Source organism: Heloderma suspectum, chromosome 2 (genome assembly GCF_057233095.1).
Source record: "Heloderma suspectum isolate Gila_16-S chromosome 2, 16-S_ref, whole genome shotgun sequence".
In the NCBI taxonomy this organism is placed as follows: Eukaryota; Metazoa; Chordata; class Lepidosauria; order Squamata; family Helodermatidae; genus Heloderma; species Heloderma suspectum.
This window is the reverse complement of record NC_139459.1, coordinates 322052571-322115991: the sequence shown is the minus strand read 5'-3', so window position 1 is coordinate 322115991 and position 63421 is coordinate 322052571. Positions and strand designations below refer to the sequence as shown.

General features: G+C 41.7%; 1 protein-coding gene across 1 annotated transcript; it reads left to right on the top strand.

Moving 5' to 3' along the window:
• Positions 1-4871: 4871 nt before the first annotated feature.
• Positions 4872-49669, top strand: PPP4R2 (protein phosphatase 4 regulatory subunit 2). The gene is made up of 9 exons (XM_084840350.1): positions 4872-5143; positions 5973-6054; positions 27566-27736; positions 32929-33022; positions 34306-34343; positions 44068-44142; positions 44872-45015; positions 45731-46005; positions 47298-49669. The coding sequence occupies exons 1-9, from the start codon at positions 5110-5112 to the stop codon at positions 47609-47611; spliced, it is 1227 nt and encodes a 408-aa protein (XP_084696476.1). The 5' UTR covers positions 4872-5109; the 3' UTR covers positions 47612-49669.
• Positions 49670-63421: the final 13752 nt, after the last annotated feature.

Genomic DNA, 63421 nt, shown 5'->3' with positions numbered 1-63421 from the left:
ATGGGAGTTGTAGTTCAACACATCTGGAGTGCACTAGGTTGGGGAAAGCTGGACAAGAGCATTGGGTATGGATGTAGGAAACCATGTGAATTTCCCTTGTCAGGCGGGTCACATCTGATTGACAAAATATGTCATACCTGCTGAAATTCTCTTCTACAAAACTGTTACATTCATTCTCCTGTGAATTTGATCACCATATAAGTGGTTGCATCCCGACCCTAAACTTTCTCTGCATGTATGTGAGTATGCGTTAGGCACAGGCAGAGTGTGGACCCTGAAATCTGAGAAAAGGACACCACAACCCCTGATTCAGCCCACATGTTGCTGGTCATAAATATGTTTATGTTTGCACATCAAGTGATGGGAATAGATTTTACATACCAAGAAATATAATTTGCAGTCGAACTTGAGCTGCTGTATCATTTCAGAAATCAAGGTCTACATGTAGGATGATTAAGGCCTACTTTTCCCCAAAGAGGACTTGGTGCTAAATCTTGTCTTGATTGCACCACTACATTATAGAATATTTCATACCCCCCAAACCCCTGCTTATAGAAACTGGTACATCTGGCTGACAGCTAAACTAGAACCCTTCTCCTGACATCTAGTCCTCTATATTCACAGATTTATATTCATTTATTTTGTATAGAAAAGCTTTCAAATGTCTATGTGAATGGCAGTGCAATGTGAACTGGTATAATACAGACCAAGATTTATTACATCATCTGCAGTGTAACTAGGACTGCACAGGTGTAGTAAAACAACCTCTATATGCATGGATATAAACGTGATATTGAGCAACCACCCAGCCTGTGTGAGCGAGTTAGCTGAACACTGTAGCTTTTATCATGTTCAAATGTATTTCTCTCCATGACAATACTATCAAAAACAATTCTATCAGAAAATAGGCAGAAAAATAAACATAAAAGGTTTAAAATAATTCAAATAAAGTAGATGGATCTCCACTTATTTAGCAGTCAGCCTCATTCATAAAATAGTAAGCAAACTTCACATACAAAGTGAAGAAAAATGGAAATAAGTGTCCAAATTTACAATCTTACCAGGTTTACCAAACTAATCTTAGCGCCGTCCAGCTGCTGGAAACCACATTTCTGTAATCCTCCCACCCTTTGCGAGAAGAAAATGGCAACTCACTCCAGTATTCTTGCGAAGAAAACCCCATGGAATGTATCACAAGGCTAAAAGATATGGCGCCGGAAGATGAGCCCCTCAGGTCGGAAGGTGTCCAATATACTACTGGGGAAGAGCAGAGGGTATTTCCAAGTAGCGCCACAAAGAGTGAAGCGGCTGGGCCAAAGCCGAAAGGACACTCAGCTGTGGATGTGTCTGGTGGTGAAAAGAAAATCCGATGCTGTAAAGAACAACATTGTTTAGGAACCTGGAATGTCAGATCAATGAATCAAGGTAAGCTGGAGGTGGTCAAACATGAGATGGCAAGATTGAACATCGACATCTTGGGAATCAGCGAACTAAAATGGACAGGCATGGGTGAATTTAATTCAGGTGACCATTATGTCTACTACTGTGGGCAAGAATCCCTTAGAAGAAATGGAGTAGCACTCATAGTCAACAAAAAGGTGGGAAAAGCAGTACTGGGGAACAATCTCAAAAACGACAGAATGATCTCAGTACAAATCCAAGGCAAACCATTCAACATCACAGTAATTCAAGTCTGTGCCCCAACCACTGATGCCGAGAAGCTGAGGTTCATCGGTTCTATGAAGACCTACAACACCTTCTAGAACTAACACCAAAAAAAGATGTTCTCTTCATCATAGGGGATTGGAATGCTAAAGTAGGAAGTCAAGAAATCACCGGGATAACAGGCAAGCATGGCCTTGGTGTACAAAAAGAAGCAGGACAAAGGCTAATAGAGTTTTGCCAAGAGAACACACTGATCATAGCAAACACTCTTTTCCAACAGCACAAGAGGCGACTCTACACATGGACATCACCAGATGGTCAATATCAAAATCAGATTATGTCCTTTGCAGCCAAAGATGGAGAAGCTCTATACAGTCAGTAAAAACAAGACCTGGAGCTGACTGTGGCTCAGATCATGAGCTTCTTATCGCAAAATTTCAGCTTAAATTGAAGAATGTAGGGAAAACCGCTAAACCATTCAGGTATGACCTCAATCATATCCCTTATGAATATACAGTGGAGGTGAGGAATAGATTTCAGGGATTAGACCTGATAGACAGAGTGCCTGAGGAACTATGGACGGAGGTCCGTAACATTGTTCAGGAGGCAGCAACTCAATCCATCCCAAAGAAAAAGAAATGCAAGAAAGCCAAGTGGCTGTCTGATGCGGCTTTACAAGTAGCTGAGGAAAAAAGGGAAGCGAAAAGCAAGGGAGAAAGGGGAAGATATACCCAACTGAATGCAGAGTTCCAAAGAATAGCAAGGAGAGACAAGAAGGCCTTCTTAAATGAACAATGCAAAGAAATCAAGGAAAACAACAGAATGGGAAAGACTAGAGATCTTTTCAAGAAAATCAGAGATCTCAAGGGAACGTTTTGTGCAAAGATGGGCATGATAAAGGACAAAGAAGGCAGGGACCTAACAGAAGCAGAGGAGATTAAGAAGAGGTGGAAAGAATACACAAAAGAACTATACAGGAAAGATCTGAATGGCCCTGATAGCCATGATAGTGCGGTCACTGGACTTGAGCCGGACATCCTAGAAAGTGAAGTCAAGAGGGCCTTAGGAAGCATTACTAACAACAAAGCTAGCGGAGATGACAGTCTTCCAGCTGAGCTATTTAAAATCCTAAAAGATGATGCTGTTAAAGTGCTGCACTCAATAAGCCAACAAATTTGGAACACTCGACAATGGCCACGACACTGGAAAAGGTCAGTTTACATTCCAATTCCAAAAAAGGGCAACGCCAAAGAGTGTTCAAACTACCGCACAATTGCGCTCATTTCACATGCCAGCAAGGTGATGCTCAAAATCCTACAAGCTAGGCTTCAGCAGTATGCGAACCGAGAACTACCGGAAGTACAAGCTGGGTTTCGAAGAGGCAGAGGAACTAGAGATCAAATTGCCAACATTCGCTGGATCATGGAGAAAGCAAGAGAATTCCAGAAAAACGTCTATTTCTGCTTCATTGACTATGCTAAAGCCTTTGATTGTGTGGATCACAACAAACTGTGGCAAATTCTTAAAGTGATGGGAGTACCAGACCGCCTTACCTGTCTCCTGAGAAACTTGTACAAGGGTCAAGAAGCAATAGTAAGAACCGGACATGGAACAACCGATTGGTTCAAAATTGGGAAAGGAGTACGACAAGGCTGTATATTGTCGCCCTGCTTATTTAATTTATATGCAGAGTACATCATGAGAAACGCTGGGTTGGATGAATCACAGGTTGGAATTAAGATTGCCGGGAGAATTATCAACAACCTCAGATACACAGACGATACCACCCTAATGGCAGAAAGCGAAGAGGGTCTAAAGAGCCTCTTGTTGAGGGTGAAAGTAGAGAGTGCAAAAGCTGGTTTGAAACTCATCGTTAAAAAACCTAAGATTATGGCATGTGGCCCCATCACTTTCTGGCATAGAGAAGGGGAAGAAATGGAAGCAGTGACAGATGTTATTTTCTTGGGCTCCAAGATCACCGCAGACGGTGACTGTAGCCATGAAATTAAAAGACGCTTGCTCCTTGGGAGGAAAGCTATGGCAAACCTAGACAGCATAGTAAGAAGCAGAGACATCACCTTGCCGACAAAGGTCCGTCTAATCAAAGCTATGGTTTTCCCAGTAGCAACGTATGGCTGTGAGAGCTGGACTATAAGGAAGGCTGAGTGCCGAAGAATTGCTTTTGAACTGTGGTGCTGGAGAAGACTCTTATGAGTCCCATGGACTGCAAGGAGGTCAAATCAGTCAATCCTAAAGGAAATCAACCCTGACTGCTCATTGGAAGGACAGATACTGAAGCTGAAGCTCCAATATTTTGGCCACCTAATGCGAAAACTCCCTGGAAAAGACCCTGATGCTGGGAAAGACTGAAGGCAAAAGGAGAAGGGGACGGCAGAGGATGAGATGGCTAGATAGCATCACCGATGCAATGAATATGAACTTGAGCACATCCGGGAGAGAGCGCAGGACAGGAAGGCCTGGCGTGCTATGGTCCGTGGGGTTACGAAGAGTCGGACACGGCTGAACGACTGAACAACAATACATTGATTACTAATTGGACCAGTATTCCTGCCACATAAACAACCAGGACAGAAACTCGAATGTCTCTGGACGCTTCCTATATGGCCTACTTGCAATTTGATTTTATTGTATCGTGAATCTGCCCAATAACAGGCGCACTCTGGGCGGATGTTGCAATGGCATCCTTCTGGCGACCCTCGCTGGTGCAAAGGGGGGCGGTTTGCGTGAGAGGGAAGAAAGGCTCGTGCATCGTGACAGGTCGAAGGGGACCTGAAGAGGCTGAGGAAGCCACAGCGCCCAGCCTCGGCCTGAGGAACGACGGAGACGCTCGTGCGCGCGCGCGCGCGTGTGTAAACGTGGGAGCGTCGTAACTCCCAGGCCGGTCTGCACCCGACGCACGCCAGCAACCCCGCTAGTTTTATCAGGCCGACTGAGGAGAGGGGGAGAGAAGCCGACGCGGCGGCGCCGCCAGCCAGAAACCAGCGTGACGTGACCGTGAGAGGGCGGGCGGCCCCGCCGTCGCGAGCCGACAGACCGCGCCTCCGCCCAATCCTAACGTGAGCGCCGCCGCCGCGGATGTCGCTCTCTCCTCGGCCTCTCGCCGGCTGGGCGGTGACGTCATCGTCCGCGGCCCCGCCCTCCTCCTCTTCCCCAGCCCTCCTCTGCGAGCGCGCCCCCGGGCCGGCGGGAAGAGGAGAGGCGTGTGTCGGGGGCGCGCACGGCGACGGCTCGGGCGCCATGTTGGAAGCTTGCTGAGCCCGGCCGCCGGGGACCCTGTGTTTCTCTCTCGTTCTCCCTCCTCTCTGTTTGTGTGGTGGAAGCTGAACCACCCTCGCTGCGCGGCTGCTGGTTGCCTGTTTCCTGTGCGGGCCCGGGGGGCAGGGCAGGAGGAGAAGGGGGAAGAAGAAGAGGTAGCGGCGGATCATGGATGTCGAGAGACTGCAGGAGGCACTGAAAGGTGGAGGCTGGGGGGGCTTTGGGGGGAGGGGGTTACCCCGAGGTCATGGGGGGGAGGGGAGGGAAAGGGGCAAGCCACTGGCCTTGGGGATGAGGGGGTTAGGCCTGGTCCTCAGTCTTGGGGGAGCCACGTAAGAACCTCCAGAGATCCCCTGTGCGAAGGGAAGATACTTCTCTACCTCCCTGGGGCAGGAGGAGAAGCTGGGTAGATGGCAACCCAAGCCTCCCCCCACCCCCAGTGTCCCTCCAGAGTCTGAGCAATTCTGTTTCTGAGGGCCCTCTTCTGTGCTTGAAAGTATCTGTGGCAAGGGTGGTAATATAGGGAGCCTGATATGACCCACACACCAGAGGTTCCCCCCTTCCTCCTATTCCATCTGACTCTTCCACTGTTTCCTTTAGGGCCTTTGGAGTCCCTTCTCCTACACTATCTGCACTTTCTCCATATTTGATGTCTGTGTTTCCTTGCAATCTCCATTTTCTTCCCCTTCCTTTTTCTATCTCTTGTTGCCTTTTCCTTTCACATTCTGTCCTGCACCAACACCAACAAATCACTGGATTGCGTTGCCTATGTTTCACTTTGCTGTCCTGTTTAAAGCAGGTGGCCTAGTATTAGAAACCAGCTTTGAAAGACAAGGTGAAAATCAACTTCCCAGCTACTAACTTGTATTTGATATCCTTCAGAGGCTTCTAAGGCCTTGTTCTGGTGTGTGTGTTTGTGTGTTTGTTTCTACTACGTAGTATATGGGGTAGCAGGAGAGTGAGATGATGTTTAACAAGTAAGGTGTGCTTTAAATAACTCCCCCCTCTCATTTTTTCTGTCCTCTTCACAGATTTTGAAAAGAGGGGGAAGAAGGAAGTGTGTCCGATACTGGATCAGTTTCTTTGTCATGTTGCCAAGACTGGAGAGACAATGTGAGTGATTTTAATTGACTGAAAGCTTCTTCCCATGTTCCTGGACAAGTCAGAAAGAAAGTTAGCAACCAAATGCTTTTCAAATGTTGGAGTACTTAATCTGTTACATTTGTATATAATTCCAAATTAAGAACTCTGAAGTTTAAGTTTCTCAGTTTCTTCTGTTCAGGTAACTTTCTTTCAGACTTAAAAGTTGCTGCACTTATCAAAGATTGAGAAGTATGTTTCTAAATGTCTGTGATTCTTCCTAGAGTTGCTAGTCAGCTGTAATTGATCCTAGTGAATACAGCAAGCCTCATTCTTTCTCTTTGGGTTTTATACACTTCTGGTCCCTGCTTTCATAGGCAAAAACTGGAAATGCATGGTATGTTTTGCAATCAGTTTTCAGAGTTGTGAGTTAACTCAAGCTACAGATGTTGAGTCAGGCTATTGCTACACTTTGCTGCTGCTTGTGTGAAAAGGTGGACTGATGTGAGGTTTATTTCAGAAAGGTGTACATGAACTTTCTGCTCTTCATTAGTTTTTTATTTGCTTGCTAGTATAAAATACTATTTTCTCAGGCAACAGTAATTGTGCATCATGGTAAAACTAGTTTGGTAGCATTATATAAATATGTGCACAAATCAAGTCCAAAGTTTGAGACAGTGCTGCCCCCGTTTTGTGCATATGCTTCTTGATCCAGATGTAGAGCCACGCATGGAAGTCTGCTTAAGCACAGGTAACAAGCTTTTATTGGTCATTTTCAGACCCACTTTACAGATAGGGAACTGATGCTAAGAATGACTTTCGTTGTTTATTCAGTCAGTCGCTTCCAACTCTTCAAGGCAAATATCTGTGTTTTTGTGTCTGTTTCTTTCTGCTTCACACCACTTTTCCTTGCCACAACAAAACCAGGAAGCATGCCTTCTTTGTCAGGCTCCACCACCACGTCATAAATGTGTTGAAACAATGATCAAGAGAGACCCCCTGAGCTGAATTACAATTCTTTATTTAACATATGGGAATGGTTACTGTTTTGTTGTTGTTGGATTGCTCTTACTGGCCCTGGGACTTCAGGAGGATAATTCCTTAGCAGTTGTCATCTAGCTAGCACTTCTGAAGAACACTGCTTCTTACTGGAATGTCTAGTTGTGTGCTTGGGAGGACTGAGGTGCCAGGTGGAACAAAATGTTTGACCACTTCAGATCTCACAGTACCTCTTTCATACTTATTTACCACTGTCCTATACAACCAGGCAATCACTTTTTCTCCTTGTATTCTAACAAGAGCCCTCCACCATGAATCAAACCTCTCCCATTGTCTAGCCCTGCTCACTACATAAATTTCAAGAAGTTGTTGGTGAGCGTGACCTTTGCTGCCACTTCAGAGAATATGGGTAGTAGAGAATGGTAGAGTGTTGCAAAGTAGCATACACTTGGGATAGCTTTGGATTCATTGGCAGTAATTTGGGGTGCCAGCAGTACTGAGGAATCAAGTAAAAGTCTAAGTACATGGGTCCTCCTGCTTCTGTCTAGTTGTTCCACAAATCCCACTGCTCATACTAATTGTGGCATATATGTCTGATGTTGGGGAATATGAGCAGCTGCAATTATTTATGAAACTGTGTTGTACTTTGTAAAGCACCATACATAGTGATGGCATTATATTAATGTTATTAATAGTAGTAATAGGTGAAGAAGTCAGGTCTTTGCCCCGCAGCATAGGGAGACAACAGAGAAAGGGTAAGGAGCTGGGGGCAGGGGTAAATAGGGAAAGAATATCCATTTATTTCAGTTACATGCATTTAGGCTTAGTAGGATATGGGGATTAGGATTGTGCCGAAGGCTTCATGGAAAAAATGTGTTTTGAGGGTGGATTTGAAGGAAATAAAAGTGTAAGAATTTAAGGAGGGATGTCATGTGATCAGGGTGAGGAGAAAAGTGGTGGTGGGGTAAAGGTTAGTCAATGGAAGATCAGAGTGGAGCACAGAAAGCTGCCTTAAACTGAGTCAGTCCATTGGTCGATCTAACTCAGTGATGTCCACTATTTATTTATTTGATTGTTACCCTCCCTTTCTACCAAAAACTGGCACTCAAGGCAGCTTACAAAAACAATTTACAATAGATTTTAAAAAATCACATTAAAATACACTTTAAAAAAGAAAAAAGCTACTACACCAACTGGCAGTGGTTTTCTAGGGTTTCAGACAGGAGCCTTTCCCAGGCCTGCCTAGAGATGTGAAGGATTGAATTAGGACCTTTTTGTGTGCAAAGGATGTCCTTTAACACTGAGCCACAGCCCTTCCCTCTAGGTTGCAGCAGTCAAGGTGAGAGAGTACGATTATTGGACACACTTGTTTATGTATCCTGGTTTTACTTGACTACTTTACTTCTCTGGGATAATCTCTAGTGCCTCTCTGACTTACTGGCTCACTATCTAGCAGGAAAGGGAAAGATCTCTAGGGTGTACTGTTAGTGAGTGCTCATTTTCTTGCCTCCAATGTGTCATAGTGGTGGAGGGTAATGCTAACATACATGCTTCAGCAAGGAATTTTTATTTCGAGTGAGTGTTGATCATTCAGAGCTTACCTCTAGCTTACAAAAGACAGCTTTCCTTCCCTATGTGATTCTGGGTTTGGGGGGAAACAGAAGCCCTGTAACTCTGGTTTTTGAATCAAGACGTTAAGCAAAATAAGAAAAAACATGTTTCTCATGACTTTTGCTAGTGTGTTAAACCTAAATTACACAAAATAATTCTGCACTTAATAACTGTTTACTGGTTGCATTTAAACATATTTAAAGCTTTTTTGTTTTTGTCATCCTTGCATGGTAGAGTTTGAAAACATAAGGCCCAGGATCAGTAATTTGTGCTAATTGATAACATGTAACAATTGTACTTTCTATATTTCTGTTTTGTAGATTGACTTTTTGATCTTGGCCCAGTTCAGATGTCACAATAACCCAGATTTTTTTTTTTTTTAAACCTGGGTTCTTGTGAACACAGCAGCATGCTTGTATACTGCGGGAATGATTAAAAAAACCCAAGGTTGTTTGCCATGACCTCTGGCTTGTTGGAGGAGAGAGAGACCAGAGTTCCTAGTTCACACATTATGACAGAGTGTCCCTGGGTTGTTTAACCATTCCCGCTTGCACCAGCACACTGCTGCATTCACAGTAACCCCCCCTTTTTTTTAATTCGAGGTTATTGTGGTGTGTGAACTAGGCCATACTTTACTGTAGCCTGAATCATATCTGTCCTTTTACATTAACAGAAATCTTTTTGCTGCTGTTTTTATTTTTCTTTAGTAACAGTATTGATCCTCAAAAGTTTTTGGCTTTTGAAAGTACTTATGTAGGGCAGTAACCAACACTCACCATGCGCCTTGGCTAATTATGTTTTGCTCACGGAGCACACCACCTAGGAATTTTCTGAAAGGAGAATAAACAGAGAATTTGTGTGTTCAGTTTTGAGATATTTGGTGCATGGTATACATTTTAACCCTGACAAGGACTCTACAGTTGCTTAGAAGACAGAAGTTAGCAGTAGAAGTTTACTTTGTTATAGTCAGCTATTGTTAATAGTCAGACTCGTGTCCCATATTTAGCCCTCTTAACCTTCAGAATTTAAAATGGCTTTTAAAACCATTTTTCTAGAAATACCATGAGCTCTCTCTGTGAATAGTTCTGTTAGTTTGCATCAGTATGGAAAATGGGAGAAAATACAGAGTTCTCAACTCTAAACAAATTTATTATTATTATTACATTTATATACTGCCCCATAACCAAAGCTCTCTGGGCAGTTCACAGAAGTTAAAACATTAAATTTACCTGAAGGTACATTGAAAGTGTGTTTAGGGTTGCAAGTGTATACATTCCTTGATTAAGGCATGGTTTCTTTGTCGTGTGTGTGTGTGTGCGCGTGTTTTGGATAGCTGGACTTCGTAATTATGCTATAGCTGTGGATAGCATAGTACTGCTCTATCCTGTCCATGGCAAGTGTAGCTGAGCTACTTAGAGTTCTCACAAAAAGAAATGCCCTGCTCTGTTTCTTTATGATCCAGTTGCACATAAGGACCACCTGTAAGTTGATTAATTGGTTGAGGCCGTGCACTAATGAGTGTGCTGTGTCCCACCCATTTGTTGCTTCCACTTTGCATCCAGTTTAGTAAACAACAGTTCCTGGGTTGTTTGGTGTGGTGTGATGTGCAAACCTGGCACTCTGAATTGTTGAGGGAGTTTAAAACCCAGAGTTTTAACCCAACAACAAACCATGTATTAAAACTCTGGGTTGTTTCTCCCTCAAATGTCTCAGTAAACAGCCTAGGAACTGAGTGGGCAGGGGGCAGTGTGTGACAACCATGTTGTCGTTACATGCAAAGCGGGACATGGTGTCAGTTTTCTGATGCTTTGTGATTCTCTTGGTTCACAGTAGCTCATAATTTGGTCTTCCATGTCCCTACAAATGATCTTGTGTGTGTAGCTGTGGAAGGGGGCTGGGTGGGGACAGAAGGAAGACCCTTGTGTTAGAGTTTTGTACTCCCGTATTAGCGTTATGGCTCTTTTTATTCGTGATCCTTTGGTTCTCTATGGCTTTATTCTAATTGAGGTGATAAACCTGTGTCTGGGCTGTGCCATTTCAGAATGCTACTGGGGGCTTATATGGATTGAATGCCTCTCTATACCTCCATGAACATAGAGAAGTAAGAGTCAGGGAAAAGGGTAGGCTGCAAATTTTCTCCCTAACATCTAGTTTTCTATGTGAAAGGAATTTTTGTATGGAAGAGCTTTAAGTCATGAATATAGTTTGAAATGGTACAGCTTGGCAAAGGATTGATAGTTCACTGGGAGTTAGGTGTCTGTGCAGGAGCTCATAGGATCAGGACATACAATTTCCTGTTCTTAGTTTAAACAGTCATATGCTGTATATTACAAATTATTTTTAGGTACTGTATCTCTAAGCAGTCACATAGTAAAGGAGTATTGCCTGCCTTAACAACAGAGTCCATTTGTTGGTTTCCAAGGGTTAATCAGTTAGGAAACATGATTGTTCTGGGAACTTGGTTGAAGCATAACAAAGCTTGAGACCAGGCTTGTCCATAAATACAGTTATTGTCTTGCACAAAGATTTCACAAATTAAGTGCTTTGTTGAAGCTGCTGGTGCAGTTAAACTTGTACAATGTGCTCTGTTGTGAGGGAGAACTCTGACGATACTCTGGCAGAAGTTTATTAGAAAATACAATTATTTTATCATAAGCCATAACAGTACTAAAGGGTCAATACAAAATAAAATCCAAGAGCAATATTTGCACAGGAAGCTTATTAAGGAAAATGTGAACTGCTTCCCCCACCACTGTCTTAAAACAGTTAAAGCACACAAAAGCAATTTTCTTTACAGGTAGTCATCAGACTTTGTATTTTAAAATCCCCATTCGTGTATAGGAAAATATTGACACTTTTAGGGCACAGTCGTATTCATTTTTAGACAGAAAAAAATCCTACAATTCCCAGCATTCCCCAGCCAGCATGACTGGCTGGGGAATGCTGGGACTTGCAGGACTTTTTCTGTCCAAACATACCTAGGATTGCACTCTTAGTCAGTTATGCAAATAAACCCACAGAACTTACTTACTCAGTCAGAAAGTTTAGTGGCATTCCTACCCTTACCCGTACCTACATTAATTATTTGTGGAAAATTGGTGGTCTGAAACAGTTGAGGGTGGAAAGTGGGGGACACTAACTTTTCCAGTTTATTAAAGCTTCTTTGTGTGGTCTACTGGAAACAATTCTTTCTTACTTAGGTGACCAGGAGAGTGACTATTTACAAGTCTGTATTTAATTATTTTTGACTATCTCAGGCAAACTAAAGTGCATATGGAAAAGGAAATTAACTGGACTTGAGCTACCTGGTATTGCAGACTTATACTCCCTAAGTGCCTATAACAACCCAGCATTTTATACCTGACTTTCAGTGTTTTGGCTTCAATTCAGAGGGAAAGATGTGCACCTTCTGTGCTACTACAGGTGATGAAAGAAACTCTTAGAAAGAAATCCAGAGAAGAAATTGGGGTGGTGGAGAATTGTATATGTGCATCCATGATGACATTTCCCCATTTATACTTCTTAAAGGCAAATTTCCAAACTGCTTTGGGAGGTTAAAAAGTAGTTTGGACAGGGTGGGTGAGCTGTGGGGAGCATCTTCTGAAATGGAAGAAGAACATTTAGGGTGCAATCTTATGGGTTGCGCCATCATTGATCGTAAGTCCCCGCTGATCGCAAGTCAGAGACTTATGAGCATCCTATGCAGAGTGGGAGGAGCTGCCATCATTGATTGTAAGTCCCCCTTGATCACAAGTCAGAGACTTATGAGCATCCTATGCAGGGTGGGAAGAGCGGTGGAGGTGATCTTCACCATCCTGCCCTCCCACCTGCAGTTTTTGCTAGATAGGCTTTTATGCCTGCTTAGTGAAGGCATTTTGGAGCAGGAGGGAGGGATGCTGGCAGAGGCTCAGGATAGTTTGTATTTTGGCCTCTCTGGTCTCCCCTACCCGCCCACCTAAATGCCTTGTCCCCCCCCCCTCCGAGTCAAGTTCCCAACCTCGAAGGCCAGCTGGCACGGTTCTTTCTATGCCAGCTGCAAGAGGGAGGAGGGTTGGATCTCCAATTCCCCCCTCTGAGGTCAGAGCACTGTCTACAACCTCAGACTGGAGAATCTGGACAATCCTATTACCTCTCAGACACTATCTAAGTGCCATAGGATTGCTCCCTCTATGTTGAACTCAGCTTCCAGAAAGGCACAGTACACTATTCAGTTTTAAACATCGCTTAACTTCTTTGGCAATAAAAGTACTGTTAATGCTGAAACAATGGGCCTGTTTGTGCATCAAGGTGAGCCATGCTGAAAACAAGCCATGGTGGGTTGGTTAATCACTTGCTAAGCCATGCTGCTGCTGACAGACGATCAGGCACTTGCTGGCTTGCCATGGCTTGTTTCCCCATTCGTCCTAATGCCTGCTCCCAGCACATATCCCAGGTACCTTTGCAGCACCTCATCTGGGGTTTTCTCCGCCCTTGCCAGTTAGCACTGTAGCCTTTTCCGACAAGTCATCATGCTGGCTTTGCAAGTCATGACAAGCCACTCTGAAAACAAGCCACCCTGAACAACCCAACAACAAGCCATGTGTTTTCAGGGTGGCTTATTCATGGTTAACAAACTACAGTGAGGAAACCATGCCAGGTTCAGACATCACAACAAGCCACCCTGAAACAAACAAGGGTGATAACCCATGGTGGGTTATTGTGTTGTATGAACCAGGTCCATGTCTTTGGGTTCCGATATTTCTTTGGGTTTTTGATTTTAACTACAGTCATTAAGCAAGTTTTTCGCCTTGTTAGACGAGAATGATCAAACTTGGATGCAAGACTTTTAGCTTTGTGATTTTAATTATACATTTTAGAAACTGGAAGTTTGGATTGAGTCCAAATAACATTCTGCTTTTTGGACCATATTCAGGCTTTATACAATTGCTCAGTAAATTACAGTAGTGAGGGATTGGGGGCAAACAAGATGAAGGTTGTAAACCCCTCTTCACATTCAGATCTGTTCAGATATGTTTGTACTTCTTGCAGGTGTACATTTCTTTCATCATGTAACTTGTTTCAATTGTTCTGTTGAAGAGCAAGTTTTAAACTTTCATTATCAAATCCTTGGATTTCAGTAGTGAACATATGCTTTTGAAATGTAGTTTTTAACTACAAATGTTACCAGTTTAGCTGTTTGAGAAACATCAGTACAGTTCTTATAAACTGAGGGCAATGTGTGTAGGCTGGTATAGGGAATGCTGTGTATTTATAAGTCACCATCATGAGTATCAAGGAAATCTGCAAAAGTTGTGTTGCTTGTATATTATGTGGGTTTTTTTTTTACTAGAGGACTTCTTTGTGGATTAATGAACCTCAAGTGACAGATGCAGTGATATAGATTTTCTGGGAAATTTTGAATGGGTATTTTTTTCAGTGCAAATTAGGTTGATTTGCATAGGGTCATTTGCATGGAAACTGTTTCAGTTTGTATAGGTTAATTTGCATAGGAACATTTTTAGTTGGCATTGGAAAATGTTCTGATGCCCAAGATATCTAATATAACATGTTTATATTGTTTGTATTTAGTAAACAACAAAGCTTTTTAAAAAAGTACCACATCACAATTTTTTGTCTCAATATATCACAAGTATTTGATATGAAATATTTGAGAGGAAAAATTAAAGAACACTTAGTATAATTAAAGGTTATATTGTGTAGACATTTTATTGGAATACTTGTAAAAATTTAAAAATAGCATGTATTTCCCTTACATTTTTTAAATTTAAGGAAAAAACCAAAAGGTACTGAAAACTGTTGACACACTAAGTTTAGCAACCCAGAGAAATGTGCAAGGTATGCTGACAAACACTCATCTATTTCAACAGAGTTCAACTCTCTTCTACTAAGGTTGTTGGGGTACCTTCAGTCTCGCTGTCACTATTTATTAGTTCATTTCACTCTGAAATATAAATGCATTTGAATAACATATATGTATCCTAGGCATACATATAGGAATTATCACCTGAAAAACATTAATTACTACTTTGAAACTGCCAACTTCCAGATTTTTTTATGTATTTATTTGCAATATTTATATAGTGCTTAATGTAATAAAATCTCTAAGCAGTTGCAAATATTGTAGTTGCAGTTGGCATACATTTATTTTCACTCATGAACTTATGAAATGGAACATTCTCTGCAGAAAAATAAAGCACTGGAAAATTTTCCACCATTATGTATGGTATGAAAAATTTTCCATACATTACTGGATAGATGCTTCAAAAATGATAACATACCAGAAACTTTCACTGCTGTTTCAGAGGTGATTGCTGAACACTGGTGGAACTTGGCATTGTGAAATGTGAAATAAGATTCAAGAAATTTCCATGAACTCTACGCTTGAAGCTCTTGTTTGTACCCAAAATGTAACTGCATGCCCTGACATGTAAGCGAGTAAAGTTCTTCCCCAACTATGTATTACAAATGCACGTCTTGTCTGACTTGTGAATTATTGGGCAGCATGTGACAAAGGAAAATACCAAGGAATCGGAGCATCTCTCATTCCTTTCTTTGCAACCTAGTTAGACGCTGACTCCTGCTCTTTCATTCCTCTGCACTTATTGAATCCATGCATGAACTGAACTTATTAGTCAGTCTCTCTCTCTCTCTCTCTCTCTCTCTCTCTCTATATATATATATATATATATGTCTAATCCATTTTTCTGTTTCTTCCTCCTCCATATTTCTACCATTTCTGGTCTTGTACTTCTCATGCCTGGATCTTTCAATATTTGCATCTCTAGATTAGTCAGTTTTACCTACTGATAACAGGTACTTTTTACTCCTATTTTATGAAGCACCCAGAGAGCTTCTGCTATTGGGCAGTATAGAAATGTAATAAAACCATTAAATAAGATAATGTGAGAACATCTTAATAGTGTATTTTCTTTAGGAGGTGAGTTTTCTCCTTTATCAGAATCTAGCATGCAACTGGTGATACATTTAGTCCTTTTCTGCAGGTCTGCTTCCTTAATGCATGGTATTAATAGCGAAGAGGTACTGTTCTTCCCTGCATGGGCACAGCACCCATAAGCAGGGGGATCATAAGTTGTATGCATGTGCAGGCTACACAAGGGACTGTTATGCAAACTGGAAGATCTGTGCATGCTTCCCATATCCCCATTCTGTCTTTCAATACAACTTAGCAGTCAAGTTATGAGTTCGGAGCACACATAATTTGATAGAGTGGAAGAAGGGGGTGTAAAGGATATGGGAAGTGCATGTAGACCTCTTATTGTCTGGACTGACTTTCTGTGTGTGATAGGTAGGGAGGGGAGTAATAGAGCTTTCTTGAGCCCAGTGAAAATCGAGTTCAGTTACTTTATAGCATTGTTTGCCCTTATCCTTGCATTGGGTGAAGGCTTTAATTAAGTGGAGTAATTCAAGGTAACTGATCATAAATGGGTATAATAGAAATGATTATAAAACACTAGCATGTTAAAAGTACTATAGACATTAATAGTAGTAATCCCAATAGTACTAATCCAAAGTTTATTGATACCAGTCCATTTTAATTTTATCCCATAGTCTTTCTAGGCGATCTTTCTTACCCACCCTGCAGAGGTGTGTTAGTTCTTGTTCCCACAATCAACACTTGTATGTCTGTGTCCTGACCTCTACCTCTTTAGTCTAGGGTTGGTGTTCCAGAAATAGCAGTTGTGCCCTGGCATTTTCAATAAGAGACTTGGTAAGAGTGAGTTTATAATATTGAAATCTGTCCCGCCCCCGCAAAACAACAATACAGTTTTCTTAGTCAAGGTATGGCGTCAGGCATTGTGGGGGCTATAGATATATCCTCATATCTTGTAACTGTTTATCCTCATATCTCATAATTGCTTATCCAAAGTAATTGGTATTAATAGAATGTGACTTAGACCAGTTTGGCAAAAATACTAATTTAGGCCATCCCTGCTGATTTGCTCCACTTTGTTCATTCCTTGAGCGATTAGACATGTATTACTGGAGTGTGTCTCAGAAATGTGAATGGTTCTTTCCAGTTGCCTTTGATTGAATACAGCACTATGCGCACCATGTGAAACATGCCTCTTATTTGGGCATCTGCATTTAGAGACCAGTCTTGCAAGCTTCTATTTCTAATCAAATAAGTAATACCCCCCTAAGCTGGTGAACTCTCAGTAACTTTATTAATCAGTTTTTCTTTATCAGCTAATTTGTAAGCTAATTAAGGTGCGATTAGCAATGGTTCCCTCCTGTTACAATGGTTCCCCCCCCCCCCCGCCTCATGTCAACACTCCAGATGTAGTTTAGAAGCAGAGAGCTCTGGGATTCAGTCACAGTTGAAACAATGCAGCATTGTTTGTCAAAAGAGCAGTTTAGCATGTTCACTAATAGTAGCACTTCAGGCATAACTGATGATGAAAGTGACCGTTTTGTAACCCCAGATGGAATGAATGAAGGGAATATTTAATCAGTGTTATTATCTGGGGGACTCAGTACTTTCGTGCAAGAATTTGATACTGATGACATAAGATAAAATTATTTCTAAAAGAATGAAATCAGAGATCTTTAAAAAAAATTGTAGAAGCTGTCTCAAATACGAGGATGTCTAGTATCTTCCACTGACATAATTGTTGGGTTTTATTTTAAAATGACCACCATACTCAAATGCTACCTGAATGGGAGCTGTTTCACCATCAACAAGAACACAGAAGGTGTCCATATGTTAAATAATTTGCTTTAAAATGCTTGTAAAGTGATTGGTTAAAGGATATTATAAATCTGTTAAATGGTGGAAAAGAACAAGACCTTGTAAAGATCTTAAACGTTGTGTGTGCGGCGCCCTGGGAATAGAGAAGTAAATGAAGACTCTGTACCCCTCCATCTCTCTCTCTCTCTGGCTTTTTACAGATTTTGTTCTATGACATGCATGTTTTGCATCCACACTGTAATAATGAAATGAATGGAAAGCCATTCCTTGTACATGAACTTGTGCACATTATAGCACCCATATATATCCTCACCTTTTTTCCATAGAACTCAAGGTAGTATACATAGGGTTCCTATGCAGGCTGTAATCCAGGCACTGAGTAGACCCTGATATGGTTAGGTTTATCAAAAATTGCTTCAGCATGTGTCTTAAACCAGGCCCAGAGAAACTAAAATCAGTGTTCTGTTGAATGCCTATTTGGACCTGGACTGGTTGGTTGATGTGTCCAGGGTTTTGTGATATTGATGCTCACTTGATAGAATTTAATGCCTTTTGATGTATATATTACAGCTGTTTTAAAAGTGAAAAAGAGAAATCAGATGTCTTTAGAAAATTGACAGGTAACTATTAAGTTGCATACCACTGCTATTAATATTGAAAATATAAAAGGGGAGTTAAGACAGAATGAGTGTGATTTCCAAAAGCTTCCACAGTGACTCTGTAGTAGAAGTGGTACACTTCAACTCAGGTACAGACTCTACTCTATCCACTGGACCATACTGTCTCATGTTGTACATAGTTTGCCTCATTTGACATCCTTATATAAATGCGTTTCTGACCGTGAAATCCTGTGCATTACTACTCCAAAGCAAGCCCCCCCCCCCCCCAGTACAGTGGGACATTCCTAGGAAAAGAGTGTGTAGGATTGCAGCCTGTATCTTCTGTGCTGAATAATCACAATTTGAAGCTAAACCTTAACTGTGTGTAAATCACTGCAATCTTCTAATGTAAACTATTTAGTTTTTCCCAAGACTATAAAGATCATACTAGCCCTGTGTTATGGATGTAAAGCGTAAACATTGTTATTGTCATTGGTAATACTATTTTCCAGATAAGTGCAAGATCTAACCAAGTAAAGGAAGCTTCCCAATTCTCATAATCACTTGTAAAGATAAGAAATGGGCTTTCCCCATGAAAGAAAAGGCAAATAGGAAGGAATTATTTTTCTAGCTGTGAAATTAAATGAAAAGTTGAGAAGCCTCCGAACAGTTTGAAGCAGAAGCTACTGTCTGCTATCCTCAGTTGCCTAAAGAAACAGGGGAATAGCAGGAATACTTGGCTCATTGTATGTGCAGTGGAATGTTGGATTTTCTATATGATTGCCTAGAATAGGGTAATGCATTATGCATGATCTGGGCAAATTTGGGGATAATTCTGAAAAGCAAGTTCGGCACACAAAAGAATCTGTGCTTATTTTTCTTGCATTAAAATATAGCCCTTAGTTGCTGAATAAGCTACTTACTGTATTCTGTACATTCCTCTGAGAGGCTTATTGCAGCATTGTTGTGATGAAGCCATGGTAACAAGAAGAATGAAAACGTCAGGAGGCAGAATGAAGTTATGGGTGAAAGTGGCCAGCAAGGAAAACAGTCTCGTAATCAAAGTGATAAAACTGCTAAGCTCAATTGGAGCACATGCAGATGATGACAATGGGTAAAAGTTTACTCTCTTCTCATCAGTTTTTATACGCTCTCCTCCTTTGGAAATTGTGTTACTATGACTTCAAAATGTGTGTTGGTTTTGAGACTAACTTGTTTATTTTTGATGCCTTCCTTACACATGCTGTAAAAATCAAAGTTGGGATATAAATGTACTAAATAAGCAAGACAAATCAGTGCTTTTTCTTGTAGCTTAATCTAGTGGCTTACTGTATAAGATTAAAAAGTTGGCAGGATCAGGTGCCCTTGCACAAGTGCAGCATCACAGCTGTTACATTGCTTTACTAGTGGAACAGACCACCAAGATTGTTGTATAGATGTAGCAACTTAGAACAGTTCAAATGTGGACGGAGGAAGGGTGTGACAGGTTGAAAGGACCCGTTTCCTTATAGGACTTCTAGTGTATCATGAAACATGAGTGTCAAATGCTATGGCCAGGCATTCCTTCTACCTTTATAGAGAATGGAAAATCCCTTCTCTTTCCATTAGCTGAAACTGGGAGAAGAATGAAGAAAACCATGAGACACTTACTTGCCCAAAACTGTCCTTGTCCTACCTGCCAGGCTTGCTTTCTGGAAGAGACCGAGCATAGACAAGAAGAATGGTGGTGGCGGTCGGAGAGAGCCCTGTGTGCAACTACCACATTGGTGTCCTTCTTTTACAGAGGGAAACAAAGGTTGAGCACAGCACTTGCTCGGACTGTTAGCAATATAGAGTCAGTAACTCAAAGCAAGAAAGAAGAAGGTCATGCATACAGTACAATTGCACTGCCACAGGACAGCAGTATGGTAACAACATCTCAACCCATTCTCCTTTAGAGTTCATAGCTCTACATGTGAGACAAAAGTAGCTTGATTCACCATGGTGTGTACCCTCCAGGTTTACATGTGGCCCTCTCCTCATTAGCCTGGCTGTCCGTAGTACATTAAAATTGCCCCCAACGGACTAGATAAGCAGCTTACCTTAACCTTGACTGAATGTTTAAGTTATTTTCTCATATGCCTCTGTGAATGCTGTATCGCCCTTTCCTATTGCTTGTAATTACTCAACATTTCACTGAGAGGAACATTATCTAGAATGAATCTTCTGAAACACCTATGACCAGTGCTCTCTTTAAACCAGGGATGGGAGCCTATGGCCTTCCAGATGTTATTGGACTTTGATTCCCATGAGCCCCAGCCAACATGGCCAGTTCTCAGGGATGATAGGAGTCCAATATTTGGAGTGCCCCAGGTTCCCCACCCCTACCTTAAAGTGTCAAGGGTTGCATTCAGACTCAGTCATGCTTAGGGTAGACCCATTGGGTCAATGATGGACATGATTAACTTAAGTCCCATTGATTTCAGTGGGTCTACTCCAAGCATGACTAAGACTGGGTTCACATGTCATGATAAGCCATGGTGATTTATAAGCTATTTACAGTAGCTTATAAACCACCATGGATTATTGTGTCGTCTGCGAGTAGTTTTCCCTTGCCAGGGTGGCTTATAAAGACAAAATAAGCCACTCTCATAAGCCATGGTCTGCAGTGAGGTTTATTTAAACCTTCGTGGCTTATTGTGTTGTCTGGCACTCCACGGCTTAAGGAGTGGTTTAAAGATCGCCTACGGAGTTGCTTGGCAAGAGCGGTCAAAACCATGACTGCTGTTCTGCTCAGGCTGGCAGATCTCAGTTTCTGAGATCTGCTTACCAGCCAGGTGCAGATAGCCAATGACAAAAGCTTTAAACTGCCCCCGAAACATGGAAATAGTGCTATTGCGCTATCGTGACATAGTGAAAAATAAAAAGAGCTGCTCTGTATAGCGCCAATCGGCCTATCTCCAAGTATGCAGCTGTGAAATAGTGAACGGGTGAAACAGCGCTACTGCGACATAGTGCACAGTGGGAAAAGAGGCTTCTTTCAAAAATGTGCTACTGCAGGTTCAGGAAATGAAAGGAATGTGGGGGAGGGATGCAGGGAATTGATGGTGCTACTAGGTGCTTTCGTACTAGGGGAAGCTGTGTATGAAGTTTTGTCCCCATTCTGCAAACCTCCAAGGGTTCTAGATGCCACCCCCTTTTTGGTGCACCCAGGGTTTTTGCTTCTCTGTGTACAATCACACAGGATTTTGATGGTGCATCAGGTGCCTCCCTACTAGGGGAAGTTGTGTATGAAGTTTTGTCCTGATTCTGCAAACTTCCAAGGGTTTATAGATGCCACCCCCTTTTTGGTGCAAACGGGAGTTTTGCTTCTTTGGGAAGTTCAGGGAGAGGAACTGCAGCACGAAGGTGGGGAGTGGTATCCAGCGCAAAGGAAGCTGGGATACCATCCTGGCCAAGCAGGAGGACTGTAGAGGGAGGAGGGGCAAGGGTGGGGAAAATAAGCTATGCACGGTAACTTATTTGTCCAATTGTGCGAGAGATACAGTAGCTTATAAACTACTGTGAGTAGCTTATAAACTACCATCGCTTAAAGTGACGTGCGGACATGCCCTAAGTCTGGATCCAACCCAAAGTCCTTTTCTTCACTTTAAAATTCTGTCTGTCTCTCTTATGATTATATTCTCGTCTCTGGATTATTGCCTGTTAACTCTCTCCTTTGTGCACCGCCCTCTTCTGTCTCTACTGTCTTTCTCACTTTTGTGAACTTATGATTTAGGCCACTTCTATTTTTAAAAAACACAAAAAAAACCTTCACTGATACATTAGATATGCCATTTATATCTGTACATATTTTGAATCCTTATTGGCCCTTGAGAAACAACCACCATACTATGAATAATTAAGCTATAACAGTGTTAACTTATATGTGGTCTTTTCAGCCTCCTTGGAAATATAGTGCTTTTTTGTTCTGCAGAAACCTAGGAAAGAAAACTTTAAAAAGAAAAGAAATGAAGCTATATTTTGTCCACTCCTTTAATAAAAATCCCCATTCCCAGGGGGGGTGCAACTGACCTAGATTTTCACTCACTGGAGTCTAGTGCAGCCCAGTAGTTGAGCCTCTTTTAAACGAGGCCCTCTGAAATGAAACAGCAATTATGGGAAACTTGCCAGAGCTATCAAAATAGGACAGGCTTGAGAGGAACCTAGCTCTATGACTACAGGGGGTCCCAACTTTTTTTTTGTGAACCGCCCAGAGAGCTTCGGCTATTGGGCGGTATAGAAATGAAATAAATAAATAAATAAATAAATAAACTTATGAAGTGTCTCAGTCTCAGTGACAAACTGTCAAGGTAATAAGTTAAGCAGAGAGGCAAATTAAGCAGGGAGGCCAGGGAAGTCTACCTTTCTCCAACAATAATAAGAAATAACTTAGCTTGCCTGGTAAACAGGCCCAATAAAGAAAAACAACTATGAAGCAAGACTGCGGGGGCTATCCAGTGTACTGCACTGAGTGTCACATGTATGAGTATCTGCTTGCTGGACAGACGTTGTGGAGGTGTGCTCATGCAGTGAGCTCCTGGCTCTCAGGGAACAAGTTTGATCCCTTGAGGCCAAGGTTGCTGACCTGGAGAAGTTGGGAGAATCAGATAGGTTAGTGGACAAAACCTTTGAAAACATACCTGTGTCCCACTCCTAGGGAGATGGTTTCTCTACTCTCATGGAGAATGAAGGTTTGGGGGAACAAGAATGTCACCCCAAGAAAGAAGGAAAAGATCCCTTGGAAGGAAGCCATTACTTTGGAGATAAACATTGCTTCTAGGGAGGCTCTCTTTAGTGGGACATACAATTATTGAAGACACAGGCATGTGTGGCAGGCATGTAAAATGCATAGTGACTTGGCAAAGGTTGCAGATGTCATGTGTTGTCTAGATAATGCTGGGGTGGAATCAGTGGGATATATCGTAGTAATGTGTGACTTCAACTGCCCTGGATAAATGTGGCCATGACAAAGAGGTATAAGTTCAAGACAACTGTGGCCTAAAAGCGTTGGTCTTGCAACCAAACAGCCTGGACTTAATCCTAAGTGGCACCCACGACCTACTGCAAGATGTGAGAATTGTTGAACTGGATGGAAACCGTGGCCACAGTGCTGTCAGATTTAGCGTATGTAAGTGGGAAATTGTTAAGGAGGTCCACAAGATGTAGTGATGGTCATCAACTTGGATGGCTTTAAAAGAGGTTTAGACTCATGGAGGATAAGGCTATCAATGGCTATTAGTCATGATGGCTATATATTACCCCCAGTATCGGAGGCAGTATGTGTCTGGACACCAGTTGCTGGAGAACATGACCAGGAGACTGCTATTGCACACATGTCCTGCTTCTGGACTTCGCATAGGCATCTGGCTGCCCACTGTGGAAAAAATAATGCTGGACGTAGGCCTGTGGTCTGATCCAGCAGGGCTCTTCTTATGTTCCTAAGCTGGATATTTATTTATATTATTTGCTTGTTAATAGGAATAAAAGTTCTCCTTTGAGAACATTTATGTCAAAATGTAGCCTCTACTGGAATGCTAGAAAGGAAGTAGACCTTAGAACGGTATTACAAAAGAAAAAAAAGAATCTTCAGGATTTTTTTGTATTTTATCATTTAGATTTAAAAATATAAATATTAATGTCTCGCTTATCATTTTTCTTCTCTACAAGTACTGATATTAGGAATGTTTTATCAGGTAGTATGAAGGTAGTTTAAGAACATGATACAGAATTGTATAAGTTAGATTTGGTTGGTTGGTCTGTACATAAATCTAAACTTCTGAATACAAAAGGAAAAAACTCTGCTGCAGTCTTTGCTTGCCAAGTAGAGTATCCTGGCTCAAGTATCGTTTAAATCCCGATATTGCTCATTCTCTTTGGTTTTGAGTTTGCATTGCTAAATCCAGTGGATGCTTTCTGTTCTGATTTAACTTTTTTCAATTCAGTTTCCCCAGTCAGATTCTCCAAGCTTGCTATGTGCTGCTTTCTCAATATTTGTTATGTAACATCTTCAAACATAACATGTTCTTGTTAGGTTGGCTGTCTATTGTAGACACTATGGATTTCTTCCATACTGAATGTGAGCATTCCTACCTCACACTATTTGTATCTGAAGTAGTTACACTCAGAGGGTTTAGTTTAAGAAAAAGAACATGATGTCAATGGGTTGGATCCAAAGGTCTGCTCATTTTTTAAGCAGAAAACATCTTCTGTTCTTGAAAGGACTGTGCCCAACTTAATAGAAGAGCATTGCATTAGAAATGTGACCCCCAATCCAGAGGAACTCTTGGTAAGACTTGGCACACGCTCACACTCAAGACTTGTAGCCACTAGAATTTATATAATAGTCTATATTTTCCTTATTCAGTGTTCCTTATACGGTAATGTAACTCCTGAAATAGTTGTGCTGCACTGTGAAAAATCTTGCACTAGTTCTTGTGCAAGAATTCATGGAACAATACTAATGCATTCTCTCCTTTAGCTCACAGTTCTTTGGATCCAAACCATTGCTTTTAAGCTATGTGTTGGTTTTCATTCCCTTCCTTTTTGGTAGTTGTTGATATGTATGGCTCAGGATGTGAAAGTACTGCCAAAGTTTGAGGAAATTCTGGAGGATGTTCTGTACCCCTTGAATCCTATTCAGTATAATTCTGTTGTATAGATTGCTTGAGTTAGTCATTCATCAATGTTCATCCAAGGTGGGTCCAACCTCTGGCATAATATAAATGGCCTGGACAAGTATGATTCAGCGTGCCACTGAGTTCCAGATTTTCACTAGAATAGATACAGCCGTAGAATATAATTTTTGAGAGATGTTAAAAATAACTGTCTTGATTGTTCATTTTGATAGGTCTTGATAAAGGTTCTGACTCAAGCTTTAGAAATTAAATGTCTCATTTTTGTGTGTGAATCAATTCCACGCAAGATAAATATAGTGGCTGTTATGCAAGACCGTACATGTTGAATTGCCAGTGTGCACAAAATTGCTTATCAGCACTAAAGTAAACCTAAGGCAACTAGCTAACCAAGCTCTTAACCTAAATAGGGAGCAATGGGGAGACATGAACCTTCAACTTAAAAAAACAAAACAAAAAAACTTTGAAAAAATAGCTCGCTCTTGTAGCTGTTTCCTGCAGCGTCTCTGCTGGAGAGCACTTTTCTTGCAAGATGAAAGAATTAATTAACATAAGCCGCCTGATTTTGTGCTATTAAGGCTAGCCCTCCTAATTGGCTCCTACTAGATAAATGCTCTAACAATACTTTTACTTGTCCACCGACTACAGGGTGGTCAGTGTTGGAACTTACCCAGTGCCAAAGCAGTGCTTATTTTCAGTTCCAGTGGTTCCGATTTTGTTGCCTTTTAAAATCTTAGTTCATACTTTAACATATTTAGGGGTCTTTGTTTTACATATTAAACAAAGTGGGAAAAAACTTCTAACCATCTTCTATAAGCTCCCTTTTCAATACCTTAAAAAACTTTGCTAACAATTAGAAAGGAGCCAAACTTCGTGTGTTTCTATTTTTGTATTCTCATATTTGACTTGGGAAAATATTTCATCGAACAACTAAGAAAATCACATGGAAATTAAAAAAAACCTCTTGGCTTTTCATCTAAGTCTTGGACTCTTAATCACAGCTCAGAGTGAACTGTGCAAAACCTCCAAAGATTGGTTTATTGGGAAATGTACAGTTGGGAAATGTACAGTCCCTGCTTTGGCTCAGCTTTTATTTTTTTTAAAAAATGATAATGTTTTAAGCTTTGATAGCTGCAAAGAGATTCTTGAAGAACACACAGGCAGTAGTTGCCATTGGATACATAATGAATGAAAGTTTGTGTGCGCACATACACAAATCAAAACCACATATGTATTTGGTTTGTGAATTAATAGTTATAAAGCATTTTACTTGTTGTTGTTGTTCAGTCGTTCAGTCGTGTCCGACTCTTCGTGACCCCATGGACCATAGCACGCCAGGCCTTCCTGTCCTGCGCTCTCTCCCGGAGTTTTTATCTAGTCTTGGCCATAGTGTGAATGCCAACAGGAGCTTTGTCAGACCCCTCTTATTCTGCATTGCAGTTGCTCACTCATGCGCATGAATGGGACACAGCAAATGGAGGTGAGCAGTTGACATGCAAGGAGAATTCTGAGAGTATTTTGGTTGTCGCTTACATCATAGCAACTGTGTTTAAAGAGTTCTTTATCTGTGGATTGGTCTGCTCAGGAGAAAATAATTATTTCAGGCTGAAATAATTAGACTTGAGGCAGGGGCTCTGCTGGGAGATGAATGGAAAGCCTCTGAGGCTGAATTGAGCCCCTGTACTGTGAGTTCTGTGAATATGAACTTGAGCTCACTCCAGGAGAGAGTGGAGGACAGGAAGGCCTAGCGTGCTATGGTCCATGGGGTCACGAAGAGTCGGACACGACTTAACAACTGAACAACAACAACTGTGAGTTCATAATGCATAGTTTGGAAGCTAGTCCTACATACAGAGGCCTGAATAAATAGCTCATATTTCTGGGCACTTGTGATCCCCCCCAACCCCCGTATTTACTGTAGTTGATCTGGGTAGAACGCAATAGTATGTAGACTTGAAAGTCAACAGAAATATAATTTGGGTTGTTTTCAAGCACAGGCATCTAGGTTTTCTGTGACTTGATCCTGCAGCCTGTGGATTGTGGGAGGCTGGATTAGTTGCCTGTTGTGACTATGATTCTGAGGAGCAAGAGGAAAAATATAATGGAAAATAAGAGGAAGAATAGTATAGGAGTTGCAGGATTCTATCCCTAGATGCTGAATAATACTGCTTCTTTTTAAATATTTATTTATATCCCTTATGTGAATTCAAACTAGCTATCGGCAATGTGAAACAGTAATCCCACTTCGCACTCTTTTTTCCACTGACAGTACGAGCAGTGCTCCTCCTCACACCAACGAGCTACAATCCTAGTCCATTAGACCAATCCTAGTCCATTAGACAAATTCCTACATCACTGCAGTAGCATAGGAACTGCTTCCCATGTCTACTTTGGTGATACCTGTATGGAGAAAACACATTGGTGGGTCAATTGACTTGTTCATTCCAACTTGAATATCACCAGTGGGATTTGAAGTAAACAGAGCTCAACTGGGAAGAAATTAGTGGTGAGCCATGCTTTTATTAGAGAACAGAAGGTGCCTTTTGTCTTGTGTCCTCCTCTTTCTGTACACTAGAGATGCTGATGGACTGGGATTTTTGCAGTTTATGGTTGCGGCATCCTTGCTCAGTAGTCTTATTTGATCCTAGTTTTCATTTGCCATTGACCCTCTTGGTTCTCTTGTTAAAATGGTTTTTATTTAACATACTCTCAGATTTGCATCTTGACATAAGAGTTCCAGCTTGGGGGCTTTATGATGGACCTTACCTGTTTTGTTAATGATTTAAGTTACATATTTTGAGTTTGAGGCCTAACACAGAATACTTTGTATTTGTTCACTGTTTTGTCTTGCTTGCCTGCAGGTAGTTTTAAAACTAACTCTGCTGTGCATGCTTTATTACTTTTAATATAAATATGGTTAGCATGCGGTTTTTCATATGCTGTTAAGCGAGCTGTGTGTATTTCTTTTTTAGGATTCAGTGGTCGCAGTTCAAAGGCTATTTTATTTTCAAATTGGAGAAAGTGATGGATGACTTCAGAACTTCTGCTCCTGAGCCAAGAGGCCCTCCTAACCCCAATGTGGAGTACATTCCCTTTGAGGAGATGAAAGAACGCATTCTGAAAATAGTCACTGGCTTTAATGGGTATGCAATCTTAGATCAAACCTTATTTGTTCTTTGGACCGTGTGATTTATTATCAAATTTAGGCATTCTATTTCTGACCTTCATATTGTAGTAATTTTCTGCCATATGTGCAGCAAAATGAAAAATTGCTATAAATATTTGTTGGCAAAGTACAAAGTATTGTGGTAAATATGAAAATCATTTGCTTATCTTCTCTCAGCTCAGATTATGAGAAGGGCTGATGCTCCTCAAAGGTTGCTCTTTCTAATTTGTATTACAGCTTTTTAATAGCTTACTACATGAATAAGTTGCAATTGAGCATGTAGTGAGGATGGAAGTTACTATTTGAGCTACTGCGAATAATCCTAAGATCTTGGAAAACCCCTTTTGACCTCGAAAGCGCTCTAACCTTGGAAGGGGGAGCAGGAAACCCAACCCTGACCCCTCGCAGCCAGCATGGAGAGAACTGTGCTGGTTGCCCCTCCGAGTTGGAAAATCAGTTTTGGAGAAGGGGGAAAAGGGGCCGTTCTGCTGGGAGGGATTTATCTTGAACCTCCTCTAATCTCCTTCCTTCCACTTCCAAAGTGGCTTCACTTAGATGGACTGAAAAGCCCATCTAGTGAAAACAGCAGAGAAGAGAGGATGGCGAGTCACCTTCGCCTCTCGCCCTACAGACTTCCGCTTAGAAGGGCATAGGAATCTTGGAAGCCTCTGAGTTTGGGCAGTTAGATATTTGTGGCCTGTTGAAGCCAAGTTAAACTGGGCTTCTCAGTCCAGTCTTCTCAGATTTCAGAAATCATACATTGGTGTTGAATTCTTCCACTATGCTAGGGTTTTATTTATGGAAATGAAGAACACTACCATATCAGTGCTTACTGAAACAAAAATTGAAAATTTACCTTTGCACCTTCCCAGCTCAGCAAATCCAGAAACCAAAACATTTTATTGCAAATTCTAAATAGGACCCCAGTGGTTTAGCTGAGTTTTTGAATTGTTATCCAGTGTTATTTACTGGAAGAATGGATCTTATGGCATCCCAGAATGCTTGAACTCATAAATGCATGAGCCTTCATTTTTCAAAAACTGGCTGTCTTGCCACGGTACATAAAATACGGTTCTTAAGAAAAACACAAGTATTTAAAGTATTCTTTGATCTTGTAATTCAGAAACTTTAACCAGATACAGGAATAAAATTCTATAAAACATAGCTTAGAAGAATTATGAAATATTTGTAACTGACAATAGACCTTTGTATAAACATAACAGGCTGGACACAGCTTTTCCCTCACCAGCCAGAACACTCCCCGAGTGGAGCCACTCAGAATTCTCCAGGAATTGGGGAAATATGTTCTTTGCTAATTCCTCACTGTCTTTTCGACCACCAGCACAACCTCCCATGGTATTCCTCAGGGTCACCAACCATCTAGGGCAGATTTTCAGGGGGCATAGGGACTACAGGGGGAGGGGGGAAATCACTGAAGATTGCCTTCTCCCATTCTGCCAGCAGAAAAGCTCAACTGGATCAAAAAACCTCCATAGATGTGTTTCTGCATCCAAGCCTATGCGCCTAGTTATTCTAGTTTTGTCGTGAAGAGAAGCTGATCTTTTTGTAATCTTGCCAAAAATCTATATCAATATAACTAATGTTTACTTGGTTACACTAGGAATTTGGGGTGACACTCTGCTACATATCTTATACATTATTGAATTATTCTTGTACACTTCAGATGTACATGTTCATAAATATTTAGCTTCAGTTAGGTGTAGCTTGTTTCTGATAAGCATACTTCAAGTTTTTGGTGCTGCAGGATTTAGATGATATGAAGCCACATTTTCTTCTGTTTTTATTCAGGTTGGAAGTAGCTGATGATTACTTCTTGCATCCCAGTTTGAAGCAAGATAGCTTACACCAGGGGTAGGCAAACTGGTGGCCTTCAGTTGTTTTGGACTCCAACTTAAATCAGCCCCATCCAGCATGTCAAATGATCAGGGATTGTGGGAGTTGTAGTCAGTGATGTGGGTTTTCTGGAAAATTTTTCCAGAATTTTTTCCAGTGCAAATTAAGTTAATTTGCACAGGGTCACTTGCATAGGAAAATTTTCAGTTTGCACTAGAAAATGTTCTGATGCCCTAGAGAAGGGGTGGGCAGCTTGTGGCCCTTCAGATCTTTTGGCAACTCCATTCATCCCTTACCATAAGTTATGATGGCTGGAACTGATAGGAACTATAGGCCAAAACATTTGGAGGGCTACAGGTTGCCCACCCCTGCCCTTGCTCTAATTTAGTGTGTTTATTTTACTTGTATTAAATAAACAACAAAGCTAAAAAAAGTACGCCATGTTGATGTCTTGTAGGCCCCTTCCAACCCTATAATTCTGTGTTTTGTCCCTGTACACCACAAGTATTTGACCTGAAATACTTCAAGGGGAAAATTAAAGCATACTGAATATGATTTATTATGTAGAAATTTTTAATAGAATTCTTGTAAAAATTTAAAGACAATGGCCTGTACATTGTTTAAATTTAAGAAAAAGACAAAGGTACTGAAAACGGTTGATATGCTAATTAATTTTAGCAACCCAAAGTTCAGTATATGATATGCTAACAACCGCTCATCTATTTCAGCAGAGCAACTCTATTCCACTAAGGTTGTTAGGGTACATTCAGTCTCACTGTTACTATTTATTAGTTCCATTTTACTCTAAGACATATATGTATTTCAGTGACATATGTGTATTCTCTCACATACTTGCTAGGGATAATCACCTGAAAAACATTAATGACACCTTTGACATTGCTAAGCTTTCCTAATTCCTTCAGAAAATTTTTTGCCCCCCATTACTAGGTGTAGTCCAAAACATTGGATAGCACCAGTTTACCTCTGGTTTACACTTTTGTGAAGTTAAGACAGAAGTCTGCTGGCTTCCTATGACACTTTGAGTCTAAATGAAATGAATAGTTTTGATAGGTCCAAATCCCATGCTTTCCTAATTGGCCAGTGCCTTTCAATTGTTGCAGGAATTTTGTGCTGTTTTGGGGAACTATTAAATACCACTGGGATATTAGTACATTGCAAAAACTTCTAAGTTCTCCTAGAGATGATGTCCTATGGAGTGTCATTCTCCTTAGGACATAAGCATTTCAGAATGGTATTAGCACTACTTTATACCTCTGTTGTAGTCAGCTGGCTTTACCTAATGCTTATTACGTATTAATGTTGACCATCTGTAAATAAAACGTTTAAAACGTTAAATCTCAGCAGAAAGTTCTTTTAGCATTGCATCCCGACCCCTGTGGGTGAGAGAACTTGTTTGTCACCACTATGTAGTTCTGTCTTCATGTTCTGTATGGGATAATTTGGGTATCTGAGGTGTTCTTGTATACTCTGCAGGCTCTTTTTGAAATTCTGATAATACTGTCTTTCATTTAACACCCCCACCCTCAATTCCAGCAACAGTAAAAAATCTAAGCTACTGTTATTAACATTTTACTTAGTCCTATTCAGCCTTTAAAATAGATGCTAGATAGAACATAGAAGTAGTAACACATTCCATGCCCAGAGGGCTTATGGGCTACATCTGATTCACAAGATATTAATTAATAGGACATATGAAGACCATAAACCTTTTTTTTTGTGGTACCCAGATTGTGGAACAGTCTCTCCAGAGTGAGATGCCTTGCTTCACTGCTGCCTGCTTTCAGAAGGGCAGGAATGGAAAAAATGTATTATTCATATGAGCATTTTTAAAGACTTTGTTAAAATGATTCTCTACTGTCTGTTTTTATTTGTGGCCAACAATCTTTGTTTTAATTATCTAGCATTTTAAAAATGTTATTCATTGTAAATTGCTTAAATATATTTTATACAGAAAGTAGGGATATAAATTACTAAACTAACACAAGACAGGACAACATAGGTGCTGAAGATTAATGAGCAGCAGGGAAGGGTGGTGTGGGTAATTGTGGAAGTGAAGGTATAGGGCAGTTCAGGAAAAGGAAGTGATGAGACTAGACAAATTGGCATTTAAGAAGTATATTTCAGATGAAGAGAGCAGCACCACAGCAGGTACTGATATAGGACTCTGAGAATGAGCAAATCGGATTGATGACATGGGGGCCGCCGCGGTGGCTTAGTGGTTAAGATGCTGAATTGCAGACCGGAAGGTCGGCAGGACAGCAGTTCGAGACCCTGGTGCTGCGTGACCGAGTGAGCTCCCGTCTTCAGTCCCAGCTCCTGCCAACCTAGCGGTTCGAAAGCAAGAAATTGCAAGTAGATAAATAGGTACCGCTTTGGTGGGAAAGGTAACAGCGTTCCGTGCACCTCGGTGTTCAGTCATGCCGGCCACATGACCACGGAAGCGTCTTCGGACAGCGCTGGCTCTTCGGCTTAGAAATGGAGATGGGCACCACACCCTAGAGTTGGACATGACTGGTTGGGGACACCTTTACCTTTAATACCTGTGCAGAACAGAATGGGGAGTCAAGGGAAGGAGGTTGATTAAGATGGAGAGGCATCTTTGTTTACTGAAAAACATTTCTAACCTCATAGTTCTGGACAATTGGAATATGTCCAATTGTGGTTCTTCCTGCCAAACATGTTGCCCATCCTACTTTTAGACTATGATTACACCACTCACTGAATTCAGCTAGAACTGACTTCATGTCCAGTTTTTAAAACAGATGACAGGGAAACACTAGATAAAAATGGTCAGGCTTTCTTTCTCTTTGGAAAACAACATTCAAGTTCCTTTTTCCCTGGCTACCTTGAACTATATTACTGCATGAAAATACATTTTTAGGAATTTTACACTTTTAAGCCATACCATTTTCTTATGCACCAGGATAAGCCAGTGAGACACTTATCTCTAGTACGATGCAGACAAGACACTCAGGTGTTTGCTTCTCTGACCAAGCCAGTGGTTACCAGTACATGTTAACTATAGTCATTTGAACCTTTTTGGATTTTCTTGAACATCCAAGGGCACTTTGGGGTGAATTCATTGTCTAAATAAGTGACTGTGTGATGCTGCAGTGCCATCTACTGTTCATTGAGCATAGTGTGCCTTTAGAGGTACTAAATGGAGAAATGCTAAACTCATGTGCAATTGTAGTAACCATGCAGATAAAGCAGTGTATAGCATGATCAGGGTTATTCCTTCTCCCTACTTCATCCATTCAAAACAAAATTCAACTTGTTTGTATTTTGTTTCAGTATCCCTTTTACTATTCAGCGACTCTGTGAGCTGCTGACAGATCCAAGGAGGAATTACACAGGAACAGACAAATTTCTCAGAGGAGTAGAAAAGGTAATAGCTGACCTCCGGTTGAATTGTTGCTCAACTAAAATTATAGTTATACCACTTAACAAACGTTTGTAGAGCTGTTGTGGTATAGTACCAGTGGCGGTTCTACTTCAGTTGAGTGCTTGTCTTTAGCAATTACTCAGAGAGTTTAAAATTATTTGCCTTCTGTTGCTTGTTAGATTGCGTAATTTTTTTTAATATAGACCATGTACAGGCACACAGTGGTATGGAGTTGGTAACACTTGACCTGGCATGACGATGTTAACAGCTGTGGCTTTCCAGCAGTAATTTGTGAAAGTGCAGTAGGGGTGTGTGTGGAATTTGGTCCACAGGAAGGGACAGTTGATAATATGGTTGTGCCCACTCAGAGGTTACTGTTTCCATGCCAGTATGTATATGAACTGGACCAATGTATTCTTGCACGTGGAACTGCACAAGATTTCCAGGTGTGGTGTTTTCAATAGGAAAAATACTCAAAATTTCAGGTTATTTTATACAGTACAAGGAACCCTAATGTTGCCTCCAAGGGCACTTCTCCTCTCCTCCACCTGTTGGCTGAGTTGCTGTAATGCTGCATAATTTACAGGTATTTAATGGTAGGCTGCATACTGTGTAGAACTTGCCGCAAAGGCCAGGGTTGGGGGTAGATAAAAGGCAATAAAAGATGGGCTGGAGAAAGCCTCATACAAAGCCTAGGGAGAGGCTATGTGCTGTTGGCAGGAAGTGAGGAGGGAAGGAGATGGAGACTGAGAGATGGAAAGCACAGTAGGAGGAGAATGGAATTCCAGAATAGCCAAAGGTAGCAGGACAGGATAGGCAGGCTGAAAAGGAGGTGCCTGAAAAGGAGAAAATGAGTGGAAGATGACACAGGATGCAGGGAAGAAGGTGCATGATGGCTGTCAGCTGAAGAAAGCAGGTGCCCAGGACGAACCTTACATAGGCCCTGGAAACAGATGAGGTTGCAATATGCCATTGATGTGAAGAGAATGGATAGGCAAGAGTGTCATTGTCTGGGAGAGTGTCTGCTAATGAGGGCCAAGAAGCAGTACAGCAGTGTGAGGTGGGAGATGACTTTTGCTTACTGATTCTATACACTGTAAATTCTGTTTGACTTTCCAATATTATTGAAGATACTTTCTCAATATTCTTTAGTAAAAGATGCTGCTCAGGAAGACCTTACACAGGGTTCAGATGGCCATTTGGGGAAGAGGAGCTATCTCCCCTGCAAAAAAAAACACCACACGCACCATCTCTTGGTATTTATGTGTTTTTCTTTTGTCTTACAGAATGTCATGGTTGTCAGCTGTGTGTATCCATCTTCAGAGTGAGTATGACCTTTGTTTTCCTTAATTAAAAAATTAACGAGCGTCTTCCGCCAGTTTAAGGTAGCTGCACTCTCAGCAGTCTGTTACTGATGGTGTGTCCTGTCCTTGAATTGGATCTTAGCCAACATGGCCACAGACCGTAATAGGCCACCTTAATGAGTTTAATTTTAGGTAGCTCCTGATAATATCAGCTTTAGAATAGCTAGATGGGGAGGCTCATATTAGACACAAACAAGCCACAATTCAGGAATACCCATATAGGGACCAGCTAAGTTTTGGCCTGCAGAAGGCCACTAGTGGACTCTTGGCAGGATGTTTCTCCCATCTGAATGAAGTGGTAGGATGTGAATAGTGAGGAACAGTAGGTTCCTCTGGTTTTGCTGCTAGAAAGGGGTTAGCATAGGGGAAAGGAAGGGGAAAATAGGTGGCATTATGTGTGTGCTTACTGAGCCAGTTATGCAGAACTCTTACCTGAATATTTCCTCTTTCCCTTCCGTGCAAAGCTAAACTTTCATCTGGTCAGCCAACATGGACCTAACTGGATAGCCATGAAGCGCCCTTTCACTCTTCAGTTTAAGGGGTGGCTGTGGGAGTGGAAGAGGGATACATTTCCAGACAGCTTTACAGTAGTGGGGTGTCCCAGTGCTTGAGACTTAATGGTCCACTGTCCAGTCTAGTTGCTGACTACAAGGATGGATAGAATTGTGACTTGGAACTGGGAGAATCAGGGTTGTAATAAAGCAGGATGGGAAACTTTTGGACTTCCAAATGTTTTGGCCTACAACTTCCATCAGCCCTCGTCATTGGCTATTCTGGCTAGGGCTGATGGGAGTTGTAGGCCAAAGCATCTGCAGGGCCGCAAGTTGCCTGTCCCTGTAGCAGAGGCAAGAACCAAAGGCTTGCTTTATGATAAGCTGCTTCGCTTTCATCTTATCTAGCAGAAGCTGCAGACATTTGAGGAACAAGCTCTGGAATTTAGGGATTGGGGAGGGGGGTGTACATGGTGGGTACGTGCATGATAGAATTAGTGAAATGATGAAGGATGATAACAATCTGATAGTAAAGCAAAACTGGAAGAGAATCCTCTTGAAAAGTCCAGGAAACAGAAACAAGGAGGGAGGTTGAACTGCATCTGAAAGGAACAAATGTAGCAGTGTTTGAGGTTGTGCTGTTCTGTATCCAGTAGTGATTATACTGTGCAATGATTTTCTTGTACATAATTGCTTGCTTCATTTCATCCTTGCTTTGGTATGAAAATTTTGTCTTGTGAGAAAACAGTCCCTTATTCTAGGACACTGGTAGCTTACTATATGTAGTTCCCCCAGGACTGCATGGTTGTAACATAAAAAAACAAACAAAAAGTCATCGACTTTTAAAGTCCCTGACTACTTATACACATAGGCTTGGATCCTGGGTACCCTTCCAGCGGTGAGAGCATCTTGTGAGTGGAGTTCTGTTCTGTTCATGGGACACTCCTGCCAGTGGAAGGGGGTTGGTGACTGTCACTGAATCTCCCTTTCTTCTGCATCTCCTTGTGGACCTGAAAATCTTCTCTAGATGGTTAGGGGACCCTTGAAAATCTTTGGATGGGTGTAGAAGGAAGGACGAATAGGCAAAAATGGCTTCCTCCTTCTGTTAATGAGATCCTCTTAGCCCTTCTGTGAACAGAAGGAAACCTTCCACTTGCAGAAAAGACACTTGGGATTGAAACTATACTTAATTGTAAACATAACTTGAGGAGGAGTTCTTGCAGGATTATTGAGTAAACTCATCTGACTAGAGAGTTAGTATAGCATTTCGGGGGGGGCGGTGCTTTAGTGCCCCAGATATAGTGTAGCAGCCATATCGGGGGTCAGACTAAGTAGCCTCATGCAGTCTCATGCTTCATGTTCTTGCTGAGCTCTTTCTCCCTTGAATATATTGTTGTAAGCTGACGAGACACAGGAATTCCTTATCTTGTCAAAGGTCATACAATTGTATATCTTGTTCTCTCCTGTTCTCTCCTTATCATGGCTACCCTATAACCCAGTTCTTGTATTATAAACAATGGTGCTAGTAGAAGAAATGTTGAGGACTGCAACCCCACACGGGAGGGGGAGGAGGAGCCGTTTCATATGTGTCACAATGTCTATAAAAACAATGTGCTGATGTATTTCGGGGCTTCTGGCTCTTTGGAAATGATTCCAGCCTTAAGCCCGCGCGTTAAATAAAGAATCTCTTTTTCCTTCACTCCGTGGTCTCTCTGACTCTGGGTTCTGCCACATAAATGGTGCCGTGACTCAGATGTGGCAGGCTCTGAGACAGAGAGGTGGCAGTTGCCTGCTCTTAATCGCCGCACCGGGAAGACGAGCTCGGCGCATGCCTCCCTTTCTTGGCGTCACCGACCTTTTTGTCGAGTGAATGGGAGAAAGCCTGCACCGGGATCGCCCAAACGGCAGCGAGCAGCAAGAGAACCTTGGGAAGCGGAGGAAGGAACTTGAGCCCTGCCTGTATCGCAGCTGCAATTGAGTTGAAACCCACATTGGAAGCCTTCAGGAGAAAGGCAAGTATAGGGGAAAAAGAGGGCCCCGCCTTTAGGGAGAAGGGCCACTGGGCAGAAAAAAAGAGGGCCCCGCCTTATCAAGAAGGTCAGTGTTGGTGGTATACATATACAAAAAGAACCTACTCCTTGCGGGTAGAAGGGGGGCCTGATCACACCCCCGAGTGGGCGCCAGTACCCAGCACGCCAGTACTCAGTAGGAAGCTGGGGAAGCCGCTTTCCGCTCTGGTAAAAAGTGGGAAAAGTGGGTGGCAGGGACATATGGATGCAGTGGAGAGATTGATGATTGTGTGAGTGGCTACTGCGGTTTCTGACGCATACCGTTGACCGTCCGGGTGCCCAGGCCAGTAGCAAAGTGCGTGGTGTATAAAATCCTCTTGTGTCGGCCAGGGAGACCCCTTACTCACTGACCAATTCCCATTCCCTAATTGTATCTGTCTTCAATTTAGGAGGGAGGCTATGGGTGGTGGGGGAAGCAAACCTTGCACCCCCTTGGGATGTATGCTAGCAAATTTTAAGAAAGGTTTTAGTGGAGATTATGGGGACCCCCCCATGAATCCTCAACGGTTGCAGACTTTGTGTGAAATAGAGTGGCCGTCTTTTGGTGTAGGATGGCCTACTAAAGGCTCTTTAGAGCCCAGCAAAATCAGCCGTGTATATGCCGTTGTGGTTGGGAGACCTGGGCACCCCGACCAATTTCCCTACATAAACTCGTGAGATTCCATAGTCCGCGCTTCTCCTCCATGGCTAAAAAAATGCCTAGAATCCCAGGCAAAAGTTTTGGTGCTCAGAAAAGAAAAATTGGCCAAAAAGAAATTACAACCAGTGTTAGAAGCCTCGTGTAAAGATCTGGCAGAGCTAACGGCGTTTCCACCTGCTTATGCCCTGCTTCCACCACGGGCCCATGTTACTGTAAGACCGCCCCGTCGAGATCCAGATCCTGTGGCTCCTGAGCCCCTGCCATCCCCCCTACAGAGGCATTGCCCCTCGCTTTGACTTAGAACTGTCGCCATCAGTTTCAAGCCCCACCGGCAGTAATTCGCCGATTTCAGCTACGGTCCTCAACTCCTAGATATTGTCTGCCGAGACTTTCATCTCTACGGGATTGAGAGGTTCCCCTCTTACACCTCAATCAGCATTAATAAAAGAAACTAAAGAATTGAAGTGTTGGGCAGAAGATTCAATAAAATCGGCAGTGACCCTTAAAAAGATGTGTTCTCACAAAAAAGGGAGGCGCGCTCATCTACTGCTCAAGACTTGCACCCCCTTGAGATGTATGTCAAACAAAGAAGGAAAAGGGTTTTTTTTTTTTAAAAAAAAGATTCAGAATAGAGAGAGAAAACAGCAAAAAGCTCAAGGTCAAGCTGAGAGAAAAAAAAAGAACAAGATCTGAGACTGTTAATTAGAAAAATGTTGCAGGACAGCCTGGTTTTTAACAAAGCATGGGAGCGTGAGAGTGTAAGGCCAAAAAAGTAGCTGTTAGCCTAGCACGCCAAGAGAGGGGGGGCAGGAAAATTGCCCACAACGTTCTGAGTTGTGCAACATCATCACCTCGCCTAACTGAGATGAAATCCCTAAGAAATGGAAACTGAAAATGAAGACCCAGAAGATGAAGGTGCAAAATGGAGAATAAAGGCGAAGAATCAGCCCCCAGAGCACAGGCTAGACCCCTCTTCGAGTGAAAAGTGTGCCATAAGACTGTCCCAAAGCAGAATGAAGCGGAGAGACCATGATGAAGATCTCTGTCAAGGTAGCTGTGTTTAGCTTTGAACTGTGTTAAAATTGCATAGAGGCTGTAGCTACTGACCATCGGCTATATGATTTCTGAAGAGCGTAACCATTAAGCTTTTGCCGTGGGATTCCCTGCAATGAAGAAATCTCACTGATTTAAGTGTCCAGTGTTACACTGCCTGAGTGTGTGCGCTGAAGAGACCGAGAAACCAGATAGCATGTTCCTGGCCAAGCCAAAATCACACTACTACCATGCTCCTGAAAGCTGCAATAAACTCTGTAAGCTGGGAGACCCAGCCTGATTGAGAAGAAAAGATATTGGAGCAACTGTCTTAAAAAACAATGAGATCTGTGTAGCTGGCTGGCTGATGCTGTCAGTGATGTTACAACTTTAAATTAAGACTGTTTTCCTGTTTGAGACCCCAGCGAAGAAAGCTGACCCGAGTTATTTGTTGCCCGTGCCAACGCAAAGATTTAGCTGCCCTGTACCTCATCGTGTCCTGTTTTGAGCTTGGGATTTACAAAAACAAACAAACTGAGAAGCTTGCCTTTAAAGTCCTGCAAATCACCCCACCGCCTCCCCGAAGATTAATGGCTGCCTGAAAAATGCAAGTATAAGGCGATGCCCATCACCCCCCAGCGTCCTGAGTTTCGGCACTCAGTGTTTCAGTGCTTTCATGTACCAGGTTAGAAGAGGAAAAAAAAAAAAAGAGTAAGTTTTTAAAATGTCTGTGAGAACCTGACAGAAGTAAAATAAAATTTACAGAGGAGTTGCCCAGGTTAAAGCGTCACGGCTAGAGAGCTGAGCTGTGCCGCTCTGTTTAGACAGAGGCCTTGCTAAAAAGTTAAAGGCCCTTGTCTGTCAGAAGGGGTGTAGGGCCACACTTTCCCTTTTTAAACTGATGCAAAAGTGGAGAGCCTTTGCTGGAAACATCTCATCTTCATTGCCCAGAGCCTTCTCTGTTTGCCTCCATCATCATCTGGGCTTTTTAGAGACACTCTGCACATGGACTAAAATTTTAAATTGTCAAAGACTTGCCATGGACAGTGCTGTAAAGCTTTTGATAAACTTAAACTCTCATCGCTGTGGACCGTGTGTCTGTGTTTGTAGTCAGCTCAGTGTACAACAAGCTAAGTTTGATCTATGACTTTTAGATTTCCTTCTGCTAGAACTCATGCAGCATAGAGTTGCCGATGCAAAAATAGTGACCTAGAACTCTTTGCGTGTGTGGGTATGCCCGTCCCTTGATTTTAATGGGCCCTGAGCATGCCAGAAGAGCAGTATAATTGCTGAATCTGCTCCATCATGCCTTACCGTTCTAGAAGTGCTTTCCATTCATTGTGTTAAATTGCAGAAAAAAAGTTTGTTGTGTATATTTTATGATTTCTTAAATATCATAAAATATATGTGATATTTGCAGATTAGTGTTAGTTGCAACTCCAAATAATACTGAGTGTGGTTCCCAATGGATGACAAGAAGGAAAGACAGAGGCAAGTAGAAAAGAGGGAATAGAAAAAGTAGCAGACAGATAGAGAAGGAAAAAAGAAGAAGAAAGAGGAGGCAAGAGGCAAAGAAAAAAAACATTTGTAGAAAAGAAATTTCTAATTTCTAATTTAATTTGCTCCCAGGGTAAATTAAAAGCAGCTGATTGTGCCTGGAGCTTATTACCTGGGATAAAGTAGCCACAATAATGTAATAGTTCTTTAAGATGAAGAAAATGTAACTAGAAAGAGAAGAAGAGCCTATCCCAAATGTGTGTCATTGAGACTAGTGTAAGGCAGAAAGGTTTAAGTAAGTGAGTTTAACTTGAAAAAGACAAATAAAGAGACAAGGCTGGTGCATGGAGCAGAAAGTTTTATATAAAAAGTTTGAAACATGATCTGCAATACAGGCAGATCAGCAAAGAAAAAGAAAGCAAAAGAAAGAGAAAAAATTTGTCTTCCCATACTAATGAATAAAAGTGTTATCAAGCACTTTAGAAAGCGAAGTTGTTTACAGAAAGCTGTGCCTGAGAACCAAACACTTCTAGCCTATGCTGAAAATGCTTGCTAGTGTTGTGCTGCCTCATGGGTAACATGTATGGTATAAAACCCATTTAGCCCAATAGCTCGTGGTTCAGAGAAGCTGTCTGATCCAACCATTAAGTATGCCTGTGTGCTGTAAGTTACCCAATAAAGTCTCCTTGTAAGTAAACCCCCCCCCCCGCTAGAATCCCAAAACACAAGTGGGGCTAGAGCGCCTCACCCAGTATCAAACCCTGCTGTTAAAAGCCATGAAAGCAGGTATAAAGAAGTCACTTAATATGACCAAAGTGGCTAAAGTGCTGCAAGGTGCCACCGAGGCCCTAGAGCGTACTTGGAGCGTCTTTTAAATGCCTATCGCCAGTACACCTCCCTCGACCCAGAGGCCCAAGAAGACGTGGACGAAAAAAGAAAAGAAGAAGACCCGGCAGAGGAAAAAGATTCTTAAAAAAGAACCAGTGTGCCCAGTGTGGACAAGATAGACATTAGTGGCATGAATGCCCAAATAAAATAAATCCAATACAAAAGAGAAAACCAAAGGGGCCAGAATGGGCGAAGAGGGAGACAGCTTGAGAGGGGCCGTGACATTGACTTCATGATTGACACTGGAGTGGTATCAAGAGCAAGCAAACGTTAGCCTTAAACAAGAAGTCCAAACACTGAGCAAAGTTCTTCAAGCCCAGCGTCGCTTTGTCTTAGAAAATAAGCCATTCCCATCATAGAAGTTCATCCTTTCCAACCAAGAGTTAAAGTATGAGTTAAAAGAGGGAAAAATAACCCTTTGACTCCCAGATAGAGAGGACTGAAAACTGTCATACTTTCCACCCCCGCAGCTATGAAAGCAGCTGGAGTTAAACCCTGAATACATTGGACACAAGTCAAGAGAGCGAGAGGGGGAGAGTAGACTGTAAACAGAAATCCTGAAAATCCTTTAAAAATCATTCTGAAAAAGCAGTAAGAAGACTCAGGCTAGACCTTACTGTGGACACACCGGGAAACTGTCCCCCTGCGTACGGTCAGACCTGCAACTGGAGAATTGAAGAAGGGGACTAGACCCTACTGCAGCTTGCCAGGTGAATAGCTGCCCAGCGTACGGTCAGATCCCAAAGAAGATCAAACATGCATGTTGTAGTGTTAGTAGTGTTGCATTGTCTTTCCTTAATAAGGTGCAAAAAGGGGGGTCTGCCCCTGGAAGGAGAAGTTTGTCCCAGTGATTTGCTGATAATTACTGGCTTCACCTGGCTAACATCACGAGAGTAAAACATTTTTGTTTGCCAAGAGATATACCTGTCTGTAGACATCCTGGGAAATTCAAAAAGATACCATGTTAAGAGTTTATGGTGTAAGTTTAACTTATTCCCAAAATGCTAATTGGGGCGTGGTTGCAAAGATCCTACCCCTTACAGAGTTCACTCTATGCACCCCCATCGTTGCTGAAATAAATGCTACGTGTGCACGAATGCTTAATTGTCAAAAATTTTCCAGAAAATATAAAGCTATCCCTGGCCCCCTTCCACTGTAATAAAATTCAAAACATATCTTTTAATGATGCCCACATGCTTTTGCCTCATAGATGGTTTTAAACATGTAGTTCCCGCACTTGGTCATTCATTCCTGCCAACTTGTCTAATAACCACCCATGTTGCCTCAGCCGCCTGGTGCCAATTCTTCCCCTGTAGCCCGAGAAAATCCGTCGACGGCAGCCTCGAGCACTCCAACTAACTAAAAATTGTAATAGTCATGTGCAGTTATATTCTGACTCAAAAAATTGGCCATAGCAATGTCACTGGTTGGGGTTCCAGGTTTAGCCTTGGCTGATGGTCTGGAGATCAACCGGTTAGCTTGCAGCTTAGCCAAAAGCATAAATGCCACCTCACGAGCATTGTCATTGTTAAATAAAGAGTTGCGTAATCTAAGAGGTGCAGTTCTAGAAAATAGAGCTGGTATAGATTACCTCTTCCTTCTTCATCATTTAAGTTGTGAGACACACCAAAAGCTCTGTTGTTTTAACTTAACTGATAATGGCAATGCTGTAGATGAACAGATCAACAAGCTGCACAATATAGTAGCTAACAAAACAATAAGACAAAACAATTAGCTCAATTAGTTAACCCCTTGGCTTCCAGATCTTAGCTGGCTTGAGGCATTGTTCATCCTAATTCTACCAGTGTTGTTCATAAAAGTTCTGTTATGTCTCTGCGTTCCTTGTCTTATGAGCTGTTTAACCAATCTGTTTTATGTCTCAGCTAGTAAAACTGTTGCCCTCTACGCTCTAATAGCCCAACAAAAGGCTAAGTAATATGTATGTCACAAAAAGCTTTGTATGGTTATCAGAAATGCTATAATTGTAATGAAATTATGCATTTAAGGGGGGAATGTAGCAGCCATATCGGGGGTCAGACTAAGTAGCCTCATGCAGTCTCATGCTTCATGTTCTTGCTGAGCTCTTTCTCCCTTGAATATATTGTTGTAAGCTGATGAGACACAGGAATTCCTTATCTTGTCAAAGGTCATACAATTGTATATCTTGTTCTCTGCTGTTCTCTTCTGTTCTCTCCTTATTATGGCTACCCTATAACCCAGTTCTTGTATTATAAACAATGGTGCTAGGAGAAGAAATGTTGAGGACTGCAACCCCACACGGGAGGGGGAGCCACTTCATATGTGTCACAATGTCTATAAAACCAATGTGCTGATGTATTTCGGGGCTTCTGGCTCTTTGGAAATGATTCCAGCCTTAAGCCCGCGCGTTAAATAAAGAATCTCTTTTTCCTTCACTCCATGGTCTCTCTGACTGTGGGTTCTGCAACAATAGTATAAAACATACAAAGTCTGTGATTGACCATTACATCTAACTGTTTGTATCTGACTAAATCCCAGAGTATACAAACAAATGCCAACTTCATGGCAGCTTAAAGTTATACTCTGAGGAGGCTATAAAGTTTGCAGTGGCATGGAGGAAACTGCCAGATCAGCATAGTGAGCCACTACTCGTGAACAGCTTGCCACATGGAGCTGCTTGCATATTACAATGCATCAGGTATTACTCCTGTCTTGGGGGAGTATTTTCAGGGCTGAATGATCACAAAGCACACAAATATTGGGAGGGGTGGAGCTGAGAATGTGGAAATGCTAACTGGCAAAAATTTGAGGTTTGTGTCACCCAATATGTACAATTCTGTTTCTAGTTTAATATTTCTAGTTTAATAATTTTGCTATTCAGCATTATTGAAAAGAAATTTAAACATATGGTAGGCTTTGCTTAACTAGGGTAGATAATGGGATTAGAAGTATGCTTCTTATATATAGGTATATAGAATACTTAAGAGGGTTCAAAAAAGCTGGACGTATTTGTTTTCAGCCAAGGCATTCTTTTTGAAAAAATTGCTTAAACACTGTAGAAGTCTTACAACACTGTTATTTCTTGCAGGAAAAATAATTCCAATAGTTTAAACAGGATGAATGGTGTAATGTTTCCCGGAAACTCACCAGGCTATTCTGAGAGGTAAGAGAAAATGCTTAAAGAGGGAATAACTACCCTAGAAAATATAGGATGATGGTTTCAGAATGGTTTTAGAATTTGGATGCCCAACCCTTTTTTATGTTGGGTTGTTAAGCATAATTCCCAATCTCTTGGATCAGCCCTTTTCCTTTCATGCAAAGAAAGGAAAGATCTGTGGAGGATCAGATATATTTATTGCAAAGTTTCCTCCCATATCTAGGAAAATCAGTCTTTTATAGCACTAATGTTTTTCCAGACCTATGTAAATTAGGTTATCTAAATTATTTTATATTGAAAGAAATTTATTTTTCTTTTAAAATGAGCTTGTTGAAAAATAATTGAATTATGCATACAATTCAAAATATATCCAGTAGTAAGTTTTCACATTTTTGACCAAGAATGATAAAATTAAGCAAAGGATTCCATCTAATATTTTATTTGGCATTCCAGCATTTCCTAAAACATTTCCATTCCAAATTTATTAGATTTGAGCTGTAATCCTAAACCCATTTGCTAGGAGAAAGTCAAATTAAAATCACTGGGATTACATCTGAATAGCCATGTTTAGGATTGTACTGTCAGATTCTCCTCATGTGAAATAAAAGAAACTCCTTGTCTTTAGCCACAGATCCTCATTTAAAAAAAGAATCAACCAAATATAGCTTGGGATCCAGCGGAAAGCGGACATTCAAAATTTGATTAATCAAATATAAGACTCCTTTGTCTTTGCAGATCCAATATAAATGGTCCTGGAACTCCCCGACCTGTTAATCGACCAAAGGTTTCTTTGTCACCTCCTATGACAACAAATGGTTTACCAGACAGCCCAGAAAATAAGCAGTCAGGTCACCCACAAGCAGAAGAGAAAATTAACAGGTTTGTAAGAAGGGTATATTTACCAGGAGATTTGCTTGGCTTTTGTGCTTCATATAGAAAATTTTTACAAATTTTAATCCATCTTCCTTAAGGCAAGCTATACATTTTCCCCAAATAAATGTTGCATATTTAGAAAAAGTACTTCCTTTCTACTGACCACTTAAAAGACTTTTGCTCTGAAGTGGAAATAACATGTACTCTGATACATGCACAGATTTCTTGTGCGCATAGGCAATCCCTTTATTTTAGCAGAAGGGACCTGCTTCATAAATAATCACTAGATCAGGACACTGGATTGCTGTTCATAAATAACTTACCCCAGAGTGATGCAACTGTTCCCATTAACATCAGAGAAACTATTAGATGAAGTCTGAGGTGTTAACTGAAGAACTAATAACTGATTGATGAGAGCAGAATTTCCCAGCTGAGTCTAAGTGGTGGCATAGTAGACTGGTCACTGATTGAATTAAATTCACTCATCAGAGATTAGAGCTCAAACTATTGAGATTTTACACCAGATTTTTTGCTTTCATTTTTCATATGGCACAAGAGTAGTTTCTTGGTTTGTACCCAGACGTTTAATCAGTGCACATTTAGGCAAAGTAGTAGAAATTTTCGTGATCCAAGGAGCCCAGCACTGTAATCTACAATGGTTCTGCCTATATGTTGATGTGGAATATGAGGTTTTGTATCTACATCAAATTTTGTCTTCCAGTGAATCACCAGCATCTGAGCCTGAAAGAGTCCAAAGCAGTCCTGTAAAAAATAAGCATCCTGAAGAAGATCCAGCAGATGTTGAGGGGCGTGAAGTAAAAAGACTTAAATTTGACAAGGAGGAGGAACTTGAAGAAACCTCCAAACAGAGTGGTTCCAGTGAAGCTTGTTCAGCAATGGCAGAAGAGACTGACACAACCTCTGAATCTCAGGATAAAGAAAAGGAAACCATTTCTGAGAGGCAGCATTGTAAAGAGGAAGATGAGGAGGAAGAAGGTATATTGCTTATTCAATGTCAAAAAGATAGTTTGATTATTCAAAGTAGACACATCGAAATCAGTGAGAACTAATTTAGTTATGATTAACTTAAATCCCACTGATTTTAATGAGTCTCTTCCAAGTATGGAATCCAACCCCATATAGTCTCATTTGAAGACACTTATATTGAACTAATCAGCTTAACTATGGGAAAGAAGTAATGGAATGAGAGAAACGTAATTTTGGTCTTGTTAACAAGCTTTTGTGCACACATTGCTTGTTACAGTGGTATTGGACAACTTGTGTTCCTATAGTGCATGTTAAATTCAATGCTTAATCTGATTATTTCAGTAACTTACCCAAAACTGCACATAGCTCAAATTCATGTCAACACCCAGATTTGAATGTCTATTTGTGTTCTGTAAACCATGGTTGTGAATACTTGTTTCCATATGGTGGCATTTCCACAAACTTGAATGCACCTGTGCATGGTATACCCTGTTTCCTGATTGACAGTGTCTCCCCTCAGCCTTAAGGCTAACGTGGATTTAGGCTCACATTGGAGCTGCAACATCTGACAGATTAATTCTTGTCTATTTTGGTTCCTTTCTTGGGTAGGATTAGAGTTGGCCCTTCCATTTGGCAAGGAGAGGTGAGCCACTTCATGTGACTGATTTTATGGTATCATTAAAGGGTTAGCAAATTGTCAAGGATTTCATTTATCATGATTGCATCACCAAGAGGCAGGACAGCATTGCTGTTTGGATTTTCTTGTCCAGGCTGCAAGATGGCTTGAGCCACCTCTGGTGTGGAGACTTGGTATGTGTATCTACGTATTTCCTTTGTAGTAGGGGGAATAGCAAGGAATGTATGTGCATGTTTAATATACATAAGAATTATATCTGGTGTATGTTGCACACAGTACAGACTTCCTTAATGTCTCTAGTCGGACTTCTAGCATACTTTGGGGGAAGATATGCTATTGCCATAACACTAGAGGTCACTCACACTAGCAGTACATCAAAAGTGCAAGCGGCCTGGCAGTGCTGAGGACTGCCCATTGGCCTCTAGTGATTAACCTCTAGTAGTATGGCAATAGCGTAAGTTGGTGTAATGCATTTCCCCAGAAAACTCGTTGCACCAGCTTACATTACATCAGCTGTGCAAGTGGACAGGCAGTGTTGGACACTGCTCAATATAACAAATTACATGTTTTATATACAGTATTTATATAGCACTTCTTTGAACTTTTTAGTATTGATCTTGTTCTAAGAAGGTATACTTAATGCTAAATTCTAACTTTATTCCAGAATCCCTCATGGCACCAAGAGAAATTATTCCAGAAAGAAAAGATCAAGATAAAGACACTGTATCCTTAACGGTGAAAGAAGATATTTCTGAGGAGAATAATCAGATGGAGGAATCTGACCAGACTGAAGCAGAGAAGGATTTGCCTTCTGAAGACAGTGAAAACAGTGGATCTGTCAGTAGCAGAGCTGACTGCAGTGACACGGAAGAATTGGGCTCATATGTTAGTGAAACTCCTGAACCAGCATCGGAGACCCCAATGGAAAACAGCGATGAAGCCACAGAAGCTGCAGAAGAACCTATGGAACAAGACTAATAATTTAAATACACTTAGAGGCAGTATTTTCCATAAGGCTCTGGTTTTACACTGTATAAATAATTTTATGTAATAAAAGTGGACCTTTAGTTTTACAAGAGAAGCAGGCTGTAAATTGAACTTCTCAATGCGTTAAATCCTGAAGGAGTTGTACTTGTTACTATGAAATATCGACTCTTTCAGGTCCTGCTTACCGCTGAAATTTCGGTATGGTCAAATCAGTGGTCTGTGTATAGTTTTTTTTATTTAGAATTAACGTTTTTAAACTGGAAGGTAATTATAATTTTGACAACTTTTTGGACATTACCATGTGAAGGGCATGATCCTATGCATGTTTAGACAGAAAAAAGTCCTGGCTGGGGCATGGTGGGAGCTGTAGGACTTTTTTCTGTCTAAACATGCATAGGATTACAGCCTTAGTTACTTTTCTCTCTCTTTATTTCCCCTGAATGCTATAGCAGTTGTTTTCTGTTTTTGGTTACAGTTTCAACATTAACATGTGAATTATAGGGTTTCTTTTTGGTTTCCAGGTTTTCATTTAACTGCTTTGTGTGCTTTAAAAAGCTACACATTTGACATATAATACTTGAAAACATGCTAATCTAAAGAAAACCTATGCTTGCACTCTTTAAGATTATGCTTTTTTTTCCCTAATGGAAGCAACTGAGTTCATTTCACACAAGGCAACATTTTCACCTCTGAATAAACCAAATAAAATTGGGCCCACCTGATATCCTGAAGATCTGAGCACTGTTGAAAGTACCAGGTTAAATACATTCCAAGAGATCTGTTCTAATAAAAGACTGTCATACATTTCTGAGGTGCCTGAATGAAAAGTTTTCATTTTATTCCTGAGAAAATGTGTCTTTCCGTTGAGAACAGACTTCAAAACAATAGCTTCAGCTTTTTTTCAGGGGGAATGTTTGCAAACCTGACAAGACAGTTTCTCTGAACTGAGGCAGTTTCTGGCCTTAGATGTTTCAAAGAAGGCAGATCAGACCAATGAAAGACATTGCAGCATTGCATACTCTATAATTAGTTATGTACCTTATTTTAATGGCTGGCTAGAAGTTGAAGGGGTTCATTGAAACTACCATAATTTGTACATCATTTTGAAAATGAATTAAATATTTTTGAACATGCTCCTTGACAGCCAGTGTTAACACTTTCTTTTCTAAAACCAGCTCAAAGCACAATTACTGCTTTAAATTCTTCACATTATATTTTTCAGACATCAACATGTAAAGACACTCAAGATGCAACCTCCCAGTCGCATTTACTGGCTGCCAAATTTATACCTGTTTCTTCAACTGTACTTTTTTGATATTTAGAATTTTTAAATTTCTGTAAAGTAGATTTTTGTAGATTGTAAAGAGTGCTCACTGCCATTGTGAAACAGTATATAATTGTATAATTTGTGTGTAAACTGGATGCTTGGGCTTTCAATACAGTATTCATATAAAGCAATAAATATTAATGTTATAAAATGTTTGAGTACATTTTAATCAAAATATAATAGGAATCCCTTTTTTAGAGGTGAAGTTGCATACTTTGGAGTGCAAAAATAACCACCAAAATGCATGCTAACAATTCTTGTACTGCATTGTGTGCTTCATTTTGGAGAAGAGTGGATTTTGAATTCAACTTGTATTCCAGAATAATTTGGCTGAATTTGCATATTTATAAGGTGATAATAAACTGTGCTGTCTATCAGGTTCAGAGCAGACAAAGAGATGCTTGGGAAAAGTCCTAGTGCTGTTCTGCAAAAAGGGAAAAAATCAGTTTTTCTAAATTATTTCCCCCTCTGCAGAGACAGCAGGAGGGTTGGGTGTGTACAAAAAGGATTATGGAGTGCACTAAAACCAGAACACAGGAATTAGAAAAAATTTCCAAAAATGCAAGGCTAGAAAACAGCTTTTCTTTTCCCCCTCTGTGTTGCTTTTTTTTTTTTTCAGGGATATTTTGCCAATGAGAACAAAATTTAAGTTTAGAGATTTCTGAAATTTCTTTAGAATGTTTGTGAAAATATTGTTAATAAACCTATTCTTTAAGCACCTGTGATCTTTTGACGTGTTTATTTTAACATCTGATTTCCTTCATCTTGTGAGCAATCTATGTGTGAATTGTAAATGTAATAACATAATGGCAACAGGAGCTTGAAAAGTAAACTCAGTGCAATCCTATACATGTCTACTGAGAAGTAAATCCCATTGAGTCCAATAGGATTTACTCTCAGGGTAAAGGTTAGCATAGGATTGCAGCCTATGTCTAGTACAGCAGTTATTAGTTATGTGGTTATTTTGGTGCCATCTAATTTTAGAGAGCTGTATGATGCCTGTCTTAGGGCATTACAGATAAGATGTGGCTTTGTAGGCACAATTTAGTTGCTGGCTCCAGACAAGCCAACCAGCTTCAGAGAGCTTGCATTCATTGTTTCTGCCTGCTGTCCAGTTGGCAGTGACCAGAATTCTGTTGTCATAACTTATTTTTGGCATGAGTTCTGCTCTGCTGGGAATTCCCATTCTCTTGGCAGAAAGAAGCATTTGGCATGTGCAGTGTGTTATGCCCTAGAGCACGTCTTCCGTAGAGAATGGGTTACTCTGGCACAAGCAGGTCCTTGAATATTGCCCATTCACAAAGACAGCAGCTTTATTTAGCAGCTAGTTCTATTCAAATCAATGGGATGCTTTCAAGTAAATGTGTTAAATATCTGGAATATAAGTAATCTCCCTAATTACAAAGTGTATTGCTGGGATATTGCTGCATTCTGTGCTACTTTAAAATAAACCTAATCACAAGTGCATACTGTGGAAAGCAGCCAAGCTCCAAAGGCAAATGAATTGAAATATTTCTTGGCTAAGATTAGACCTGGGTGATGTTGTTAACTATCTTCTTGTATATGCATGCTGAGGACACATCCAGACTTACAGGTTAGTTCAGCCTTCCCCAACTTGACTGGATATACTGGCTTCAGTTGATTGGAATCTTAGGATGACACATCCGGTGGGCACTAGGTTGGGGAAGGTTGTGTGAATTAGTTTCTGTTTTGTGGTGATAGCATGCATTGCTTCCAACATTTTTCTGTCCTGCCCCTGCTCATATGTTTTAGAAGTGCACCTTGATTTCTTGTGTTTTTGCTTATTCTGGAACAAGCTTCTGTTGATGACTGAGAAACTGCACAGACCTAAGTGTGTCAAAGCAATTAATTTGTATTTGTCATTTCTAGCTTTAAGTTCAGAGAGCAGGAAATTTAAAATACAAACATGAGCTTTTCAAAGTAGATATTAAAAACTACTTCCTGAAAGCCCCATCTGTATGTGTTCCCCAAACATCAAAATCCTGCTTTAAAATATCTTACATTCTTCATGGTCTCTGTGCAGTCACACATGGGGATTTGTATTTGTGTAGAGTAGCATTTCGAACTTTAAGAGGACAAGAGCTGGCACATGCTCCATCCCTCAAAAGAGAAGTCCCTATAGTATGTACATGCCTCAATCAGACAAACACCTTCCTGCTCATTTGTAAGTAACAATTGCTTACATTTAATAGAGAAACTAATTGAGCCCATCTAGTACAGGGGAGGCAACCTAGTGCCCTCTAGCTGTTTCGATCTTCAACTGCCATCTACCCCAGCAAGTATGCCTAAGAGCGAGGGATGATGAGAGTTGTAATACTATAAAGGGTGGGGGGAGAGACCACTGAAACATCTTTTTGAACCAGCAAAAGTGACCAAGGGAAGGTAGGTGAAGAGAAAAACAAGATTTTTTTTTTTAAGCTGTAAGAGCCAAAACAAAAAACAAAGCTGCAAGAAAGTTTATATTCCTGACATGTTTCAAGATGCTTTATCAATGGCAATTGATTTCTTAAAATCTTTCAAATAATGCATTAACTCATTGATAAAAGTCAATGAGTTATGAATACATGAAGATGAGAACACTATGCCATGTGTACTGTCTTCCATTGCCTCCATTATTGCATCTTAACCTAGGATTTGATAGGCAAATGGTTTAATTTCAATTGGAATTTGTCTTAGTTGCAGTTGTGTTGAATTCTTTTCATAACTGGTAGTTTGTGTATGTTTGTGCATGTGTGTGTTTTAGAAGATAGTTAATTCCTCTGTTCTCTCATACTCTTAAAAGCTTTCAGCAATAATTTCCCCATCATGGTTATACTCTCACACCATGACTCTTCTGCCGCTCCATGACTATTCTTTCTCTACAAGTAGGATCTGCAGTGTTGCAAAAATCGCCAGGCCTGCACACTAATGGTGGAGATTTTCCTGCCTGTTAGTCAAACGTGTGTGTGTGTGTGTGTGTGTGTGTCTGTCTCACCTTACCTTTGGCAAGACTCGGTCAAGGAGCTGTGTCCCATCTTCTGAATCTTGCTTGCTTGCCAACCTGTCAGATGTGGCCAGGGGTTTTACTGGAGCTTCCTGCTGTCAAACCTGTAAAGCCTAGAGGACAGAGTAGCCCATGTCAGGGAAACAGAGGGATGTTTGGTTACCAAGCTCCATCTCTCCCTTTGGTATTTGGTACCCAAATTACAAGAATGGAGCAGGGGAAAGTCAGCAATATGCACAGAATACCTAAGATTTACCTAAACCTTAGTTTCCCTAAAATTGAATATGATAAAAAAAGGGCAAGAAATGAAAATTCATCCAACAGGGATTATTCATTAGATTGTTTTAAAAAAACTTTTTGCTAAGGGGTTAAAGTGAGGGAAGATTTCAGGTTACATACCTTATCGATGTGTTTTCCTGTTTCTTGATAAACCTGTTGCATGCAAAAGCTCTGTACTTCATTCAGATAGATAGGCTTGCTTTGCCCTCTAGTGGGAAACAAGGCTCCCTGTAGCCAGCAAGATGCCCTGCCTTGCCATTTTTGGTAATGCAGATGTTTTTAGTCAGCAATAAGTTTTGAAATCCTGACAGATCAGTCAAAACAGTATAATTCAAGGGACTTAAAAGTAACCACAATAGAAGAACCATGGAGATCATTCAATTTTTGAGTGCAAATGCTTGGCAATTAAGGGAGCCAACATATTTTGGAACGGGAGAAAAAAAATTCTGGATAAAAAAAAGAAATAGGGTTATATTACCAGAGAAAAACAGAATGGGATAAGATGAAGCACTTCAGACACTAAATATTTCTGTATGAAAAGAAATACTGCAAATGTTCTGAAAGAGGTGGAGAAAACAATCTCAGCTAAGAGTTTCAAGTGATGGACAAATAACCAGGACTCCTCCAGAAAAGCAGTAAAGAAAAAGAGCAACTCAAAATGGCTGCCACTTATTCCTCTATTGAAAAGGGAATATTTGGTTATTGAGTGCCATTTCTTATGCAAAGTTTACTGTGCATTTTCCACTTCCTGTAATGTGAGCTTTTACACTGCATTGGGTTTTTAAAAATATATTTTAGGGCACAATCCTATGCGTGTTTAAATGGACAAAAGTCCTACAACATGCATAGGATTGCGCCCTTAATGTAAGATCTAAAACAGACATCATTTTAAATGTGTGTCTAACAGCTGTGTCTTTTTTCATTTTTACTCTAGAGTAGATGCAGAGGCCCCATCCTGACTGGGACCCAAGCGTGGTGGTGGGGCTTTTAAGATCCAGATTGGGCCCCTGTGTCTAGAGTAAAAATGAAAAGAAGACATAGCTGCTAGACAAGAGATGGGGAACATACGATCCTCCAAATGTTATTGGATTGCAAATCCCATCAGCCCTCACTCAATCGCTGTTGGAAGTTTCAGTACAAAATCTGGACGGCCATATATTCCCCATCCCTGTTATAGACACACATTTAAAGTAGCTTCGGCTATTGGGCGGTATAGAAATGAAATGAAATAAATAAATAAATAAATAAATAAAATGTATGTTTTGGCCCCACGATAGAACAGTATATACGTTTTGGAAACTCCAGCTGGTGCAAATGGTAGCAGCCTAACTCATGTAATGTTTGTTTTAGTAGTTGCTAGCTAGTTTCTTGTACAGTTCTAGAAGCTGTGGATTAAATTTCTACCTGTGCTGAGCCCAGTATATTGTATGGAGTGTCATCTCCTTTATGAATCCTTTAACCTATTAAGTCTAGATCTGTGGGCAATGCCCCACTTGCTACCTGCTCTTTCTACTGTAGTGTGACAGCTGAGAGTAAAGATACTTTTATTTCGAGATGATTTTCTAAGTAACTACTGCATTGGTTCTTATGGGTTTGAAAATTGTGATTGTGTGTTGGGGCTTTAAAATGATAACAAATCCATATCAGCTGAATAGGTGTTAATGGGTTTTTTGTGCTTTTTGTTTTTGTTTCCGTACTTGCTGCTTTGTACCTCCAGATAGGAAAACAAAGTGGAATATAGGTGAAATAATCAAGAATGAAGGAGCTGGCTTTGGTAATGGCAGTTAGCACAGAATAGAGCCACTAGGCTGCTAATAGGGAGCAGGAAATAGCTCCACTGGCTTCCAGTCTGTTTCTGAGCACAATTCCAGCTGCTGGTGTTCACCTTTAAAGCTCTACATGGCATGGGACCTGGGTACGTCAAACACCTGTTTTCAAATCGACCTGTCTGTGTGCGTAGTCAGGGGTGCAGAACCTCTTTCATCCTGAAAGAGGCTGAATTCAATTTGGGAGAAGCTCTCAGGGGCCGCATTGCAGTGATGAGTGAGGCTGAAAGCAAAATGGACAGGGCCAAAAATACTAGCATATTTTATTTTAAAGTTCTTACTGCCAGTAACTAAGCCTTAGGAGAGGAATGTCACCCTTTTAGAATGGGAAACCTGCATAAAACTGCACCTCCAAATGATCAGTAGCCATTTGGGAAGCCACCAAATGATCGGCAGCTGGGAAAAATGGGGGGGGGGTCAGGGGGAGGGCCATGGCTTCTGGGGAACCCCAGAGGGTTGTATTGGGATCTCTGGAGAGCTGGGTTTGGCCCTCAGGTTCTGCACCCTTGACTTAGGTCATCTATAGAGGCCCTTGTCTGATTTCCCCTGCTGTCTGAGGTAAGCTAGGTGGCAAGGGGGAAAGGCCTTCTCAGTTGTAGCAGCCCATTTCTGGGATGTACTCTCCTGGGAGACCCACTTGGCTCCTGCTCCTATGTCTTTGTTGGTACTGGGCAAAGTCTTTTCATTTACCCAGGCTTTACCATTTCTGTGATATTTTTAAAGCCTGATATTTGCTGCTGTAGTAATCTGCCCTAAAAGCATGTGTCTAGGGTACAAATATATAAAGAACTAGGGCTGGTGAGCCTCCGGGGACATAATTTAGTTTAAACGTTATTTAAAAGAGAAAATAACCCTACTTATGTTAAATACTATCATGTATTTAACATATTGTCTAATTTGGGCCTTAAAAACGGTCATTTTTTTAAAGCTTTGAATGCACAGAGGCAGAGCGAAAGAGCTGAATGTTTAGCTGGATTGGCTAAATATGTTTCTCGGTTTGCTAAATGTGTTGCAATAAACCAATACCACAATAAACTTTGCACTCTGCAAAGCATGTTTGAAAGGGCTCAGTTTCAAATGGATACTTGTCTGAATCAAGTAATATACTTGCACCTGTGGCAGTACCTTACACAGGTACTGCCGTGATTCCCCCATCTGTTCTTGGCCACCTTTACCTCGGCAGGACCTCCAGTGCTATAACAGCCGCATGATAGCAGACAAGTGCCAGAGAAAGAGGTGACAACCATATACACCACAGAAAGGGGCTTTGTCCGCCTGGACATTGTAACCTCTGCCCTACGAGCTTTTCTCCCTAATCCCTGCTGTCTGGTAGCTGTTGTGCTGGTTATTCAGGGCTTTTTCACACGGAGCTTTTATCCTGCTATTGGGATTGCTCACTCACCGAAGATTGCGGACCCTTTAGATGACTCCGTGAACCTCCAGGGCGTCTCCTGCTCTAAATGACCTTTATTCCATTTTTAAATAGATCAGAGATAATGAGCTATCAAATTACTCCATTGTGTTCCACTTGAGTTCCCTCTGTGAAAAAGAAAAGCCACAAGAAGAGGAGCGGGATCAATGAAAGATAATGGAAGACTCAGATAAGGGGGAGGAGGAGGGGTAAAGGGGGACATGTGTAAAGGGTGTCTGTCGTGATCCTGCATTTAAAACGGAAGCAGAAAGCCCCAATTTAAATGTGGGATTTTAGGCTGGTGTAGAGGTGCTCCTACAGTCCTTTAACTGAAGATTCTGGGGTTCGAACCCTTGGGAGTTCATGCATGAAAAGCATGTGCTCTACCACTAAAATAAGGTTCCTCCCCTAAGGAGGAGGCAACTGTTCAGTAAAGAGCTAAAACATCATGACAGCTAAGTGCGGTCTGGGAACCGAAAACACACAAAACACTTGTCCGGCCGGTGAGTAGCATGCATAGTGTGAATAAGCATTGCATAGTCTGGCAATGCTTACTCAGCCAAGGCAAAATGACAGGTTGACATTAAACACTTGGTAAATCAAGAACATCTTTCTGATTTTTACAAATAACCTGTCTAGTGTCTGTGCTTGTGTGCATTCCCTTGGGTGACTGCTGGATGGCTTAGAAGTGGCTAATTATTAGCTGCTTTAACTAGAAGAGAAGTTTGATCTCTGTAATTGTCTGATGGTATCAGGCTGGTGTTTTGTGTCTCTCAGGAATTCTCCAGAGAGGTCTGTCTGGCAGGGCAGCAAAAGGCATGTTGAATTTTGTTAATTCAGAGATTGATTCCACTGCGCACCAAAAGACATGCCTACTATTTCTTGTTGACGTTTTATGATGTAATGGTTTTATTCTTTGCTGCTGGTTTTATCTCGGGTTTATTCGGCATTGTTTTAATTTTTTGTTTGTTTCACTGGTTGTACTGTATGTTTTTAATGTATTGTATACCACCCAGAGAACTTCAGTTCTTGGACCCCTTAAAAGCACAGTCAGTAAATAAAATATATACATAAATAGTTTAAAATGATGAACTATTTAATTTTGGCAGTCTGTAAAAGATGGCAAAGAATATATGTACATCCTCAACTAAATCTAAAGCTAAGGGATTAGCAGAGCTTTGGAAATAGTAGCACTATTATTTTGGAAATGGCTGAACAGGTGTTTTGCGAATTTGTGAGCATTTCTAGGCAGTCATTACTAAGCCTACTGATATACCAGTCTATGATCTCCCCCTTCCCAGCTTACACCACAGTTTAGTACAAACCAGTAATTCGGAGCCTAATCAACAATTCAGTTTAAGTTGAGAATACTTGGATTTCAGAGGTTTTAGTTGCTTTGACTTGGCAGTCCTGTGTTTGATTATGTCTGTGCAAGTTCCACTGAAATCAGTGCAACTTAGCTGTACATAACTATCTGTGGGATTGTAACCAGTGAGGTGTTCTGTATGAAACATTAGGCTAAGCTTGCAAGTGAGAAGATTTGTTGCATTCATATTCTCTCTCTTTCCCTCTCTCAAACATGCACACGCGTACACACACAGAAATGTATTTATAAGAGGATATTTTTGTGTTTCTGCATGGTAAACAACCTCACATACTTTTTCCTGATTCTGCACATGTGGCAGAAATTATCTTTATAAATAAGTAATAACATTTTTTAAAAATGCAAGTTACTAGAAGTATAACTAGGCAACCTATTTTTACATGCCATGACAAATGTATAAATTGAAAATAATGTACGCAAGCCGGATGTGCAACAAAATTTTGCAGTGTGGAGTGGTCCTGATCAGTCAGCCACACTCATCTCCATGATGCTCCGTTCCCTTCCCCTTCCCACTGGTTTTCCATTCTCCCCCTCCTCCCCTGGCCTTCTTGCCCCAGTCAGCAATCCATGGCTACTGACCATACTCAGTCCTTATTTGATGGGGGTTGCCATCTCTTCTGATTTCCTTTTGAAAGGTGTTTTGCAACCTTGGGCGTCCCTCAGGTCTGCTAATAACCTCCCTCTTTGTGTGTGGATGGCATTATTTTGGTTACAAATGCAACCGCACTCCCCCTCTGAAAGCTGGAAGTAGGATATGTGGTTCTTGTAAATTTATTAATAAGGGGTACAAAGAATTCTTCACAATTGGACAAGATCGCTGTCTTACTTATAAACCTTACAAGGTTCCAGTCATGGCATTACTAATTTGAAAGGCTTTGCTATGCAATATTATCAATGACCAGTAGAGGGAACAATATGTTCGTAAATTGGCAGCAGGTGAGGTAGGCGCAAAATTCGTTTATTCAAGGAATTTGGAGCCACTGGGACATGGGAAATTGAGATAAAGAGAGTTTTTCGTGTGTGCGCATATGTGTATGTATATATATGTGCGTGTGTCCGTGTGTGTGTGTATGTATATATGCAATTATAACAAACAAAAAGAGGAAGACAAAAACAGCAACAGAAAAAAGAAGGAACATGACAAAAAAAGCCTATCTATTTACAATAGCTGAATAAGAAAGATAGAAAGACTAACTACACAGTATTAAAATATATTCTAATCTAAACATTTTGGCTTAAGCTTATTTTAAGCTGCTTCTCTCTCTCTCTCTCTCTCTCTCTCTCTCTCAATACTCTGTTGTTAGTCTTTCTATCTGTCTTACACATTTTAATGAACTTGAGCACACTCCGGGAGAGAGCGGAGGACAGGAAGGCCTGGCGTACTATGGTCCATGGGTTCACGAAGAGTCGGACACGACTTAACGACTAAACAACAACACATTTTAATTTAAGACTGAACGCATCCACAGTGATCCAGAGCCTTGTTGCTTTGCTGTTGTGTTGCCTTACACCAACCTCTCAATTCAGTTTACAACACCATTAATAGACAGAAAAGAAAGAGTGAAAGAGAGAAAGATTCAACCTGTCCATTTATACAAATCAAAAGGCTTTTACTGCCTTCATATACAACACATAAAGAAAGGTGTAAAAATAGTTTATCCAGTAACCTGGTGTCATACATGCCTTTTCTATCCCCCCAGAACCTCCTCAGGCTATGTACGGGTGGTAGCTTTTCAGCCAGCCACGCAGGGCTGGTGTCAAGGGTAGCCATGGTCGGGCACCTGCTGAGGACCCACACATCAGCAGGGCCCCACTGAGAAGAGCCCCCTGGACTCACTGTTCCTCCTCACCGTTGCAACCTGCTTGTTTACCTGCCTCTTGCTCTGGCCCAGACAACGTGGTGGGAAGAAGGAGAAGCAGTAGATGCCCCTGCCTGCTTTCTCATTGACTTTCTGCCTGCCAAGCAAGCAAGTGGTAGCAATGATGAGAAAGATGAGAAAGGTGACAATGGTGGTGAGAAGGTGGACTCACGGGGCGACGGACAATGAGGGTGCCTTGCCCAAGGGCCCTAAAAGACATGGAACTGGCACTGACAGTGGGAGTCTGTATCATTCCACTCCCAATCCATGCTACTTTTTGTCTCTCTCATCATATTCCTGGAAATTGCCCCACAGGCGTGGCCAGCAGTTGCTGCAGTACAAGTGTGTACAATGTTTTGGTGCCAGTGTTACAGGTGCTCACTGTTGGAACTGTTTTTAAAGTACACAAAAGTGTGGGTTATCTACATGACTGCTCATTGGTCCATTCAAGACAGGGGGAAGGGAGAATGCAAGGTTAATTCAGTAATTCAGTAAGGTTAATTCAGGCTGCCCAGTCCAGCCTTAGGACTCTCCCCTGCATCTCTTCCATTTTTTGTTTACTATTGTTTTAGTTAAAACATTTATATCCTGCTTTTCCTAAAATATTCAATGCAGTTAACCAAAAAAGGAAACAAAAAAATGCAAATATAGTAAAAGCTCCAAGAGTGTTTCAGGAGAAGCCCTGTTGCAGGTCTGTCCCAACAGAATTGTGCTCCCCCAGCCCACCAAACAGAGCCTAAACTCAGTCCGGCAGCTCCCTGTGGCCACTTGCAGTGGTGGCGGAGGGGTGAGGCCTCCAGTTGGTTCTGGGGGGGCATCCACCCCCCCAAGCTACCAAAGTGGCCCGCTCCTGTTTTAGAGCCTTGCCAGGGGGCTTTGTGAAACTTTGTTTAATAAACCTGTTACATTACCAACACCTGCGTTTACAGCCTGAATCCAGTCATCAAGATTTAAGAGAAAAACACACAAGAACATAGTAGCCCTGCTGGATCAGACCAAAGGTCCATCTCGTCCAGCATGCTGTACACTCGGCCTTGGTGGATGATATGAGGAGGGCTCTGGATGGGGGCGAATGCTCCTTCCTTGTTCTCCTCGACCTCTCAGCGGCTTTTGATACAGTTGACCATGGTATCCTCCTGGACCGCCTGGAGGAGTTGGGCATTGGAGACACCGTATTACGGTGGTTACGGTCCTTCCTCTCCAGCAGGTACCAGAGGGTAGCACTGGGAGAGGAGGTTTCGGACCCATGGCCGCTCACTTGTGGGGTGCCACAGGGTTCCATCCTCTCCCCGATGCTATTGAACATTGATGTGAAGCCACTGGGGACTATCATCAGGAGGTTTGGGGTGTGGTGTCATCAGTATGCGGATGACACGCAGCTCTACCTCTCGTTCAAATCTTCCCCAAGGTTGGCCATAGAATTCCTGTCCAAATGTCTGGAGATGGTGAGTGGCTGGATGGGGAGGAACAAGCTGAAGCTGAACCTTGACAAGACTGAGGTACTGAGGTGGGAGACAAGAGGAGGTTGGGGGATGTTGACCTGGTGTTGAATGGGGTACGGTTACCCTTGAAAGACCAGGTCCACAGCTTGGGGGTCATCTTAGACTCCTAGCTGTCCATGGAGGCTCAGGTGTCAGCTGTGAGCCAGACAGCGCTGTACCAACTCCATCTGATACGGCAGCTGTGCCCCTACCTTCCCAACCATCTGCTCCCCATAGGTAGTACATGCCCTGGTCTCCTCTCGTTTAGACTACTGTAATGCGCTCTATGTGGGGTTACCCTTGAAGACGGTTCGGAAGCTGCAGCTGGTACAGAACGCGGCAGCTCACCTGATTAAAGGCAGCCACCGGCGAGATCACATCACTCCAGTGCTGAAGGAGCTGCATTGGCTACCAGTTGTTTTCCGGGCCAAATTCAAGGTGTTGGTTTTGACCTTTAAAACCCTATACGGTTCCGGCCCAGCCTATCTCAAGGAGCGCCTCCAGCAACACCAGATAGGCCGCTCAACAAGATCAGCCTCGGATGGCCTTCTCTCTGTCCCATCAGCCAGGACAGCTAGGCTGGTGAGGACAAGGGAGAGGGCCTTCTCTGTGGTGGCCCCCACTCTGTGGAACTCTCTCCCTAGGGAACTCCGCCATGCCCCCTCTTTAATGAGCTTCTGCCATGCATTAAAAACATGGTTGTTCAGGCAGGCATTTGGGGTGGGCTAGGGTAATTTTAGAAATGTGATGTTTTTAATGTTAAATTTATTGTATAAACTTTTTTTTTATTGTTGTACATCGCCCAGAGTGGCTGGGTGACTGGCCAGATGAGCGATTAATAAATAAATAAATAAAATAAATAAATTCACACAGCGGCCAAGTAGGTGCCAATGGGAAACCCACAAGCAGAACATGAGTGCAACAGTACCCTCCCGCCCATGTTCCCCAGCAACTGGTATACACAGGCTCACTGCCTCTGGTACTGGAGGTAGCAAATAGCCATCAGGTCTAGTAGCCATCAACAGCCTTCTTCTCCATGGTAACTCAAGTTACTTGTATTTGGATTGGGTGGTACAGATGGAATGGCTCCTGTTGCTAGTGGCATCTGGTACCCATTGGAACTGGTAGGGTGGAAGCAAGAGTGGCCAATGGCGGGGGAGCCAACTAATTCTGCAGGTCTTCTCCCTTGTAACTTAAGCACTGCAATGCAATTATTTAACAGTTAACATTGAAGTGAGCACCAGAATAGTCTCTTACCTTGGTTCAGTAGATTTCCCTGCTATCATACTTGATTCTGCAGGGGGGAAACAGCGTGGCCTCCACCACCACCCTTTCCATTCACTCCTGTGCTCCAGCAAGACCACTATTCCAGGCTGGAAAAGGGTTGGCTCAGGGATAGAGCGGCACTTGGGGCATGTGTACGGACCACAGAGCTGTGTGTCCTGTCTCCATCCCACAAAGAAGCACACACAGGGACAGGTGCCTCTGAGCAGCCTCCCCCAAACTGGTGCCTCCAGATGTTTTGGACTACTATTCCCATCAGCCCCTGCTAGTGTGGCCAATGGTCGGGGATGATGGGAGTTGCAGCCCAAAACATCGAGAGGACACCAAGCTAGAGAAGTCCACCCTAGAGTTGTCTTCTGTTACTGGGCATGTTGATGTCCTGCTCTCTTCTCAGTCTTCTGGGATGTGGGCTGATGGCTTCCCCTGTGCTGGACTCATAGGTGGAAACAAAATGGGTAGCTGGCACAGGCAGTCTGCTCTGCTGATCCTCCTCTCAGTTCTGCCTGCGAGGGGAGGAAGGGACAAAGCTAGAACAGCCTGAAGGGGAGGGCCACTACCAGGGTCCAAGTTGGCGGGGGAAGAGGAATGGGTGCAAGACCTAGGAGTCTGGGGAGCCAGGAACTGGGCTGCTGTTAAACCTATTACCATGAGGGGAACATGGAAGCTACATTTTCGATGATCAGGCTGAAGGATATTTATGCAAACTCAGTTCCTTTTATCTATGGGGTGTCCAGATCATGTGAGATTTACTGGAGTCAAACAGAAGCAGAGCACGTTGAACAGGCAGCATTCTAACACAGGGCCAAACTAAGGGGGTCTCTACATGAAAGAACAAATCTGCAGTCTCACCAGGCTTTCCTTGTTGTGGAATCTTTCTGCTTTACCATGGGCTGCCAGACGGTGACCAACAGTGACCGTATGATTGCCCAGAGGGAAAGCTTCCAATTTTCAGTGCTCCATAGTTTTCAATGAAACAGCGCCATCTAGTTTAATAGCACAATGCTGACTTTACACACTGGGGAAAACCTGCGATAAATTTAAATAGTTCATTATCTCCGGATCTTTTTAAGGCAGAATAACTGTGAAATACTGCTGGATGTGCCCTGGAGGTTGACAATGTCATGTAAAAGACCTGCAAACTTCCGTGAGTGGCCAATCACAAGCACGCAATAAATGACTCAAGTAGAAACAGCCTACAAGTTCGACTAATCGCATCAGTGTAGCTGACGATGCTATTATTCTTTATTTTATTGTAGGCACATATGGTCTTGATCCAGACTGGGACCATGGTGCTTTGGGAGAAGGGGCACTGCAGTGGCAGCAGCAGTGGGGGCTATACAAGAGTATGAGAGGGGGCATGCAGCCTGCCATCAGTAAGTTGCCCATCCCTGATCTTCATGGATAGAGATGATCTTTGCCCATGAATTCCCTCCTGTACCTTTATGAAACAAAAATGCTGTGTTCGTGTGAGTCTTCGTAGGGGGTGGGAGGCGGTCTTGCCTGCTGAATTCCACCACGACAAGACTGCGAGACTGACTATGGAGGGTGACAACATATGCCCCCCCCCCCGGACTAGTTATATGTAAGGAGCTGTCTGCCTAGGGATGCGGGGTTTCCTGAGCCTATGGGTCAGTACCCCATTCGCCCTAATGGACCTGTTGCTCCACAGAAAAGAATTGTCTATACACAGTCTCAGGTGTGCAGCTTAGTTTTCTTCTTCACTTTTTGGAATTATTTGCCTCACTTATCATGCCAACAAAGTATCTCCAAAAAGAAAGAGAAGTCTGCAAAAACCTTCTGAATAATGTAAAAGTTGTATTCAGCCACTGACTCTATGTAAAGTAGCTAATGAGATAAACCTTAAGGGCCCTTCTCTAGCACTTTGGAGAATTTTAAGCATAAACACAACCAATATGCATACATTAGCGTCTTTGAATAATTAATGG

What these genes read in the sequence shown, in the direction of transcription:
- PPP4R2 (XM_084840350.1), top strand. Translation starts at nt 5,110, where the DNA reads ATGGATGTCGAGAGACTGCAGGAGGCACTGAAAG. An exon ending in TTCTCAGAGGAGTAGAAAAG is followed by an intron (nt 33,023 to 34,305) that starts GTAATAGCTGAC and finishes TTTGTCTTACAG; the next exon opens with AATGTCATGGTTGTCAGCTG. An exon ending in TGTGTGTATCCATCTTCAGA is followed by an intron (nt 34,344 to 44,067) that starts GTGAGTATGACC and finishes TATTTCTTGCAG; the next exon opens with GAAAAATAATTCCAATAGTT.